The following is a 69,856-nucleotide window of genomic DNA, read 5'->3' as shown; positions in this document are numbered from 1 at the left end:
TACATCGCCCAGGTGCAAGTGTGGGGTATAGGGGTAGGGTTCACGCAAACCGAGCGCCGGGGACAAAAATACCCATTCTTTCCATTGTTGATCTCTGTCGCCACAGCGATTAGATAAGAAGCAGCAGGATCCCAGCGCTGGAACACTTTCATTCAGGATCGGCGATAAAAAGCAGGTCCCCTTGGGAGGAAGTCCATCCACAACATAATGGCATTGAGTGTGCAGCCACCTGCAGAACAGGTGACACATTTCTGCCCAGTGAGATGGGAGTTCTAGGAAGGCGTCAGTCAGGATGGTGATTTACATGGTGCACTGAGGGTTATGTATCAACAGTATGCATCAGGTTACCATCTCTCACATGTCTGGGACTGCAGGTGATGTTTTGAAGATCAGATAGCCTGTGAAAGGTTTGAAATTGAAACAGTGTCTGATTAATGGTCTTCGCTGTACTCACAGATGTTTCCTCTCCTGTAACGAAGATCTGCATTTATCAAATACATTTATCCAAGGTATCTATAATCTATAATAATTATTTATATATTTTTGGACATGTATTTAACCCCTTTTGTTAGGCACTAAACTACTTCCATATATATTTCCATACATTTTTTAAACTGGTACCGGGATACCTTCAGACAAGTCTGGTGAGTCTTGTGGGCGTCCTACATGTATGTGTTTGTGAGAGTCATATTAGTGTGTAGCCCAAACTGTTTGGACGCCACAGACAGAAGTTGGCATATCGGTGGTACCGACTTCATACGAGTCCCGTGGCACTTTTGGGGGTTGTAGAGCAATTCGGAGAACACCATGGTGTTTGTGAGAGTCTCATATTTCCATAGAGGATCAATAGTTTGTTGGCCAAACCGTTCGGACGCTACAGACATTTCCGTGAGATGACCGATTTTAGGGATGTCTTATGGTCTGACAAACACCGCTGTAGCTCTGCCACCTTTCACTGCAGATGTGGAGACAACGTTGATCCAATCAATGTGTGCCCAGTGAGAAGGCACTAACCTTGAATAGGAAGAAAGAGAATTCCACATCTAGTGAAAGACTTCCTTCCTGAAACCTAGAAGTACTGTCACCTCCGAGCCAAAAATGCCTTTACTTTTCTGGGTCAGTGGTATGGACGGTGCTTCTTGAGTACGGTGCACAGGGTTGTGAGTTCACGCCTCAGTCAGGTGGAATTTCCACTCTGTCCACACACATCTTAACACAGGAACTGGACAATAATGTACTAATGTAAGAAGAAAATGAATGTTGGCTCACAGTGTACTGACCTCAATCAGACCTCAGAAGAGGCACTGTACTAATCTGTCCTTTTCTAGTGTTTGGTTGTATAAGGCAGGTCTTAATTACACTCACTACGAAATTAGCAGAGGGACACAGTGATGAGAGAGGTTTGAGTCTGAAGATAGAAGAATAATACTTTATTGTCCATTATGTCCTTGCAGAGAACAGAAATGTGACAAATTGTAGCCTCTATGTAAGTGTACCAGAGCCACTGCTACGAGGTCTGCTTCTTTATGGCTCAGTAGGTAACTACAAGGACGCTGGTTCAAGCCCTGCACAGCACTGCATTATGTGTTGCACAGGAGGCTAGCATGGAAAATGACTACCATGGTGCTAATTGGATCCATGGGAGACGTATTGTGGAATATAAACACAGCTTGACTTGGGGACACTTCTAAGGAATGGAAACCATTGACATTTTTGGTGAACTGTCTTTGCCCTCATGCCACGTGTCTGATTGCCTTTGAGATTCAATTCATTTCAGCTAGGAGCGTCCCATTGAGTAATAAGTCAATTAGGCCCTGAAACTCTTACAGCAGTGGTGAAATGGATGCTGCTTGAAAGAGAGGAAAAACAAAGCAGCTTATTTTGAATGAATGGAATTGAATTGAAATGCATCACAAAGACACTCGCAGGTGGCATGAGGATATGGGCTTACACACATTTACACGCACACCAATATACAAGTGAAATGAGGATGTAGCCTACTAAAATGTGCGTTTGGACACGATAAACACACACACACAGACATGCACACCCACACACATAGCACGTGGATGTGAATACACACTTGAGGGACGCAAAGGCCTGGGAACTCACTTGAACACTTAAGAGGTATTGAGGGCAAATACACACACACACACACACACATACACACCTGTGCAAATACACTCACAGTTATAGGTCATTGTATTGTTTTATATAAAACACCTGGCAGTGCCAGGGTCAACCCTGCTCTGTGACAATGACACTGTTTCCCTGTCTTCCTCTACAACAAAGAAATAATAATAATATCCATGACAACTTCACATATACAGTGGGGGAAAAAAGTATTTAGTCAGCCACCAATTGTGCAAGTTCTCACACTTAAAAAGATGAGAGAGGCCTGTAATTTTCATCATAGGTACACGTCAACTATGACAGACAAAATGAGAAAATAAAATCCAGAAAATCACATTGTAGGATTTTTAATGAATTGATTTGCAAATTATGGTGGAAAATAAGTATTTGGTCAATAACAAAAGTTTCTCAATATTTTGTTATATACCCTTTGTTGGCAATGACACAGGTCAAACGTTTTCTGTAAGTCTTCACAAGGTTTTCACACACTGTTGCTGGTATTTTGGCCCATTCCTCCATGCAGATCTCCTCTAGAGCAGTGATGTTTTGGGGCTGTCGCTGGGCAACACAGACTTTCAACTCCCTCCAAAGATTTTCTATGGGGTTGAGATCTGGAGACTGGCTAGGCCACTCCAGGACCTTGAAATGCTTCTTACGAAGCCACTCCTTCGTTGCCAGGGCGGTGTGTTAGGGATCATTGTCATACTGAAAGACCCAGCCATGTTTCATCTTCAATGCCCTTGCTGATGGAAGGAGGTTTTCACTCAAAATCTCACGATACATGGCCCCATTCATTCTTTCCTTTACACGGATCAGTCGTCCTGGTCCCTTTGCAGAAAAACAGCCCCAAAGCATGATGTTTCCACCCCCATGCTTCACAGTAGGTATGGTGTTCTTTGGATGCAACTCAGCATTCTTTGTCCTCCAAACACGACGAGTTGAGTTTTTACCAAAAGTTATATTTTGGTTTCATCTGACCATATGCCATTCTCCCAATCCTCTTCTGGATCATCCAAATGCACTCTAGCAAACTTCAGACGGGCATGGACATGTACTGGCTTAAGCAGGGGGACACGTCTGGCACTGCAGGATTTGAGTCCCTGGCGGCGTAGTGTGTTACTGATGGTAGGCTTTGTTACTTTGGTCCCAGCTCTCTGCAGGTCATTGACTAGGTCCCCCCGTGTGGTTCTGGGATTTTTGCTCACCGTTCTTGTGATCATTTTGACCCCACGGGGTGAGATCTTGCGTGGAGCCCCAGATCGAGGGAGATTATCAGTGGTCTTGTATGTCTTCCATTTCCTAATAATTGCTCCCACAGTTGATTTCTTCAAACCAAGCTGCTTACCTATTGCAGATTCAGTCTTCCCAGCCTGGTGCAGGTCTACAATTTTGTTTCTGGTGTCCTTTGACAGCTCTTTGGTCTTGGCCATAGTGGAGTTTGGAGTGTGACTGTTTGAGGTTGTGGACAGGTGTCTTTTATACTGATATCAAGTTCAAACAGGTGCCATTAATACAGGTAACGAGTGGAGGACAGAGGAGCCTCTTAAAGAAGAAGTTACAGGTCTGTGAGAGCCAGAAATCTTGCTTGTTTGTAGGTGACCAAATACTTATTTTCCACCATAATTTGCAAATAAATTCATTAAAAATCCTACAATGTGATTTTCTGGATTTTTTTTTCTTAATTTGTCTGTCATAGTTGACGTGTACCTATGATGAAAATTACAGGCCTCTCTCATCTTTTTAAGTGGGAGAACTTGCACAATTGGTGGCTGACTAAATACTTTTTTTCCCCACTGTACATTTCAAAGAAAAAGTCTAACAAATGACTTCAGTAAAACAAACAGTGGGCTATTGCATTTCTCCCTAAAGTGCAAGAATCCATACAATAGGGCTGCTATCTGGAAAGGGTGTTTGATACCTAGTCAATTGCACAACTGAATGCATTCAATCGAAAGGTGTCTTCCATAGTTAACCCAACCACTCTGAATCAGTATGCCAGATTTTTCCACCTTGCCGGGTCGGGGATTCAAACCAGCGTCCTTTCGGTAACTGGCCTAACGCTCTTAACCACTAGGCTACCTGAGTAGCACTTGCTAAAAGGAAGGAGAGTATGGAGAGTGAGAGAGAGGGCGAGAAGGGGGGCGTGGGAGGAGAGAAGGTCAAAAGGAAATGGTTTCCGGCTGCATACTTGTTGAGTCTGTTCTTAATGTCATAGTACCCCCTCCCTTCTCCCGTCAGCACGCCACGTGAGAGTGTAACATACGTACCGGGAGTAGAGCGGGAGAGAGAGGGAGCGAGAGAAAGAACCTGAGAGAAAGAGAGTGAAAAATATGAATGAGCGTAGGAATCATCAACAGCTGCTGATTCAGACTGATATAAACAAGTAAGAGAGCAGAAGGGGGAATGAGACACACACACACACACACACACACACACACACACATACATACATACACACACACTCATAAACACACACACACACACACACACACACACACACACACAGCAGGTACTCATTCACACAAGCACAAACACTCAAACACAGCCACTGCATGCACATATGAGAGTAAATTAGCACTACATAGAAACACTAAGGATCTCCATCTATATCACCTACAGTACATTCGGAAAGTATTCAGACCCCTTGACTTTTTCCACATTTTGTTACGTTACAGCCTTATTCTAAAATTGATTAAATAATTTCCCCCCCTCACCAATCTACACACAATACCCCATAATGACAAAGCGAAAACAGGTTTTTGTTGATTTTATCAAATGTATAAAAAATGGAAAACAGAAATACCTTATTTACATTAGTTTTCTGACCTTTTGCTATGAGACTCGAAATTGAGCTCAGGTGCATCCTGTTTCCTTTGATCATCCTTGAGATGTTTCTACAACTTGATTGGAGTCCACCTGTGGTAAATTAAATTGATTGGACATGATTTGGAAAGGCACACACCTGTGCATGTCAGAGCAAACACCAAGCCATGAGGTCGAAGGAATTGTCCGTAGAGCTCTGAGACAGGATTGTGTCAAGGCACAGATCTGGGTAAGGGTACCAAAACATTTCTGCAGCATTGAAGGTCCCCAAGAACACAGTGTCCCTATACTGGGACAGTTGCTGCTCAATATGCGATATGTGACAAGAATGGCGTTCTAAACAACAGCCAACTTTCTGGGACATAGACGTGTTATATGGGCAGAAAGCTTAAATTCTTGTTAATCTAACTGCAGTGTCCAATTTACAGTAGCTACTACAGCAAAAAAATACCATGCTATTGTTTGAGGATAGTGCACAACAACAAAACACTTTTATTACGGCAACTGGTTTGATACATTCACCTCTGAAGGTAAATAATGTACTTACATTCAGTAATCTTGCTTTGATTTGTCATCCTGAGGGTCCCAGAGATAAAATCTAGTGTAGTTTTGTTTGAAAAATCAGCGAGATCCTTGATGAAAACCTGCTCCAGAGCACTCAGGACCTCAGACTGGGGCCAAGGTTCACCTTCCAACAGGACAATGACCTTAAGCACACAGCCAAGACAACGCAGGAGTGGCTTTGGGACAAGTCTCTGAATGTCCTTGAGTGGCCCAGCAAGAGCCCGGACTTGAACCTGATCGAACATCTCTGGAGAGACCTGAAAATAGCTGTGCAGCGGCGCTCCCCATCCAACCTGACAGAGCTTGAGAGGATCTACAGAGAATAATGGGAGAAACTCCCCAAATACATGTGTGCCAAGCTTGTAGCGTCATACCCAAGAAGACTCAAGGCTGTAATCGCTGCCAAAGGTGCTTCAACAATGTACTGAGTAAAGGGTCTGAATATTTATGTAAATGTGATATTTCCATTTATTTTATTTTATAAATTTGCAAACATTTCTAAAAACCTGTTTTTGCTTTGTCATTATGGGGTATTGTGTGTAGATTGATTATTTAAAAAAACTATTTCATCCATTTTAGAATAAGGCCCCGTGTAGCTCAGTTGGTAGAGCATGGCGTTTGCAACGCCAGGGTTGTGGGTTCGTTTCCCACGGGGGGCCAGTATAAAAAATTTATAAAAATGTATGCACTAACTGTAAGTCGCTCTGGATAAGAGCATCTGCTAAATGACTAAAATGTAAATGTAATAAGGCTGTAACGTAACAAAATGTGGAGAAAGTCAACGGGTCTGAATACTTTCCAAATGAACTGTGTACTATGATTCACAGAATTTCACACTGTCATGATAATTTCAGTCAACCGCCCTAAAAACCCAACCTCAATAACCTCATCCACATATGCATCATTACATCAAAGTAGTAACATTGTTTCAGCTACTACTTTATAATACACTGGATTATAATGTATATTTATTTACGCAAAAATAACGTGGATATTAACAAAATCTTTCTGGTACTTGCTTTAAATAATTCAACACAATTGTTGACTACTTGTTACCACCTGTAAGCTTTACCTTAGACTTATCGTCCACTAATATCGCTTGATATAAGTTCATTCAAATCAAACTAGATGATTGATTGATTATGCAGTCAACACTGTATAGTATCCTGATTTCACAAAAAGATCTTCAGCCCTATTTCTGGCACATACAGTGCCTTGCAAAAGTATACATTGGCATTTTTCCTATTTTGTTGCATTACGACCTGTAATTTAAATTGATTTTTATTTGGATTTCATGTAATGGACATACGCAAAATAGTCCAAATTGGTGAAGTGAAATGAAAAAAATAACTTGTTTCAAATAATTATAAAAAATAAATAACGGAAAAGTGGTGCGTGCATATGTATTCACCCCTTTCGCTATGAAGCCCCTAAATAAGATCTGGTGCAACCAATTACCTTCAGAAGTCACATAATTAGTTAAATAAAGTCCACCTGTGTGCAATCTAAGTGTCACATGATCTGTCACATGATCTCAGTATATATACACATGTTCTGAAAGGCCCCAGACTCTGCAACACCACTAAGCAAGGGGCACCACCAAGCAAGCGGCACCATGAAGACCAAGGAGCTCTCCAAACAGGTCAGGGACAAAGTTGTGGAGAAGTACAGATCAGGGTTGGGTTATAAAAAAATATCTGAAACTTTGAACATCCCACATAGCACCATTAAATCCATTATTAAAAAATGGAAAGAATATGGCGCCACAACAAACCTGCCAAGAGGGAGGCGCCCACCAAAACTCACGGACCAGGCAAGGAGGGCATTAATCAGAGGCAACAAAGAGACCAAAGATAACCCTGAAGAAGCTGCAAAGCTCCACAGCGGAGATTGGAGTATCTGTCCATAGGACCACTTTAAGCCGTACACTCCACAGAGCTGGGCTTTATGGAAGAGTGGCCAGAAAAAAGCCATTGCTTAAAGAAAAAAATAAGCAAACACATTTGGTGTTTGCCAAAAGGCATGTGGGAGACTCCCCAAACATATGGAAGAAGGTACTCTGGTCAGATGAGACTAAAATTGAGCTTTTTGGCCATCAAGGAAAACGCTATGTCTGGCGCAAACCCAACACCTCTCATCACCCCGAGAACACCATCCCCACAGTGAAGCATGGTGGTGGCAGCATCATGCTGTGGGGATGTTTTTCATCAGCAGGGACTGGGAAACTGATTCAGAATTGAAGGAATGATGGATGGCACTAAATACAGAGAAATTCTTGATGGAAACCTGTTTTAGTCTTCCAGAGATTTGAGACTGGGACGGAGGTTCACCTTCCAGCAGGACAATAACTCTAAGCATACTGCTAAAGCAACACTTGAGTGGTTTAAGGGGAAACATTTAAATGTCTTGGAATGGCCTAGTCAAAGCCCAGACCTCAATCCAATTGAGAATCTGTGGTATGACTTAAAGATTGCTGTACACCAGCTTGAAGAATGGGCAAAAATCCCAGTGGCTAGATGTGCCAAGCTTATAGAGACATACCCCAAGAGACTTGCAGCTGTAATTACTGCAAAAGGTGGCTCTACAAAGTATTGGGCCCCGTGTAGCTCAGTTGGTAGAGCATGGCATTTGCAACGCCAGGGTTGTGGGTACGATTCCCACGGGGGGCCAGTATGAATTCCCCCCCCCCCAAATCGATTTTAATTCCAGATAGTAAGGCAACAAAACAGGAAAAATGCCAAGGGGAGTGAATACTTTCGCAACCTACTGTAGGTACACTTACATAGCTAATAGACCTAATAGGTCTGTGACCTTTAACTTGTTATCTACAGACATCACTGACCTCTTGACTACTGGGCTACTGGGAGAGTTAGGGTTAGGAGGTTAAATACAGGCCAATGCAGTGCTTATCACCATATATTGACAGTTACCTTTCACCTATTGACTGAGAATTCCTGGACGGAACTCACACACACACTTCCACATGCATGCAGGCACACACACATGCGCCATGCACGCTCGCCTTGATATGCTATTCATTAAATCCAACATTGTTCGTAGTCAAACATTGCTTGGACTATGACCAAACCACTATTTGACTATGACCGCATACTATTCTGATGAGTTGGAAGTCACGCCATTCTTGACATTCCTTATCTGATTCTCATAAATGTCAAATAACAGTAGATATGCAACAGTGTACAATGACCAATTGTATAATTTGTCCTTCATGCATTAACTGAACAGGGGCGTCCTCTTGTGTTGATAAGAGGGACTGCATGGAGTAGACAACATTTTCAGTAGCGTATACACATAAATTCAGCATCAGTTGTGCACTTAAAATATATATATATATATATATATATATATATATATATATCACTGCTCGTTATCACTCTATTTACCTGGGTTTTAAACTTAAAACAGTGGGCAAATAACAGAAGCACTAAGCTTCTTAGCAGAGTTGTGCCACTATTAAAAATCTCACTTGTGTCAACAAAAGGCTGGCGCATAGGCTACATTTATTGTAGCGTGTGCCACCAACCCATGAATCTCAACTATACAGTGCTGCAGGCCTCTGAGAGCAGCTGATGCTAACTCTCTAGAGCATAACATAGGAATGTAATGTAATGATCTTACATGATTCGTTACTCTACATAGTGCCCTCCTCAGTAATCCCCTGAATACATTTAATTTAGGACCATATTGGTTACAGTGCCTTCAGAAAGTATTCATACCCCTTGACTTAGTTACAGCCTGATTTCAAAATGGATTAAATAGATTATATTTTCTCTCACCCATCTACACACAATACTCCATAATCACAAAGTGAAAACATGTTTTTAGAAATGTTAGCACATTTTTGGAAAATGAACTACAGAAATATCTCATTTATACTGAACAAAAATATAAACGCAACATGCAACAATTTCAACGATTTGACTGTGTTACAGTTCATATAAGGAAATCAATCCATTGAAATCAGTCAATTGTGTGTCTAAGAGCTTTGCACACCTGGATTGTAAAATATTTGCACATGATTCTTTTTAAAGTTCTTCAAGCTCTGTCAAGTTGGTTGTTGATCATTGCTAGACAGCCATTTTCAAGTCTTGACATAGATTTTCAAGCCAATTTAAGTCAAAACTGTAACTAGGCCACTCAGAAACATTCAATGTCATCTTGGTAAGCAACTCCAGTACATTTGGCCTTGTGTTTTAGGTTATTGTCCTGCTGAAAGGTGAATTTGTCTCCCAGTGTCTGTTGGAAAGCAGACTGAACCAGGTTTTCCTCAAGGATTTTGCCTGTGCTTAGTAGCTAAAAAAATAAGAAATAAAATAAAAAGCTATTTCTTGATTTTTATCCTAAAAAAAAATCATTAGTCCTTGCCGATGACAAGCATACCCATAACATGATGCAGCCACCACCAAGCTTGAAAATATGAAGAGTGGTACTCAGTGATGTGTTGTGTTTGACCCGAACATAACGCTTTGTATTCAGGACATATTTATTGCAGTTTTATTTTAGTACCTTATTGCAAATAGGATGCATGTTTTGGAATATTTTTTATTCAGTACAGGCTTCCTTATTTTCTCTGTCATTTAGGTTAGTATTGTGGAGTAACTACAATGTTGTTGATCCATCCTCAGTTTTCTCCTATCACAGCCATTAAACTCTGTAACTGTTTTAAAGTCACCATTGGCCTCATGGTGAAATCCCTGAGTGGTTTCCTTCCTCTACGGCAACTGAGTTAGGAAGGATGCCTGTACTTTTGTAGTGACTGGGTCTATTGCTACATCACCCAAAGTGTAATTAATAACTTCACCATGCTCAAATGGTTATTCAATGTCTGCTTTTTTTTTAACCCATCTATCAATAGGTGCCCTTCTTTGTGAGGCATTGGAAAACCTCCCTGGTCTTTGTGGTTGAATCTGTTTGAAATTCACTGCTCGACTGAGGGACCTTACAGATAATTGCACGTCTGGGGTACAGAGATGAAGTAGTCATTAAAAAATCATGTTAAACACAATTATTGCAGTCCATGCAACTTATGTGACTTGTTAAGCACATTTTCACTCCTGAACTTATTTAGGCTTGCTATAACAAAGGGTTTGAAAACTTATTGACAAGACATTTCAGCTTTTCATTTTTTATATTATTGTAAAAATTCCTAAAAACAATTCCACGTTCACATTATGGGGTATTGTGTGTAGTCCAGTGACACAAAATCTCAATGTAATGAATTTTAAATTCAGGCTGTAACACAACAGAATGTGGAAAAAGTCAAGGGGTGTGAATACTTTCTGAAGGCACTGTATTTCACTGTGGTGCTGAGGGACCAGTCACAACATGTTCCGTTCAAGGCTACAGGGATCAAATGTTCAGACTACTGTATCAGATCAGGGCCTCTCAATTACACACAAAGAATGGCCTTCCCACACACCTCTGCCATTAGGGGCAGGGTAATACATTTAAAATGGCGTCCTTTTTTCATCTCTTTTACTTAATCTGCAGACTGCACTGATGTGAAAATTATCTGGACAGGTTTAATAACTGGACAGGTGATCTTTGAATCCTTGGTTAACATCCACCATGTTGTTCTTGTTTCATTTTCTAATCCAAGATCAGTCAAATGAAGGATGGGTTCACTACTGGTGTCCCTCAGGACTCAGTACAAAGTCCTCACTGATTATAAATGGCTCTGGATAATCGCGGCTGTTAAATTTCTAAAGTCTGAAATGTAATAATGCTTGAGTCATAGCAGTCAACAGCATTGGAATAACCCTTAACACTTATACAATAGAGATACAGCCGACAGAGTTTAAATTAAAAGGCCTTTATTTTGTGAAAACTTGTTCTCCACACAGCAGTGTTTAACATGAATTGTGAAGGACTACCTCATCTCTGTACCCCACACATACAATTATCTGTAAGGTCCCTCAGTCGAACAGTGAATTTCAAACGGATTCAAACACAAAGACCAGGGAGGTTTTTCAATGCCTCGCAAAGAAGGGCACCTATTGGTAGATGGGTAAAAAAAAAAGTTACTAATTACACTTTGGATGGTATATCAATACACCCAGTCACTACAAAGATACAGGAGTCCTTCCTAACTCAGTTCCTGGAGAGGAAGGAAACCTGGTTCAGTCTGCTTTCCACCAGACGCTGGGAGATGAATTCACCTTTCAGCAGGACAATAACCTACAACACAAGGCCAAATCTACACTGGAGTTGCTTACCAAGAAGACAGTGAATGTTCCTGAGTGGCCGAATTACAGTTTTGACTTAAATCTACTTGAAAATCTATGGCAAGACCTGAAAATGGTTGTCTAGAAATGATCAACAACCAATTTGACAGAGCTTGAAGAATTTTGAAAAAAATAATGAACAGATGTTGCACAATCTAGTCACTTGGGGTCTTGGGGTCACTTAGAAATGTCCTTGTTTTTGAAAGAAAAGCAAGAAGAACTGTTTGAAAGTTAGACTGGCTTTATCCCACTGCTGTGTCATTGACAGCTGAATACACTTAAATATCTAATATAGTTCCATTCACATCTGGTTTAATAGCTATAAATGGCTTGGCCTTAATATACAGTTGAAGTCGGAAGTTCACATACACTCAGGTTGGAGAATTAAAACTAGTTTTTCAACCACTACACACATTTCTTGTTAACAAACGATAGTTTTGGCAAGTCGGTTAGGACATCTACTTTGTGCATGACACAAGTAATTTTTCCAACAATTGTTTACAGACAGATTATTTCACTTATAATTCACTGTATCACAATTCCAGTGGGTCAGAAGTTTAAATACACTTAAGTTGACTGTGCCTTTAAACAGCTTTCCAGAAAATGATGTCATGGCTTTAGAAGCTTCTGATAGGCTAATTGACATCATTTGAGTCAATTGGAGGTGTACCTGTGGATGTATTTCAAGGCCTACCTTCAAACTCAGTGCCTCTTTGCTTGACATCATGGGAAAATCAAAAGAAATCAGCCAAGTCCTCAGAAAGTATATTGTAGACCTCCACAAGTCTGGTTCATCCATGGGAGCAATTTCCAAACGCCTGAAGGTACCACGTTCATCTGTACAAACAATAGTACGCAAGTATAAACACCATGGACCACGCAGCCGTCATACCGTTCAGGAAGGAGATGCGTTCTGTCTCCTAGAGGTATACGTACTTTGGTGCGAAAAGTGCAAATCAATCCCAGAACAACAGCAAAGGACCTTGTGAAGATGCTGGAGGAAACAGGTACAAAAGTATCTATATCCACAGTAAAACGAGTCCGATATCGACATAACCTGAAAGGCCGCTCAGCAAGGAAGAAGCAACTGCTCCAAAACCGCCATAAAAAAGCCAGACTACGGATTGCAACTGCACATGGGGACAAAGATCATACTTTTTGGAGAAATGTCCTCTAGTCTGATGAAACAAAAATAGAACTGTTTGGCCATAATGACCATCGTTATGTTTGGAGGAAAAAGGAGGAAGCTTGCAAGCCGAAGAACACCATCCCAACCGTGAAGCACGGGGGTGGCAGCATCATGCTGTGGGGGTGCTTTGCTGCAGGAGGGACTGGTACACTTCACAAAATAGATGGCATCATGAGGAAGAAAAATGATGTGGATATATTGAAGCAACATCTCAAGACATCAGTCAGGAAGTTAAAGCTTGGTCGCAAATGGATCTTCCAAATGGACAATGACCCCAAGCATACTTCCAAAGTTGTGGCAAAATGGCTTAAGGACAACAAAGTCAAGGTATTGGAGTGGCCATCACAAAGCCCTGACCTCAATTCTATAGAAAATGTGTGGGCAGAACTGAAAAAGCGTGTGCGAGCAAGGAGGCCTACAAACCTGACTCAGTTACACCAGCTCTGTCAGGAGGAATGGGCCAAAATGTACCCAACTTATTGTGGGAAGCTTGTGGGAGGCTACCCAAAACGTTTGACCCAAGTTAAACAATTTAAAGGCAATGCTACTAAATACTAATTGAGTTCTGACCCACTGGGAATGTGATGAAATAAATAAAAGCTGAAATCAATCACTCTCTCTACTATTATTCTGACATTTCACATTCTTAAAATAAAGTGGTGATCCTAACTGACCTAAGACAGGGAAATTTTACTAGGATTAAATGTCAGGAATTGTGAAAAACTGAGTTTAAATGTATTTGGCTAAGGTGTATGTAAAGTTATACAAATTGATTTATAAGTAGACAAACAAATTGACTTACAAGTAGACTAAATCATTTGTTGTTGGGTGAATTCAACTAATTACATAGTTAAACAGACAGAATCATTAGATGCCCGTGTTGACCGAATCATTTGCTTACATTTTTCTGGCTCTGTAAACTCACTAATTAATTTCACACATGCATAAATGTTAGTAATATATGTGGACATACAGTATTACCACTATCAGCACAAAAATACGGCTGACTGGTAGCCCATAAATGTCCCCTTTTACCGCTTATAAAAAGGATCCTTCACTTCAAAGTCATTATTATTAGATATTCACACACAGTATGATAAAATATTTCATTGCACCTTTTTATTGACATAAAGCTTTTTTTATGTTATAGCTTTAACTGAGTAAATGCTTCCACATATCTAGCTGTACAGTGTTCCACTGGGATAACATTGGCCTATCTCCAAAACCAATGCTGTACAGATCATCTTTTCCAATTATATAATTGTCAATGCTCAGGACAGAAGCAGTATATGGATGTGGCAGTGTCTCCTAACTAGAGATCAGGATCCATTTAAAATGCTGATTAAGGTCATAAATTAAGTGCAAGTTAAGAAAGAGGACAACTAATAGTATTTGTGGATGAGGTCTCTCCACTTTGATAGAGAAGTTTGGACTTGAGACATGCAAGACAGCTGCTCCTCACAATCATCTGAGAAGACATTATAAATCATACCCATACTTGGTTCACAGATGGGGGTTTGTCATGTGCTCCCCACAGCTTGTGTTCAGACACACACACACACACCTGAATGACAATTCTTTGTGCTATATATCACTTCACAAAGCCCGTCAGTTGTGATTTATGGTGCTTTAAGGTCTTTATACGTCTACTGTTTGGACTCAACCATTTTCCATGTGCCAGTTCAATCCACTTGCATAGGAAAGGTCCTGCTCAACTACCAAACCAAACGGCTTTTGGGGAACTTTGTGTTTGAACATTTCAGAGCACGAGCAGGATACAAAAGACAGATTTCCAATACACCGCTCAATTGAACATTTTCTCTCTTTGATTCGAAATGCCACCGTTTCAGTCCACCAACCTTTATCCGAGCATGATCTGCCCAAAAGGTTGGCATTCCCCAACAACAACAAAACGCGAAACTTTCCAAGCAAGCAGTGTACAGGACCCCTCCTCGTGTCATGCTGCATCCCTCGACACAACAGCACTTCTTGACTTCTAGGGGACCAAAAACGTTTGGCCAAAATGCCTCCTTCAAGGCTTGAGCTTGAGGAATGTTCGACTTGAGCTAGAACGTTCAACCAAAAAGTCTGGCTTCTTCAAGGTTTGAGCTTGAGCCAGGGGTGGACGATGGTGAGGATGGAGAGGACCGAGGAGGCCAGGCCACAGGCCCCCACGAAGCCATAGCCAGTGGGGTAGATGCCCAGCCGGTCTAGCGGGATGAACACGTCGCACGCATTCTTCAGCAGGTCCAGCAGCAGCGGTGGGTTGTTGCGCAGCACCGTCACCAGCAGGTGGAACTGTCTGCGGAGGCGTACGGACAGAAGGGGTAATATGGCTCCGGGGAGTGAAGAGGGGTCAGAGAGGTCGCCGTTCTCAGGGGTGAGCGGAGTGGGTGGTGGAGAGAGAGGAGAAGAGGTCCAGGTAGCCTTTGACGCCCCATGGGAGGAGCAGGCCTCACACTCCATAAGCAGGCGGATCTCGTAGGCATCCCTGGTTAGGGTGAGGATGAGGGCAAAGAGGTAGTACCTGTAGAGAAAGAGAGAGAAATGTGTGAGAGATTAAGAGTGTGAGGCAGAGAGACAGAAATGTGTAAGAACGTGTGAGACAGAGAGAGATTCATGTAAAATATGAGAGAAAGTAAAGAGTGTGAGACCGGAAGAGTAGGAGACATTGAACAAAAGAAAAAGTGGCAAAGAGGGGGAGTTAAGAGGTAGAATTAGATAACGAAAGAGATAGAAAATAGCTCTAGGGAGAGAGAATGTAGTTAACAACTGCCAATTGTAGTAAAGTTCATTACAGGATTTCCGATGACCTTGGCCAACTCAAATACACTGATTCCTAATGCGGTGTATTTTAGGGCTTAAGGTTCCAAATTATAACAGTCACCTGAAGGATCTCTGGCTCCACTTGTCCTGGTCCAGTTGGGGCAGGAGGCCCACCTTGCCGGCCCACAGCACGTTGTCACAGGCAAAGTACATGGCCTTGTTGAGGTGGGCCACGGTCAGGCAGAGACGTAGCACGCTGTCCGAGAGGTGCACCGCACGTTTTGCTGCCTCCACAGCCTCTGCAGAGTTCCCCAGACGCATCACTGGAGAGAGTGATGTGAGACCCAGAGACACTGAATTGAGGCACAGAGAAATACCAATGGATGTACAGAGAGTAAGCCTGAGTCACAATCCTGAGACACAGAGATGTAACATTGACTTACACTTCCTTGTTAGGCTCATATGAGCTTCCAGTTGTTTCACTGTCTTCAGGAGCTCAACACCTGCCCCACCCTTCTGGAGTGTGTAACCTAGCAATGTACAGGTGTACTGTGCAGCCCTGTGTAAACACAGAAAATGAATAATATGTGTCCAAATCTGAATATAGCTATGTTACTACAGTTCAGTAAATGTTTGCATCTTGCGATGAATAACTTGGGCACAACTTCGTCCAGAGTGTGTTTTCATGTCAAGGGCAACTGGTACTTACTTTCATGTACTGTAGCTAACTATCAGTAGAATACCAAATGCAGTTGGGACTATGGCCACTTGATAGAGAAAGGCTGAAAATAGCAATTTTTATGGTTTAATTTATCCAGATTTGGGAAAGCCCGAGACAAAACACTGCACGAGCCTCATTATGCATGAGGCCCCCCCTGAACCCCTTCAATTCGAACCGAAAATCAGCTGTCCCGCAGTACCCAATAAACGGGGAGGTAGGCAGTGACGGGCAGTGACGGGCAGGAACAACCGCAGACAAAAACCTACCAAAGTCGAGAAGGTCACCTACATTGCTGGACTTTTTATAAAGTTATTTATTGTTATTTGTACTTTTTCGTCCTCTTATACATTCATATTTTGTATGCTCATGGTTTTCTGCTTGTATAAGTGTAATAAATGTAACTTGAAACCTGCAAGCTGATTCTTGTTATGTTTGTTACTTGTATAATAACAAACCGGGGCGTAGGTTTAACTACTTTTAATAAACAGATATTTAAGCTAGCAATCTCCTTGTGTAGCCATGCAAGGCATACTTCAATTCCCCCACCCTCGCATAGCCTGCTGGGTAACGTAGTCTTAATGTTAACACATAACACAATTCTGACTTGTTGACATGATGGTATATTACTATCTGTCTTGAGAAATCTCAACTCTCATACGACATTTTGGCTACTGCACCTGATAACTCGCTCCTTGGCTTGGCTCTGCGCACTAAATCGAATCCAAGAGTCCATGCTCGCGACAGGTACCACTTGCTTTCCTTTGCCACCGTGGATTGATTAGGCCTGTGTCCGTGTTAGCTAGCAATCTATCTACAACGTTCTATACCGTCTCCTGGCAATAGCTGTCCAATGCTATCTGCACAGTTCAATACGTCACAATGTGCCCCAAACAGCTTTTTTTTTTTTGTAGTTATTTTAAAAAACACTTGCGCTAGAGAGTTTGCTTCACAACACAAAAAAACTTCACAGCTCCTTTACCCATGGACGGAATCTGAGGAGGGACAACAAAGCGAAAGTCCAATCACACAGTAATCATTAGCTACATTACTGGTAGGAGGTTCGTGCACAGCACAGTACATGGATTGTATTGTAGATGGCATTAGTCGTTTCAGTGGAGCACGCTACTGAATAATAAGGGATAACATACATGAAAATTAACAATTGTAGTTATTCAAAAACAATAGTCAAGGCAACTCATTGCTGTGGATTATATTTACTGCGAAACCTCATACTGCCACAGGGGGGCGACTCACACACACAATAAGAGGCCAGACAACACACACACACACTTTAAGCCAACCAACATTTGGAAAAAATGGCAGTCCGTTTTATTTTAGAGTGTTATTATAAAATAAATTAAGGAAAACAATCATGATCAAGAGGAATAAAACAAACAAAAAACATATATACTCCATATATGTGGCACTACCAGATCCACGGAGTGCTGAAATAATAAGTGCACAACCGGTGCACTACAGGTCAGGGGCAAATGAAGGAGTGTGAATCACTCTGGAGAGGTATTGTACTTGGCATTGTCTCTATTTACTGAAACACTATATGAAGACAATAAAACCCTGTTGTAGGCAGAGCAAAATTAAAATGCCAGCTTCGCCCATCAAATTCCATTCTATAAAGAAGAAAATCCAGTGATTTATGTAATTTGGATGGAATCAACATATTGCCCATGCCAACTATCAGCCCGTTCAGGTCAAGTAGAGATCAGTGGACCATATAAGGCAATGCTGCACAGTAATGTCTTGTCAACATCAACACCACCTGGTGTATTAAATATCCTCTGCAACTCAGTTCACAACTGTCAAAGTATACCCACTCCCACAGAAACATGGCACCAACCCTGAGTATAGGCTGGTCAGCTTACAAACACTAAGCAATAACCGAGGAAGGCTTTTCAATCGAAATGGAGAGGAACCTAAATGCACAGTGAATGCTATCAGAATGTCTTGTTTTCATCATCTTCTATATTACAATCTATTAATTATTTTCATCCTTCTCTTTCCTATTCATTGGCTGGCAAGATACTCCACATCCATTGGGACCCTCATCTTCAAACTCACATCTCATACTCCTTATTTCCTAACCAACCGCCTTTAAATCACACTTCAAGTTCACGCCTCAATACCTATGCCACTTTACCTACTGTATGACCTTCTCAATATTCTGCTCCTTTTGGGCCATAGCCTAGTCTTTGCTCCCTTTCCTTTCCCTCCCCATAATCCCTCCCTCTCTTCAAGCCCCCATCCCTCCCTCTCTTCAAGCCCCCATCCCTCCCTCTCTTCAAGCCCCCATCCCCTTCTCTCCCTCCCTGTGAGGTACAAAGTTTCACCTAAACGTCTCCTCACTGGCTCTCCATCAAATAAATGTTGTAACTTCAGGCAAACTCCACAGTGTCTCCGCATTTAAAATATACAACCCTACAGTCAATTGGTTTCATTGGATACTAAAATGCTAACGTCTGCTGTCGTTAAAAGCCAGACCCAATTTTCACCACAATGAGCATACGGTACATCAGCACAGTTCCTGCCTTCTCTAATGCGTGCAGAAGACTAATATCTTCAGTAATGATTGTTAGTTTAATTGCTCATTGCGAACACTCATAATCTAACTCGGATAAGAGTCATTGGTCTCCTCGTGGGAATTGGAACTAGGAATTGGGGCTGTAAGGGTACCACTGGAGGACTGTAGTATCCCACAATGACCCTCTCTCAGTGCTCAGAGTGCTGTTTCTTGTGGAAGGTGGAGCGCATGCGGCTCCAGAATGACTGGCTCCTCCTGGTCTTCTTCTCGCTGCCGCGGACCGACTCGGCCTCGCGCTGGCGAATCTGGCGGACCAGGGCGGCGAACACCTCGTCTATGTAGTAGCGGAATGCCGCTGAGGTCTCGAAGAAGGGGCACTGGAACTCCCGGGCCAGTTCCTTCCCCTCCTCTACTGACACCTAGTGGAGTGGAGGGAAATACCATGTTGAAAGCCAATATACAGATAAAACTTACAGACAGGAGATAATTTGTATATACCAGTGGAGGCTGGTGGGAGGAGCTATAGGAGGATGGGCTCATTGTAATGTCTGGAATGGAATAAATGGAACGTTATTAAACATATGTAAACCACGTTTGACTCCGTTCCATTAATTCCATTCCAGCCATTACAATGAGCCCATGCTCCTATAGCTCCTCCCACCATCCTCCTCTGGTATATACAGTATACGGTATCAAACAGAGTCATGATGTACAGTTCCTTCAGAAAGTATTCAGACCTGGTGACTTTTTCCACATTTTGTTGTATTACAGCCTGAATTTAAATTGGATTCAATTGAGATTTTTTTTGTCACTGGCCTACACACAATACACCATACTGTCAAAGTGGAACTATGTTTTTCAAATGTTTACAAATTAATAAAAAATGACAACCCCTTTTATGGCAAGCCTAAATAAGTTCAGGAGTAAAAATTCTAATAACAAGTCACATAATAAGTTGCATGGACTCACTCCGTGTGCAATAATCGTGTTTAACATGATTTTTGAATGACTACCTCATCTCTGTACCCCACACATACAATTGTCTGTAAGGTCCCTCAGCCGAGCAGTGAATTTCAAACACAGATTCAATCACAAAGACCAGGGAGAATGTCCAATACCTCGCAAAGAAGGGCACCTATTGGTAGATGAGTAAAAAAAAGCAGACGTTGAATATCCCTTTGAGCATGGTGAAGTTATTAATTACACTTTAGATGGTGTAACAATACACCCAGTCACTACAAAGACAGGCTTCCTTCCTAACTCAGTTGCCGGAGAGGAAGGAAACCTCTCTGGGATTTCACCATGAGGCCAATGGTGACTTTAAAACAGTTAAAGAGTTTAATGGCTGTGATAGGAGAAAACTGAAGATGGATCAACAACATTGTAGTTACTCCACAATACTAACCTAATTTACAGAGTGAAAAGAAGGAAGCCTGTACAGAATACAAATATTCAAAAAAACGCATCCTGTTTGCAACAAGGCACTAAAGTAATACTGCAAAAAAATATGGCAAAGCAATTCACTTTTTGTCCTGAATACAAATTGTTATGTTTGCGGCAAATCCAATACAACACATTACTGAGTATCACTCTCCATATTTTCAAGCATAGTGGTGGATGCATCATGTTATGGGTATGCTTGTAATCGTTAAGGACTGGGGAGTTTTTCAAGAAAAGAAATAAATGGAATGGAGCTATGCACAGACAAAATCCTGGAGTAAAACCTGGTTCAGCCTGCTTTCCACCAGACACTGGAGGATTAATTCACCTTTTAAAAGAATAACTGGCAAATGTTGCACAATCCAGGTGTGGAAAGCTCTTAGAGACTTACACAGAAAGACTCACAGTTGTAATTGCTGCCAAAGGTGCTTCTACAAAGTATTGACTCAGGAATGTGAATACTTATGTAAATGAGATACTGTATTTCTAAAAACATGTTTTCACTTTGTCATTATGCGGTATTGTGTGGAGATGGGTGAGAGAGAAAAATGTATTTAATCAATGTTTAATTCAGGCAGTAACACAGCAAAATGTGGAATAAATCAAAGGGTATGAATACTTTCTGAAGGCACTGTACATGTTACGGTAAATGTGTGAATCTATAGATTGCCCATCTCCTTGGTAAATCTACAGATTCCCTGTCTCCTTGGTAAATCTACAGATTCCCTGTCTCCTTAGTAAATCTGCAGATTTACTGGGTAATCTATAGATATACCATACCAGTCAGACAGGCAATCTGTAGAACTCCCAGTAAATGTGTAAAGACAGGCCTTTTGAACAGCGGTAGGATTTTAATGCTGTAGTGCCAAGACTACCAATGGGCGTCCCTTTCCTCCTTCCTTCTTTCCCTTAATTCTCACTTGTCGGAGATGAGTCAGGTCAGATTTGTTGCCCACCAGTACCACGGGAGTGTTGGCGGTGCGGCGCACACGGTCAATGAGCTGCTTGAACTGGCGCGCCTCCTGTAAGCTCCTCCTATCTGTGATGGAGTAGGAGATGATGAAGCCCTCGCCCGCCCGCATGTACTGGTCCCGCATGGCTGTGAACTCCGCCTGGAAAGGGGCATTTGTGTATGTATGTGTGTGAGGGAGAGCGCGAGAGAGAGCGAGAGAGAGGGGGGGTAGGCAAAAGTAGAGTGAGAGTGATTAAGGACTGATACAGAAAAGATAACAGCAAAAATATTTAGATAACATTATACAGTGAGCACCATAAATCATTGGACAGTGACCATTTTTTTGTTATTTTGGTTCTGTACTCTAGCACTTTGAGTTTGAAAGGATACAATGACAATGAGGGTGAAGTACAGACTGTCAGCTTTAATTTGAGGGTATTTTCATACATATCGGATGAATCGTTTAGAAATGACAGCACCTTTTGTACATGGTCCCCCCATTTTAACGTACTACAAGTTTTTGTTAAATTGGCTTCACAGATGTGTGTCATTAGGCAGGTGTATTCATTTTTGTTGTTAGTGAATGCAAGAGAGCTGTTGATGAATAGTATTGATTCTAGACTTTGCTATTGCCTTTGGAGGTTGTTGTTGGGGTGTGACAAGACAGCAGTGTCGATGCAAATGAAGCTGGCCGTCATAAGGCTCAGAAACGAAAATCAATCAATCAGGAACATTGCAAAAACCCTGGCCATGCCCAAGTCAACAGTTTGGTTAATCATTAACAAGAAAAAAACAACCGGTGAACTCAATTATGTGAAAAGACCCGGTAGACCGAGGAAGACCACTGTAGTGGATGACCGGAGAATACTCTCTATGGTGAAGAAAACCCCCCTGACAACAGCCCAACAGATCAAAAACACTCTCCTGGATGCAGGTGTAGATGTGTCAAAGTCTACCATACGTAGAAGACTATACCAGCAGGACTACAGAGGCTACACTACAAGATGCAAACCACTGATAAACCTGAAGAACAGAAAGGCGAGATTACAGTTTGCTAAAAAGCACCTAAAAGAGCCCCAATAGTTCTGGAAAAAAGTATTGTGGACAGATTAACATGTACCAGAGTGATGGCAAGAGGAAAGTGTGGAGAAAAAAAAGAAATGCCTATGATCCAAAGCATACCACCTCATCCGTGAAACATGGTGGAGGGGGTGTTATGGCTTGGGCCTGTATGGCTGCCAGTGGAACAGGCTCACTTGTCTTCATCGATGATGTGACTGCAGACAGAAGTAGAACAAAGAATTCTGAAGTCTACAGAAATATTTTATCTGCTCAGATAAAACCAAATGCCTCCAAACTCATTGGACGGCACTTCATCATGCAACAAGACAATGACCCTAAACATACTGCTAGAGCAACAAAGGGGTTTTTGATGGCCAAAAAGTGGAAAATCCTTGACTGGCCGAGTCAATCACCGGATCTGAATCCAATTGAACATGCATTTTACATAATGAAGAGGAGACTGAAGGCAATAAGTCCCCAAAACAAGCAGGAACTGAAGATGGCTGCAGTACAGGCCTGGCAGAGCATCACAAAGGAAGATACCCAGCGTCTGGTGATGTCGATGCATCGCAGACTTCAAGCAGTCATTGCATGCAAAGGATATGCGACCAAATATTAACAATGATTACTTTATTCTACATTATGTTAAACTGTCCAATGTTTTTTGATGCCCGAAAATGGGGGGGGACCATGTACAAAAGCTTATATAATTTCTAAACGGTTCATCCGATATGTATGAAAATACCCTCAAATTAAAGCTGACAGTCTGCACTTCACCCTCACTGTCATTGTATCCTTTCAAACTCAAAGTGCTATAGTACAGAACCAAAATAACAAAACATTGGTCACTGTCCAATGAATTATGGTGCTCACTGTATATCCAGGTGCCACACACCCACATGGGGACCTAAAATTAATTTTCATTCAAAATCCTATTTTCCTAACCACTAACTCTACTTGTAACCCTAAACCTAACCCCTAAGCTGAAAATAGCCTTTATCCTCATGGGGATGTGGGAAATGTCCCCACGAGGGAAAATGTCCCTTGATTTTGGGGGATTTTAGGTCCCCACAGGGATAGAACAAACAACCCCCCCCCCCCACACACACACACACACACACTGAGAGCATCAAGAGAATCAATCACCAATACATTGGTCTGTCTGTCTGTCCTACAAGCTACTAGAGGAAGAACATGGAGACCCACTGAAAAAAATATTCAAATTTGGATGACTCAGAAGTTAAGGGTCACTTGAGACAGTGGACTGTCTAGGTCACTCAGAGCAATGCTCTGTGTGTGGACACTTCCCTGACTTTGGTACGGTACAAACAAACCCAGTCACATATTATAGAACATGTACATGACCATATATAGAAAATGACTCATATCATAAGTGAACCATACATGTGTCTATGGATGAGTCAGACAGACAGGGAAAGACGCTGTGTGGGGAGCGGGTGAGAGACAGAAATGATGTACACTACCGTTCAAAAGTTTGGGGTCACTTAGAAATGTCCTTGTTTTCGAAAGAAAAGCAATTTTTTTGTCCATTAAAATAACATTAAATTGATCAGAAATACGGTGTAGACATTGTTAATGTTGTAAAATGCTATTGTAGCTGGAAACGGCTGATTTTTTATGGAATATCTACATAGGCGTACAGAGGCCCATTATCAGCAACCATCAGTCCTGTGTTCCAATGGCACGTTGTGTTTGCCAATCCAAGTTTATCATTATTGATGTTATTTTAATGGACATAAAAATTGCTTTTCTTTCGAAAACAAGGACATTTCTAAGTGACCCCAAACTTTTGAACGGTAGTGTACGTTTGTGGAAACATAAAGTGAGTAGATGGAGTGAGCGATGCTTAAAAGGAAGTTGAGAAGAATAAGGATGCAGATGTTATGACGATGAAGGGGAGAGATGACAGAGTGAAATATGTTCCTCTGGGTTTGCTTTGGCAATGTAAGATAATTACTTATCAATGATAAGTTATCATGCTAATAAGACTGATTGAATGGAATTGAGAGACAGGAACAGACAGTCGGAAAGGATTGACTTAAAGGAAAGTGAGCATTGGGATAGAGGGAGAGGCTTTGAACTGATGTGAACGAACTAGACAGATGAAAGCAAATTCCCAGTCCTTCTCAGGTGTTCTCTCATATTGCTTTCACCTATCCTATGTTTACAGATCAGTAGATGAAGGAGAGGAGGCAAAGAAGCCATATTAGACTATTGAGAATGAGATGCAGCCAAAAGAGATGAAGATGTGACATTTCGATGGAAGCCCTTTGTGAGGAAGTGTACCTGTCCTGCTGTGTCCAGGATGTCCAGGTTGGCTGGTTCATCGTCAATGCGTATCTGTGTCTTGTATGCATCCTCTGGGAGAGACATTGAGTGGTATTTTAATGGCTATACAGGATGATTGTGTAGTTACATGTCATAGGCAGTGGTTCATCGACTCTGGTCGATGCTATGCAGCACGCGTGTGTGCTTTACCAAGTCACGACAGGTGTTCTGTTGTTTTGGATTTGCGGTTCCTTGTACGAGTTCTGAGATAAGTATTGTTCTTGGAACTGTAGTGGCAGTGTGTCAGTGTGCATAGCCAAGTTGCAGCAGGTTCTGGTTCCCTATTTGGGGCTCTGACAGTTCATGCTTCTCAGGTAAGTATCAGAGAAAAAGGTGGCTTCTGGAAGCCCATTTTGAAGCCGGTGGAACCTGTGTGTGCTTGGGCTGCCGTGGGCCTCCTAGTTTGGTACCCTCTGAGCCGGCTTGGGGCGTGATTGTTCCCATAGTACGTTATGCAGAGTGACCGACTGAAAGGGAACATACAGTTATGAATATAATAATTGTTCCCTGAAGGAGGGAACGAGGTATAACATATTTTGGCCCCACGCCGTCAGGGGATTTGGCCTCACTGAAAAGCGGTACTGAATTGAAGAAATGGATGCGAGCCCCAATATTATAGCCAGGAAGACGTTCCCTCCTTCAGTACGTTTTGTTGATGGTGGTGGAAAACGCTGTCTCAGGCACTGCTCCAGAATCTCCCATACGTGTTCAATTGGGTTGAGATCTGGTGACTGAGATGGCCATGGCATATGGTTTACATCGTTTTATTGCTCATCAAACCATTCAGTGACCACTTGTGCCCTGTGGATGGGGGCATTGTCATCCTATGGGGGCATTGCCATAGTAGCCAAAATAATGGTCTGCCCAGCATTTTTATACATGACCCTAAGCATGATGGGATGCTAATTGCTTAATTAACTCAGGAACCACACCTGTGCGGAAGCACCTGCTTTCAATATACTTTGTATCCCTCATTTACTAAAGTGTTCCCATTATTTTGGCAGTTACCTGTATACACATCTATCTATACACTCACCGGCCAGTTTATTAGGTACACCCATCTAGTACCAGGTCGGACCCCCCTTTGCCTCCAGAACAGCCTGAATTCTTCGGGGCATGGATTTTACAAGTCTGAAAAATTCCACAGGGATGTTGGTCTATGCTGACGCGATGGCATCACGCAGTTACTGCAGATTGGACGGCGGTACACCACCGCCACCAGCCTGTACCGTTGACACCAGGCAGGATGGGTCCATGGATTCATGCAGCTTACGCCAAATCCTGACTATGCCGTCAGGAACTGGGACGCAACAGGAACTGGGATTTGTCGGACCAGGTGATGTTTTTCCACTCCTCAATTGTTCAGTGTTGGTGACAATTGGAGCCGCTTATTCTTATTTTTAGCTGATAGGAGTGGAACCCGGTGTGGTCGTCTGCTACAACAGCCCAGCCCATCCGTGACAAGGATCAACGAGTTGTGCGCTCCAAGATGCCGTTCTGCACACTACTGTTGTACTGGGCCGTTATTTGTCTGTTTGTGGCCCGCCTGTTAGCTTGCACGATTCTTGACATTCTCCTTCAGCCTCTCTCATCAACGAGCTGTTTTCGCCCACAGGACTGCCGCTGACTGGATATTTTTTGTTTGTCGCACCATTCTCGGCAAACACTACACACTGTCGTGTGTGAAAAGCCCAGGAGGGCGGCAGTTTCTGAGACACTGGATCCGGAGTGCCTGGCCCCGACGATCATACCACGCCCAAAGTTGCTTAGGTCACTAGTTTTGCCCATTCTAACATTAAATCGAACAGTAACTGAATGCCTTGATGCCTGTCTGCCTGCTTTATATAGCAAGCCACTGCCTGGTGACTCACTGTCTGTAGGAGTGATCCATTTTCGTGAATGGGGTGGTGTACCTAATAAACTGTATATATAAAATTAATGATTGATTCCAAATACAACATGATCACTCATTTGATGTAGCCGTTTTTGGTGTGGTTAAAGGAGGCCAAATTTGACCAAATATGAGTCGCTGTATTTTGATCAGACACCAAGCACTCTCTCACCTATGGTGGGGTCATGGTCTTCAGGGAACCTGTGGCTGATAAACTGCATTATAATAGCTGAGGAGAAAGAGAGAGAGTTTTAAGTTTTCACAAGCTTTTTTGGGGCAATTACGTTGTCAAAAAGCTGCATAGGCACTGCATCAATAAACCAAAGAGGGGAAATCAGAAACAAACCACAGTAGATCAGAAGACAGACCGGAAGAAAGAGAGAGAGAGAGAGAAAGAGAGGGAGAGATAGAGGGATTATGAAGTCAATGTGGGAGACTTTATTACATAACCCAGGTTGTATCACACACACATACTTCTCCTCCCTCTCTCCATCGCTCTTTTGTCTCATTGTTTTTCTCCCTCTAGGCGGGTAGTGGTTCACACACAGATAAACACACCCTGCAGCTCACAGACACACACACACACAGTATCTCCGCCTCTGCAGCATCAGTGTACGCCCACTCTAGTTTCCACGGCGACAGCAGGCACAGATGAAATGAGAATGCTCCTGGTTTTTACGACCCATCTCTCCCTCTATCCCTCCATATCCTCCCTCTCTCCAATGTTTCTACTACTTTTCTGTGTACCTATACCAGGTGAACTCTTCCAGTCTCCATGGCAACAGTAGCCAAGAGGGGTAGGCGGTTGCTAGGCACTGACGTGTCTTCCTGACGACAGGCACCCAAACGGCACCACAGACTGCCGTAGAAGGCGGCCAACGCCCATGCTTACGAGAACTCTGACTGTACTTGGAGGGTGTGTGTGTGTGCCACTACCTCTCTAACACAAACACAAACACACACACACACACACACACACACACCCCAGTCACAGAAAATAACAGAGGGCATTAGGAGAAGTAATGAGGTAAATCAAGACAGAGTTGAAGAAGAATAGTCGAAGTCAGACATAATACGTACTGAGAGAGGAGTAAGACAGAAGCAAAGACATGCACTAAGTAAGAGTGAGGAGAAGTGCAATTAAGTGTAATTATGAGTATGTGTGTACTCACCGCTCTTCCCCACTCCCCCCTCTCCCAGCATCACCAGTTTGTACTCGCGGGAGACGCCCCCAGAGCCTCGCAATGACTCCATTTACTCTATGAGGAGAGAGATAAGAGGCTGTGAGTAATCCACATATCCCATTTAAAAACACACACACACACACACACACACAGGCACATATACAGACACATCAACACACAAACATACACATAAATATACATATACATAACCATTCTTGGTCCAGTTTATTAAGTCCAGGCCCAATGAATAGAACTGTGAAAGAGAGTGTACAGAGTTTAAAGTGACTAACACACAAACAGACAAACATGATACCACACATGCCAATGTGCAATCTTGCTGTCAAGTGCTAAAGCTAATGACAAGAAATGAGAGCGAGGAGATGGAAAGAGAGAGCGAGATATACAACACACACACATTGACAAACTTTAACATCAATATCCATTCCACTGTTGAAAGTCGAGTTAGTCAACCACTGTACCATACAGTAGATCTATTGAATAGCGATGTGACAGAGGTGAAAGAGAGCATTTTCAGGGACAGAAGGAGAGCTATACAGCCAACAGTCTAGTCTACTTTGCCACCCTTGAAATAAAAACTATTCAACTCATCTGAATAGGCCACTATTGTCATCCCCTCAGACCCATTTGGAGTGTGTGTAGATTGACTTATGAGAGTCAGATGGCTCTTCAGTTTATTAAATTGGTGTATGCAGCAGCTAGTAGCACTCATGCGGAAAGAGGAACCAACTCCTATTGACTTGAAGGGCAATCATGTGATTTCTCAGTGCAAGGCAAATGTGTAACATTGACCACCACAACCCCAGGCAATGTCATCACAACTGTTATTGCTATTTGCCACAGCGATATCGCCTTTCCTTTCTCTAACCCAAAATAGCATGATTTAAATAAAAAATTTACAACAACAGACTATATTCAACTTTAATTTCATTGTCAGAATAAATGATAATTAATGGTATATTTATCCTTGATAAATAGGCCTACATAAGCACACATTTACTTATCATTAGGGACTAGGCTACTAATTGTAGGCATTATGAAGGGATCACATACTCTCACTGATGGAATGCAGAGACAAGACATTTGACAAAGCCGCTTCATTGTTGTCAGGACAGAGGCAGATAGAACAGACATAACTTGGGAGGTTAAAAATAGACGTTCATATCCGCTTGAGAGTAGCTACGTTGTTTTACTCGGTTTTATGTCAAATATGAGGTCTGAACTTCAATAACGCCTGACTGAGCCCATGTTCGTGCACCATTGCCTAAAATTGCTTCAAAACAGATCTCTGGTAGATCCAAAAACACAAAGGAGTGGATGGTATTGTAGTATATTGCCGAGTTGTTGTTCCCTCCCTCGCCCTGACAACATCACTACACAGGCTCCGTGATTAAAGGGAGTCTCCAGGCTTCAGAATGCTCAGGCCTCGAAGTTTTATTGAAATGCAGATTAAATATATCGACTCTGTGGTAGCTTTATTCAACGTCCAAAGTTAGGGAATCTCATTATTATTTTTAGAGGCTAACTAAACCAAGCGCAACAAAAGTACAATTGTATTGCACTATTGTCGCGTTGTTATAGCCTAATGTTACAAACAGTGAGTCGGCTACAACGTTTCAGCGGACGAAAATATAAAAATATTTTCTAAATCATAGAATCTCTGACAAAATCGCAGTGAAACATCCGTTGCAAACATTCACTGACATTGAACAACCATTTGATATACTTTATTGGCTAGGTGACATAGGATTAGGAAAAACAAAGTAGTCTAACTTTTCTAAACTTCAAATGTAAGATTGTTCTTCAATCAAGTGTAGCTTACGAGTCGATCATTGATTAACGTAAAACAAGCTGCATGAATTTGTTAGCCTAACTGTTTGCAGATCAGTGTTCAATCGGACATTGCATACATTGTTTCATGTAATTACAAAGGAACGAGTTCAGGGAGAAAGATGTATATTGCTGACTACGACGAAAGCAAATGATTGAACATTTGCAAACATAAATAGAAATGGACGACTCACCTGTGTCACAGAACTTCTTTCCTCATAATTTCCGAAATTACTTTTATAGTCATTTAGTGCTTGATGTTTGATAATTCATGCCACAAAATCCTCACTAACTGTAAACAACGCGAGCGGTCTGTAAACGCTACGTCACAGGGTCCGACCTCCCGTCGGCTCAGTGGCTGTGACTTTTCAGTAGAGTTGGAAGTGACCTTGAAAAGTGACTTTGAAGTTCAATTAGGCACTGTTACAAATTGGTAACATATACAAAAGGCTGTGAAGTATTTGTAGTTAATAATATCAGTAATGTTAGTTCATCATATCAGAGCTGTATCTCCACCCACCGGGGAAGTGGAGCTGTAAGTAAGGCTGTAACATAACAAAATGTGGAAAAAGTCAAGGGGTCTGAATACTTTCCGAATGCACTGTACGGTGCTGTTCCATGCCTGTGCATCTTCAGCGTTATTAAACCACCTCAACTGGAATCCCACCTGTCTGTCATCTGTGCCCTTACCAGCACACGGGAGCAAGTAAAACCTAACCTAAAGAATATACAGTCCATCAAGTCCTCACTTACATAACCAATTAATAGGCCTACTAAGACGCAATGTATTATATTTTAAGTTTATCGTAATATAATAAAATATAATAAATATACTACTTTATTGTTGTTGAGAGGCACATTGTCAGTCATGGTGCAGCATCCCTGGATGGGGGCAATTTGGAGTTAACTGTCTTGCTCTAGGGTACAACGGTAGTGGTTAGGACCTGGGATCAGATACCAGCAGCCCTCCAGGTGCCAGTTCAGTTCCCATGTTTGTAATGTCCCGGCCTGGGTCTTGAACCAGAAACTTTCTCTCTAACGTCTAGGCTACCTGCCATGCATAGGTGGTGTTGTATACTAGGCATGTACAGGTAACTGCCAAAATAATGGAAACACTTGAGTAAATGAGGGATACAAAGTATATTGAAAGTAGGTGCTTCCTGGTTTCCTGAGTTAATAGAGTTCCAGAATCTATGCCAAGTTGCATTGAAGCAGTTCTGGGTCGTGGTGGCCCAACAGCCTATTAAAATACTTTATGTTGGCAGTTACCTGTATGTCCCTATTTGCTGTGTGCTCCCTGTGCATGGTTTGATCTTAATTAGCTAGACCAGACAATTATAGGCTACTGGATATTCTCATGCTGTAACTGCACAGAAGACCAAATCTTGTCATGTGAGTTTGTGTTTGTGAGAAAAAGAGGGATACATTCATATTTTGGTCATTTAGCAGCCGCTCTTATCCAGAGAGAAATCAGTGAGCTAGTCGTGTGTCTGCCCAGGTGTGACTTAGCAAAAGGACAAGCAAAAAGACTCAAAAATAGTGTATCAGTTTTTTTTTATTTGCACGTTCATTGTGTTAACAAATTCAACAAGTCAGAATTAGTGTAATATATCTAGCATAGACTTAATAGCATTATGCAGAGTACTTGTCTTATTTGCATTTCCCCCACACAAAACATACAGTTCTGACCTTCAATTATGACTGAGGCGGTGAATCAATGATAGCCAATGGGATACTCACAACCAATCGATTTCTTTGTGACATCTGCTGATGTAAAAAGGGCTTTATAAATACATTTGATTGATTGATTGTTCTCTTTTTATTCACACCAGATTTGTCTGTACAACACACAACAGAGTTGGATGGGTTGTCATGAGAGGAAAAGGAGTGTGGACTAGAGAGTGGAATTCAGTTAGGGCGAAGGGATAGGAAAAGGCACCCCAACAATTGAACACATTTACAGCGAGGGGAGAGCCCTTTCCCATTTTTGGGGGAACAATCACATACAATAAGGACAGGCGGCAGTGCATCTGCCTGATAGTGCTTGGGAACAAACTGTAATTTACACAAGATTATACTGTATTTCAATTTTGATATCTATAAAAAGAGGCTTTATTTATGCTATGGGTTTAGGGGAGGCCAGCAGAACAGAGGGTAACAAAGACAGAGCATCTAATTATTCAGTGACATGGGACATCGTTGCCTATCTTTGCAGAGTGCTTTCTGTGCTATTTACAAAGGGAAATGCTCATAGGAAGAAGAAACTGTTGAATATCGATCCCAGGCACCTGTAATATACACAACCCCAGTGTCTCAAAGTAAAGTCAGAAAGAAACAGTGAGAACATAGAAATAGGAAACTAGAAAATCTGTCAAAGATACAGAAATGGGAGAATGTACATGGTTTGTTTTCTAAAATTTGTTAGCTAGCAATTATGATACATCTTGATTTGATTTTGACTAAACCTTCCTGTCATGAACAGAACTCACAATGTTGTTAGCCAAAGACATCTCACCTCTCTCAGTAATTATCCGTCATGCACAGACACGTGAGACAAAAAAACACTGGTGTCCTTATCAACAGACACATTGACAGCCATCCTTTTCCACAGAACAATGCTAAGAGACTGTCATCATTATTTTTTCACCCTTAAAAAATGCTCCACTTTCAAAATATTTAACGCAACCCCTATTAGCGCGGCTACAGTTAGGAGCCTGAACACTACACATTTTTCTCCTTTCTAGCTGTATTGTTTAACTCTCCAGCAATGACAGAGCAATGAATAAACATGACATCATACTATTCCTCAGCAACCATGTTAGAACCTCCTGAGCAAAGTTGGCCAAACGGTGGACTACAACCCATTGGCCTTTCAGTGGTGAGACTCTGACGTGCTTATGCCTGTGCTCACACTACAAATTGGGGTATTGCAGCCTACCTTCAGGACCCCATATGGTAAATACAAACACACACACACACACACACACACACACACACACACACACACACACACACACATCCAGGCTACTGCCCAGCACATCTGTGGCCAAGCCAAGACTAGGTGGTGTTACGGTGTTAGGGCTAGTGCAATTTTACCTCACTCCAAGGGCTCTCATATCCATATAATTAAATCATGCCCCAGACTGGAAGCCTCCTACAGAGACAAAGACAAAAGGATAGTCAGAGGACCTTCCTCTGAATTTGAAAGACTACAGTTGGAAAAATGTCTCTATACTATCAAAACCTGTGCGGCTGTTGTGATTTTTTTTTAAGTGCACATTTTTCAAACACTATGAAACCGAAAGTCTGAAATCGGTTCCCAGACACAGTGCTTCTTAATGACAATTACATTTTGTTTCAACAAGTTGCCTTGATGTATAGTTTCGATGGAAACTGAAGATACTGTGCATGTATCAAACAAATTTCTCATATCTCATGGCTGTGAGAGGGAAAACTATAGGACAAAGGTCTTGAATTGCGCAGAATGTCAAGAACTGAATAGGGAAAGTCTACCTTTTTACTGAAAGAAATGGGTCTGGGGGGGGGCTAACTGTGTGGGGGGGGAACTATGACGGAAATTCATAAATGGCAATTTGATAGCAAAAACAACAAGATATTAGCCTCTTATGTTACAATAACTACAAATAGATTTTTTTGTTTTCAAAAGTAGCAAAAGAGCAAAAAATCTACCAGTGATCAAAACAAAAAGGTTGCTTTGGGATTTTCAAAGTGCGATCAGATATACAAAATGTTCAGTGTGCAGCCTAGATGTGCATACTGCCTACTCTCAGTTCCTTGTGGAATGTGATTACTTTCATAGGAAAGGACACAACTGCCCGCTTAAACACATAGTGCCAAAACTGCTATCGATGGTATCTACATAAAACTGTGATATGCCAAGCATTAGCCAAAGAAGCTTGCTGAGTGACTACACCACGCAAATAACATGTTATAACAAAAATGTATGTTAATATATTTGCTAGCTCAAGTTAGCGCAAACTCAAGCTAGCATTGCAGCTACTTTATTTCAATCGAACGCTGCTGGCACCCGCCCACCCGACTAGAATCACTACTCTCGACGGGTCTGACCTAGAGTATGTGGACAACTACAAATACCTAGGTGTCTGGTTAGACTGTAAACTCTCCTTCCAGACTCACATTAAGAATCTCCAATCCAAAGTTAAATCTAGAATCGGCTTCCTATTTCGCAACAAAGCCTCCTTCACTCATGCTGCCAAACATGCCCTCGTAAAACTGACTATCCTACTGATCCTTGACTTCGGCGATGTCATTTACAAAATAGCCTCCAGCACTCTACTCAGCAAATTGGATGTAGTCTATCACAGTGCCATCCGTTTTGTCACCAAAGCCCCATATACTACCCACCACTGTGACCTGTACGCTCTTGTTGGCTGGCCCTCACTACATATTCGTCGCCAAACCCACTGGCTCCAGGTCATCTATAAATCACTGCTAGCCAAATCCCCGCCTTATTTTAGCTCATTGGTCACCATAGCAACACCCACCCGTAGTATGCGCTCCAGCAGGTATATCTCACTGGTCATCCCCAAAGCCAACACCTCCTTTGGCCGCCATTCCTTCCAGTTCTCTGCTGCCAATGACTGGAACGAATTGCAAAAATCTCTGAAGCTGGAGACTCTTATCTCCTTCACTAACTTTAAGCATCAGTTATCAGAGCACCTTACCGATCACTGCACCTGTACACAGACATTTACATTACATTTTAGTCATTTAGCAGACGCTCTTATCCAGAGCGACAGCCCATCTGAAATTAGCCCACCCAACTACCTCATCCCCATATTGTTATTTATTTTGCTCATTTGCACCCCAGTATCTCTATTTGCACATCATCTCTTGCACATCTATTATTCCTGTGTTAATACTAATTGTAATTATTTTGCACTATAGCCTATTTATTGCCTTACCTCCATAACTTGCTACATTTGCACACACTGCATTTGCACACACTGCATAGACTCCTGAGTGGCGCAGTGGTCTAAGGCACTGCATCGCAGTGCTAACTGTGCCACTAGAGATCCTGGTTCGAATCCAGGCTCTGTCGCAGCCGGCCGCGACCGGGAGACTCATGGGCGGCGCACATTGGCCCAGCGTCGTCCAGGGTAGGGGAGGGAATGGCCGGCAGGGATGTAGCTCAGTTGATAGAGCATGGCGTTTGCAACGCCAGGGTTGTGGGTTCGATTCCCACGGGGGGCCAGTATAAAAAAAATATGTATTCACTAACTGTAAGTCGCTCTGGATAAGAGCGTCTGCTAAATGACTAAAATGTATATATTTTCTGTTGTATTTTTGACTTTATGTTTTTTTTTACCCCATATGTAATTCTGTGTTGTTGTTTTTATCGCACTGCTTTGCTTTATCTTGGCCAGGTCGCAGTTGTAAATGAGAACTTGTTCTCAACTGGCTTACCTGGTTAAATAAAAATACAAAAAATACAACAAAAAAATAAGGACGCAGTTTGAGCACCTCAGAGGCCAGTGTAGCTGATTGTGTACAATGCTTACCTGTGTGTGAGTGTAGGGATATGCAACATTCAAGCTAAGTGGTTAGCAGTGTACACATACAATGAGATACAGTGTATACACACAGCAAAGAGACATAGTGTGCAGTGACAGCTTGACTTCCTTTGATCGCTATTGACTATCAGAGTTTAAAAAAAAGCCTCTGACAGAATGGGGACCGTGCTGTGGAGCAACAGCGGTGATACACAGAGAGCGAGAGCTCAGGGAGAAGGCAGGGCACCAGAACGAGAGCTGACACTTTGAAACCTTTGTTGAGTTCAGTGGATGTGACATTGCAGAAGATGAACATTTGCATTCTTACACATACTTACCCCACACAAAATATATTTAAAAAATGAATGTACAATTCTTAAGATGGTGAGTTCAAACAAGGATCTACTGAGCTGTTACCAGTAGCATGACTATACATTTTACTAATTCTAAAAAATTATTTATTCTAATAAATTAACAGGAGTAAAAGCACTACCATGCAAGTGTATATAGGGTCAAATGGCCACTGTGGAACAGCATATGAACTACAAAGCTCTCTCTGGTAAAATTGGTGATAGACAGACACAAAGTTACAGATAATCTCATGGCCTTCTGCTCATGTGGTCACCATGACAACAGATGTACTATAACAGAGGCTTTCGGTACACTGCGATCCGGTCAATTATAGCTATCCATACTACAGGCTACAGCCTCGCCTCAACCAATCACGTCAGGTCAAAAAAGAAATGCACCAATCAAATGATAGGGAGAGCAACAGCAGTCACAAAGTAAAACCAGAAATCATCAATTTACTGTAATCCACTAATGTTGTGTGCTACTGAGGGAGGGTTCAGTGAAGGAATATAACTGAGATTTGTAGCTGAGTGATATTTCATCCCCTCAATTTAGATTGAACTGTTTTGATTAGCTCCACAATGCAATGGACTTATTATAGACATATTGTAATATACTGAACACAGGTTTTCCAACATGTACGTAAACTGCAAGTGAATAATGTCCGATTGTTATGCCAGTGTTGGTATGAATCTGCCCCACAAAAGGGCCATTTTGTCTCTGTCTCGGTAAAATAGGATAAGAGAGGTGGCTTGTAGTTTGCAGTTTGCAGTTTGACTATTGAGTTTCATGGGTATTGTTGCTACATGTGAGCTTACTGATGAAACATATATGGTCCACAAAGAAATTAAGAAACATAAACGTGGTGATAAATATAATCAAGACATCCCTATAGCCTTACCTGCCCATAACTTAAACACTTAGCGATAACTGTATTATCCCCTGTAAATATTGTAATATAGTACCACATCCTGCCCCATAAATAGACCACACCTCTAATATTAACACTCCTATAAAAAAAAAATAACGTACCTACTTTAAAAAACAGCCCCATCAATATAAATTAACCACACTCTCTAATTAACATAAACCCTCCCAATTTTGTGCAATACCAGGGGATACTTCCTGGTTTAAAGGGAATTGGTATACATACTGTATTCTGTGGCCACATTCCTTCCCAGATGTGTTTTATTTTAACATTGTTCAAGCATGCAAGTAATATAATGTTTATACCTATGGGTGGTAGAGGCTGGAGAAGGGTGGTTGTGATGCACTCTGTTGTGAACTCTGATTGGATAAACCATCCCCTTTACACACCCACCCAACCGGTAGGACCACATGGATATCGCAAACAGTCTTGAATGTGTAGGCTATATATTTGTGTATACATTCGAATATGTCTTTATATATATATTCAGATTTTTATTTTGAAATCCTCAATCAAGTCTTTTGTCGTTAGTGATTCCTGAAAGTCTGGTCAGATTTGTCTCGGTCCCAGTGGTCGTCTCAATGGTTGCGGTAATTTTTCATAGAAGCGAGTGGTCCAACCGTACAAGTCCATGTTGGGTGGGGTTACGGTGGTCTGGTTGTGTCTCTTTATTTCAGGCGGAAGGGTTCTATTTAATTATTTCTTTATCTTTCTAAGAGAATATGATTGAAATAGTAGTGGTGGTGGTGGCGGTTTTTCGACAGAATACCCACTCCGAGAAATTTTGGAACATTTTGGGAGATTTTTCTGAGCTGTCCTAATACTCGCCCAGGGTGTGCCACTTGGCAATCTGCCGGCGGGGGTTGTCGCAAACCTCTCTCCAGTGGGTGACCCCAGTGGGCATGAGGCTCTGGCCACCCAGCACCAGGTGGCCCACCACCTCGTTCTTGGTGGTACGGTCGAAGTCGACCACCAGGAACTCCACAGAGACGTCGGCCAGCAGCTCAGCGGGCACGTCGTAGATGAATGACTCGTTGAAAACAGGGTTGAGCGTGCACTTCTTCACGTGCGTCTTATTCTTGGCGATGCGCTTGCGGCTGTAGAACACGTTCACCTTCACGTATGGGTCTGTGAGGGATGGATAGAGCGGAAAGGGGGTGAGATGTGTGTGTGTGTGTGAGTGTGTGTGTGTGTGTGTATGTGTGTAGTACTTACTGCCTGATAGGCCAGTGATGTCCATCCTGGGCAGGCGTTTGGCCTTCAGCACCACCACATTGAGCCTGTGAGTGACAGGCTGGTAGGACAGAGACACCAGCAGTTCCCCACGGCTCACACACTGCAGAGGGAACGCAGGGTTAGAATATAGATACACACACACTGCAGAGAGAACGCAGGGTTAGAATGTAGATCCACACACACTGCAGAGAGAACGCAGGGTTAGAATGTAGATACACACACACACTGCAGAGAGAACGCAGGGTTAGAATGTAGATACACACACACTGCAGAGAGAACACAGGGTTAGAATGTAGATACACACACACACACTGCAGAGAGAACGCAGGGTTAGAATGTAGATACACACACACTGCAGAGAGAACGCAGGGTTAGAATGTAGATACACACACACTGCAAAGAGAACGCAGGGTTAGAATGTAGATACACACACACACTGCAGAGAGAACGCAGGGTTAGAATGTAGATACACACACACTGTGGGGAGAACACATAGTTAGAACACACACACATGCACACACAAAGTACCCATAAAGTACACTCATACACAAAAAACCTGCCTTGCACACAAATATGGCAGACATTATACCTTCATAACCCACCGACCTACACTTCCACTATGCACACAATTCATACACCATAGATCATTTCAGTAAAAGTAATATACTGTATGTAGACCTGCGGCTATCCCCATCTTTCTGTTAATCTCGCTCTGTTTTACTCTTGGACTCTCTTTTTCACTGCTTTCATGCCTCTCACTCACTTCTCAGAGCGTGAATTCTTATACTACACCTAGGTGTCACCATGGCAATGCACTGTGGGAGGCGGCCCAAGGCTGAGCTTGAACTTAGAAAGGAGAAATAGGGAATTACCCAGGCCAGGACATGTGTGTTGGCATGCGTGCGTGTGCATGCAAAGTATGACATAAATAGATAGCCTCCTAATTGTCTCTAGTACAGTGCATCTGGAGCTTTTTCATTAGTGAGCAGGACTTAATGCCACATCTCATTTAGAATCACCACTAGGGGAGGGGGAGCTCTGCTCAACGAAAGACAAATAGTCTGAAACCACTTAAGTCTGTACACAACCATTTGTAGTGTACAATAGTTCAGTTCCCTAACACTGTAATCCTTTTGACTATATTCTAAAGTACTTCTGTAGTAAATGGTGCATTTCATACTTAAAAGCACCTTTTGAGTATATAAATTAACATGCCATAGACTCACTGCAGTGCGAAATGCAGAAATGACCCACCATTTTTAGCGTTGCTTAGTTCCCTGACATTTTAATAGTAAATGGTACATTTCTCATCCTTTCAAGCACCTTTTTAGTATATGAATGAACACACCATAGACTCAGTTTGCGCTTGGTTTATTTATTTAAGTCTTAAAGACAGAGCCATTACAGGAGGCCTATCCCATTTACCACAGTCTCCTATGGCATCATTAGTCAAGATGAGCTGAGAGAAAAGTCATAACAGCGCTAGGAGCTAATGCCGCCATATAAACCTGTCACGTTCGTTTACAGATGGGTCAGACCAAGGCGCAGCGTGATATGCATACATGTTTATTTGGAACGAATAAACAAGCGACAAAACAACAAACGAAACGAAACGTGAAGTCCACGGTACACAAACAACATACCTCACACGGAACAAGATCCCACAACCCACTAGTGCCAATAGGCTGCCTAAGTATGGTCCCCAATCAGAGACAACGAGCGACAGCTGCCTCTGATTGGGAACCACATCGGCCAACATAGATCTAGACATACTAGACTATAAACATAGATCTACACCACATAGAAAATCACACCCTGACTCAACAAATAAGAGTCCCCAGAGTCAGGGCGTGACAAAACCAATGTGACATTTGGACGGCTTGTGCTGAACGGGAGTTTTGAAGCGTTTCAGCGCTGTAGAATGGTAGAGAATCACAATGGCAGTACTCAAAATATACCTTTTTATGTTCTAAACGGGTAATAGCTTTTTTGAACAACCGCTAAGTGTGTGAGCTACCGCTGTCGTAATGAGTGTGACGTCTTTACTGCCCGCCACTTCAATAATTTAAGCTTCCCCCTCCACTTAAGTTCCCCCACGATAAAAGTTTAATGGACGTCTCCTCTGGACTTATGGTCCAGCCACACTCATTTTTATCGCAGTGCCATCTCTCTCTCTCTCCGGCCAATAGCGCCCTTCTCGCTCTCATTCATCCCCTCCTACTGTATCATCCATCTCGCTCTCTCTCCGGCCAATAGTGCCCTTCTTGCTCTCATTCGTCCCCTCCTACTGTATCATCCATCTCTCTCTCTCGTACTCTTATTCTTTTTTCCCATCTTCATCTGTTCAGTGCCATCGCTCTCTTTCTCCACTTCATCAGCAGATACCTATGTCTTTCTTTTTCATTTACTCAAACTAATCTCTCTCTCCCTCTCCTTGTTCCTGTTCCTTCTCTCTCTCTACTGGAAGATCGATTCCCTCATCTCTAAACCCCTTCAGGCTACAGTAAAATGGGAGGGAATTCAATTTAAGGCCCTCTTCTGAATGAGGGAGTAAAGAGATAAGGAGGAGAGAGAGTGAGAGAAAGCAAGAGAGGAGATGGTGGAAGTATGTACTTATAAATCTCCATAGGAGGGAGAGGGGTGTGAAATAGTGTGATGAAATTGAGAATGTTGGAGTGGGTGTATGTGTATATGGAAGAAGATATTATGCATGTGTGTATACATATCTGTACTGCCTCGCTTGACAGGCTTACAGTGGCACTGGGAATGATACTTATGCATGTAATGTGTTTACACATGTGTCTGCTGTCTTTGAAGAGTGGAAAAGAGACAGTGGTTGTGTGTACTGAATGAGTTCTTATGTTTTAATCTCTCTCTCTGCCTAATGGCTGTGTGTAGTATGCATTCAGTGCTGGTTTCTCTGTATCTTTGTAATCTTTTTCTCAGTGCAGATTGTGTTGGGCGGAGGTCTCTCTCTCCATGTCTCTCCCTCTCTGTGCTATGGGTGGGGCTCTTTCTTGTCAATGGGAGTAGCCTCCCCCCTCTATTTCTCTTTCTCTCTCCATTACCCTCCCTCTCTCTCTCCATCACCCTCTCTTCTCTCTCTCCATCACCCTCCCTCTCTCTCTCCATCACCCTCTCTTCTCTCTCTCATCACCCTCTCTTCTCTCTCTCCATTGCCCTCCCTCTCTTCTCCGTCTTTCTGCTCTCCCACACCCCTCCCTCCCCCTCCTCTCTCTGTCATATATGGATAATGTGTAATGATGTGGGGATGAGGCTTTTGTTTCCGTTGCTGACTCTAATGGATGTCTTCCTACAGTCAGAGATAAGACCAGCCTCTCTCAGCTTTTATGGGTCTAATGGGCCTCCAATCAACACACACACACACACACACACACACACACACACACACACATTGTAGCTGCATGTGTGTGTGTGGAACGTTTGTGAGTGCATCCGTGTATGAAAATGATTAAATGAGAGAGAGATTGGTTGTTTATACCATTTCATCATTCATATTGAAATCTGTACATTTATTTTGCAAATGTATCGCCCTTCTGCCAAGACAGTTATGATGATTGTTGCTCTCCCTCTCTTCTTTCTCTCTTTCTTCCCCCTCTCTCTCATTATCCCCTCCCCCTCTTCATCTCTAGTGTTGCTGGCCATAAAAGCCCCTTAACTGCTCCACTTCTCCATCCTAACCTCCTCCTCTCTCTCCTTCCTTCCTTCTCTCCCTCCTTACCATTCCAACTCCTCCCTCTATCCTCAAATTCTGTCTACTCATCTCTCTATGAATTGCTCTCTTTTACCACACCCCATTCCCTCCCTCCCGTTCGTCCTCCTTCCCCTTTTCATCTGTCCCTCATTCTAGAGTATTTTTCATCATCTATCCTCCATCCCTCGATTCCTCACCTTTATTCCTCTCAATAAAAACATTCCTTTCTCACTTTCATCCGGTTTCTCCTCTCTCTCCCTCCTTCTCCTTCTCTCCATTCCTAATTCCCATTCTCTAACCAGGATGTGTCTTTTGTCAGGTCATTGTTGTAAAAGAGAATGTTCTTAATAACCTATTTAAATAAAGGTAATAAATACAAGTAATTCCTTCTCTCCTCCCTCCCTCCCTTTCCCTTCTTCCATCCCCATCCCTCACCTGGATGTGTCTCTTGCTGATCTGTTGGGTGATGTGGACTCGTCCCGTGCTGGTGTCCACACCGGCCAGAGGCACTGCCACCTCCCCGATGACATCATCACGGGCGAAGCGGTCGAAGCTGAGCACCAGGAAGTGCAGTGTGAGGTCAGGTAGTGCACTGTAGGCCACACCGTAGAACGTAAACGTCTCGTCAAACACTGGCTCCAGGGTCTTCCTCAGAACGCGGGTCTGCAGAGCAATTGGTCATATTTCAGTCTGGTTGCTATTGTGACAGTAGCACTTAAACAGTTACACTCACAGTAACACTTAAACACTTCCAGTCACTTTTTTACAATAAACATTTGAGGGATAATGCAGGGGTCTTCAAACTTTTCTTGCCCAGGGCCCCAATCATGTTTGCACAATTTTTATTTTTATCTTATTCTGTAATCATGATAATTCAAATAATTCAATAATAACAGTATTAGCCTAATTGGGACCGCAACCCCAAATACCTAAACCCTCAACAAAGCAAATCAGAGAAAACAGTGGAAAGGATCAACCCTGTAGGTAGGAAGAAACCTCCAGAGGAACAAGTCTCACCTTGACCCGATGCTTCTTTTCTGGTAGTATGGTCATCTTCATGTAGGGGTCCGAGCTACCCGACTGCTCGTCCATAACGGGAAGACCCTGGGCGCCAACAATGGTCACCACCAGCGCCTTCTTGGGGAAGTTGTAGTCCACGGACAGGCTGAGGGTGCCTAGGGCAGCGGGCGGCGTGGTGGTGCCCTCCCCCTGACACGGGGTAAAGGGTGAGGCTGTCTTGCTGGCATCACAGCTACTGCTACTGCTGTTACCCCCGGAGCTGCTCTCCAGGCAGCAGTAGTCGGCACGGATGGGCAGCGCCCGCTCTAGCCTGGGCTGTCCGGCAGGGGGCAGCAGGTGGCTCATCTGCAGGTGGGTGGAGCCATTGAGCAGGCCCGTTTCTGGGTCAGCATCCACCAGCATCACCCTTCCTCCCCCTCCACCTCTTCCTCGCTCGCCATTACGACCCCACTCAACGCCAGATCCGCCGCCATTTCGCGAGGAGCCTGGGCGTCGACCCACGCGGACAATCTTCTTGTTACTGAGTGTCTCCGGGTAGATGCTGATTCCCTTGAGCATGTGGATGAACTTGTAGGGCGGGTCCACGGCCGGGTCGCAGGGTCCCGACTGGAGCTTGTAGCTCCCCGTCAGCTGTCGGTAGCGACGCTGACAGCAGGTCCAGAGGAAGACGGCCACCGTGACCGAGACCACCAGAACCCCGGCGCCCAGGAAGCCCGCCAGCACCGGGGACACCTCTGAGAGGTGCGAGGAGGAGAAACAGGGACGGGGAGAGAGCAGGGAAAACGTATTAATTGTATCTTATAATTTCCTTCTGTCGTTATTTTTCCCATTCCTTCAACACTGATGGGTTGAAAGCCTTACTAACAGGAAGATATAGCCTTTTAAAAACTGCCATCAAGAAACAAATAAAGAACACGTGCGGTATGAAACAGAAGGTTGGATTCCATCAAAAAGCATAATTCTTTGCCTAAAGTGAGAACATGAAAGGCTGTCAAAAATATGTGCTAAAAAGCAGGAAAAACTGGTTAACCTTGTTAAATGGATGGACTTGATCAAAGTATTTCATTTTTTCCCTGTTCGTGTTTTTTAGGGCCTTGCCACATACAGTCAGTCAGATGAGGAAGTTGAAGTTGCTGTAATCCTACTGCAACGGCTTATACTATGTTCTATACCATGTTTTACCAGGCGCATTTTGGAAAACACACAACACCACTGACCTACATTTGGACTGAGCATGTGACCTAGTTTAAAAAGTGACTTACAGCTGTGGCACCAGCCTGGATCTAAGCTTTGGGTGGCACTTTATTTGACAGTACACATTTAACTGGTATTTAAAATCAAATCAAATTGTATTTGTCACATGCGCCGAAGACAACAGGTGTAGACCTTACCATGAAATGCTTACTTACAAGCCCTTAACCAACAATGCAGTTAAGAAAAATAAGAGTTAAGAAAATATTTACTAAATAAACTGAAGTAAAAAATAAAAGAGCAACAATAAAATAACAATAACGAGGCTATATACAGGGGGTACCGGTACCGAGTCAATGTGCTGGGATACAGGTTAGTCGAGGGAATTGAGGTAATATGTACATGTAGGTAGGGGTAAAGTGACTATGCATAGATAATAAACAGCGAGTAGCAGCAGTGTAATAGTCCGGGTAGCCATTTGATTAGCTGTTCATGAGTCTTATGGCTTGGGGGTAGAAGCTGTTATGAAACCTTTTGGACCTAGACTTGACGCTCCGGTACCGCTTGCCATGCGGTAGCAGAGAGAACAGTCTATGGCTAGGGTGGCTGGAGTCTTTGGCAACTTTTAGGGCCTTCCTCTGACACCGCCTGGTATAGAGGTCCTAGATGGCAGGAAGCTTGGCCCCAGTGATGTACTGGGCCGTACGCACTACCCTCTGTAGCGCCTTGCGGTCGGAGGCCGAGCAGTTGTCATACCTTGAATAGTGGTGCGAAATAAAGTGCTACCTAGTTTTGAGGTGTGGCTATGGATGTGAGGAGGAAGTGAGGTTAGTTAAGGACACAGAGAGAGGGAGACCTTTTCTGAAAACATACTTTTAAGAGATGGATAGATAAGAGCAACAAACGTGTGATGGAAGACCTGGTATTCTGATTAAGGTAATTATAGTAGATTAACATAAGCAGTGCAATATGTTTGCTAGTTATAAACATAATCAGTGCAATAAAAAGTCGATTTATTAATGAACGGTGCATAGTACTGTGTATTGTGAGTCACTGAAAATGAGTAACAGAAATATAGTTGGATTGATGTTGATATAGACACTGCAACCAGTCAGGGAACGCTTCACTGTGTAGAATATTAAGCACTACAAGGTATTATAATAGGAACAAATCTGAATAAAGTATTCCATTACTGTGGTCATGTTCAGTATAATTTGATATAAAAGTAATTCTGCACTTGGCTTGCTGCTACCACTCATATTACATTGCCTCTGTTGGGGAAATTATATTGTTAGCCTAATAAAAATAAAATAATTGCAAGAAGAAAAAAAGAGTATGTTGATCACTATGATGTACAGTACAGAGTACTCTTTACTGTTTGACTGTCCAATCATGTTCAATATGGGTGCTTGTAGCGATGTAGACTGTAGGTGACAAACATGAAAACACTCATTGTAGTAGAAGTAGGTACTTTATCAACTCAAGACCCTCTGAACCCTGTTGTTTTGACAGCCATTTTGACGTTACGAAACACGACTGTATTGGTCACAACATCTATGGCGGCATTTCTTTCAAAACCTCTTTGAAAGTCATCTATTAGAATGCTGCAATAATTTGTGTCTTACTTACTTACAGTCTCTTTAGTACTGGCTCATTCTCTGAGTAACCTGAGAGAGATAGCCTCTTCACCAACCCTGTAGTCACACACACACACTAGTCAGTGTTGTAATGAGTCCAAAGACTAACCTGAGTGACAGCACTACCTTCTTGGTTCTGTGTGGTTCAGTTGGTAGAGCATGGTGCTTGCAATGCCAAGGTTGTGGGTTTGATTCCCACAGGGGACCAGTACGAAAATAAAAAGTCTGAAAATGTTTGCACAACTCACTACTGTAAGTTGCTCTGTGTAAATGTAAAATGTTATAACTCTTATAACTTCAGTAAAGACTGAAATGCCAGAGTAAAAAATAACAAGCCTATAATTGGCTTTGACAGACTTGCTCCATTGGCCTGCAATTAAGCCCGCACATATGGTGCCCTTATGCCCAAGTGCCTGCCTGGAACACGGCCATTGTAAGTGCTATCAGCTATCTGCTGATGGTGTGGTAGGTAGATCAGGGTTTGGTGATGCTGGTCACATTTTCTAAGGGACTGATTGACAGAGGCACAATGCTTATCTTTGAGTAAGTAGTGGGTTTTCTGTCTAGTTGCTAATGTTTGAACTATGTCTGTATTGTTACTTTGGTGTGTATGTTTACTACCATTGAAACTTGGTTTATTTCGCCCTCTCCTTCAATTAAACAATTCTGTTCAAATTAAGCCATTTTCTCCCATAGTATTATTTAGTCTTTCCTCCACACTCGTGTCTCGCTTGTATAACACTCATCTGTCTTCCCTCCATATCTTGTTCTCTCTCTCTCTCTCTCTCTCTCTCTCTCTCTCTCTCTCTCTCTCTCTCTCTCTCTCTCTCTCTCTCTCTCTCTCTCTCTCTCTCTCTCTCTCTCTCTCTCTCTCTCTCTCTCTCTCTCTCTCTCTCTCTCTCTCTCTCTCTCTCTCTCTCTCTCTCTCTCTCTCTCTCTCTCTCTCTCTCTCTCTCTCTCTCTCTCTCTCTCTCTCTCTCTCTCTCTCTGTGGCCCGTGTCATGGGTCTCCCTGGCAACAGCAGGGCCCCTCTCCCGTTGAGCTGGTCGGATGGAGCTGATTGGAATTCCGAGTTCGCCCAGGAACCCCGGAGCGGATGAGAACAGGATGTGTGTTCCACCTTCTCCACACAAGGAGCCCTTAACTAGATGCCAGGTGGGGGATGTGGGGGGGAGCTTCTGTGTACAGAGCGGCTGAGAGATGTTTTTGTCAGACATGGCGGCAGAAATGCGTGTATCTGTATCTGTATCTGTGTCTGTGTGTGTGTGAGAGGGGGGTCAGGGGTGGAGTATTCAACACGCGTCATGCTGTCATGCTCCATCAGGGGCGGGACAGGGACCTGGGGTGTATGTAAGGTTCTGAATACAAATCATCAGTAGCAAGACCTACTATACAATGCAATGCACACTGTAGAGCAGGGATCTCCAGCTCTACTGAGTTTGCAGGCTTTCGCTCCAGTCCTGCAATAACACACCTGATTCAGCCAATCATTGTCCAGACTGTAGAGATCATAAATGTGTACATTGTGTGTGTGTGTGGGTGGTTGACCGACACTGCTGTACGGCTGCACTGATCACAGCTATAATGAGGCCTCAAGAGCTTTGGAGAGTTTCTCCTTTTACATATTTACATTTTAGTCATTTAGCAGACATCCAGAGCGACTTACAGTTAGTGAGTGCATACCCCCGTGGGAAACGAACCCACAACCCTGGCGTTGCAAGCGCCATGCTCTACCAACTGAGCTACAGGGGATCTTTTTTCCTATGAGTTCTATGTAAAACTACTCAGCATCATGAATAATAAGTATAGGAACTACACTATACACACTTAGCATACTGAATCGTCATGCACTTAAAAACATTCCTAAAAACACACCCACATACAGCATTCACAAAAAGCCACCGATTCAAATGCATAAACAACTAAATAAATAAATACCCTGAATTATGCTTGCCGTTGTCATGGGAAATGTCATGGAAGTTAGTTCTCGTTTTTAGTGTAAACCAGGGATCATCAACTAGATTCAGCCGCGGGCCGATTTTATTTCTGGAGCGGATGTTCGGGAGGCCGGAACATAATTACAAATCATTTGTAGACTGCAAATAGACTGCAAGAAGCCCAAACAGATATAATGTTTGACTAAAACATAATCATTTCAAACCTTGCTTACATTTGTATATGATCACGTGTCTCACTATTATGCGTGGGAATACTTGAAACACATTTCTTGAAATAAAAATCACCTGGAGCTGATTTCCTGATGTTTAACATTGTCCAACAATGAAAATTACACACACACACAAAAAGTTGGGGAACCCTGGTGTAAACAATTCTTTTTTCTCACTAATAGTTTTAAAGGGATTATATTACTGTGTAGGTTACGGAATACATAGCTGTTTGTGACTATTCACTTGTTTACTGTAAAGGGCAGTCATTTTATATGGTAAGAGCCATTCTGTATGGAGTCAGGTCAACCTCTAGAATGAGTCACTCTATATCTCACGGACCTCTCATTGGGTCTGTGAATGAATACATATACTGATGAATACAGATTAATGTGAATGTCTCATTCAACATTATGTATTTTTCTGACAATGGCAACAACAAACTTGGAAATTCAAGTGAAGTGCAGCTCAGACTCATGCTTGCCATATGGGGTTGCGTGCCGACTGAAGAGATTCCACCCACAAGAGTTGTGTTCAGTAGGGCACACGGAAAACAAAAATCTGTGTTCATGTTGGGCAAGTTCAGGTAGTATCTCCCCGTTTCAAAATGTTTCAGAACGTTTTCTCCCAACCAAACACGACACCGATACCATGTAAAAGGCAGTGTCATGTAAAAGGCAGTGTCATGTAAAAGGCAGTGTCATGTAAAAGGCAGTGTCATGTAAAAGGCAGTGTCATGTAAAAAGCAGTGTCATGTAAAAGGCAGTGTCAGGTAAAAGGCAGTGCCATGTAAAAGGCAGTGGGATAGGCGTGAATCTGAAACAAGAAGCCACACCCACCAATGGAAATCCTAATGATTCAGATTCACAACTACAGTCTGCAAAGCCACCTTCTATGGTTAGAATCTGTGACTGAAGCCCAAACCAACCTCAGTGGTCAGGAATAACTACGCATAGTCACATTTGTTTAAGGTTACCTACCTCTGTTATAAAGCAAAGATGACAGAGAGGCCCCAGCTATCAACTACAATAATTCTGCAAGACATTTTCTCTTGGAGGAAAATGGAAGTACAATTTTAAGTCCTCTTGCTTTACTATCAAAAACCATCAGGTTTCGGCATAGCAGCCTTCGTTAGCCTTCATGCACCTTGGCAGGAACTAGTAGTAGTAGCCTGGTAAAACCAGACTGAACGCAGCCTTCACCATTGGAAACAATAGTGGGTGCAACTTTCAGTCTGGTTTGACCAGGCTAGAACTGGACTGGATGACCCCAGATGCTTGAGCCTGCAGCCAGCCACACTCCGGGCTACCAGTAAACTGCATGTGCAGGGATTTAGCTTTGTGTTAGCAGTCAATATTCATAACCAGCAGTGAAGTCAGCTGGAGGGACTTAGCAACAGTGCTGGAGGCCAAAATTGGGTCAGGGTTAGCAGGCACTTGTCCAGCTGTGTGACAGACAGGAGGCTTTTAAGAGCTTAACAAGCCAGACAGAGAGGAAAAACCAAAATGGCCAGGAAATGAAGGTTGCAAACACAGTTACTTGAGGATAGGAAGGGGGGGTAGAATTCAAAGGTAGCAGGAAGACGAGAGAGAGAGAGAGAGAGAGAGAGAGAGAGAGAGAGAGAGAGAGAGAGAGAGAGAGAGAGAGAGAGAGAGAGAGAGAGAGAGAGAGAGAGAGAGAGAGAGAGAGAGAGAGAGAGAGAGATAGGCAGGAGAAAAAGGGGAGAAGAAATTGTGAAAGGAAGAGAGAGAGAGTGAGGAAATGGGGTATGAATGAGTGGTGACATTGGCTGCTAACAGAGAGACAAACAGTGAGACAAAGGATCCATAGCTAGGGCCCAGACTGAGAGTTGAGAGCAACAAGAAGCCACACCCACCAATGGAAATCCTAATGATTCAGATTCACAACTACAGTGAATCTCTCTGTTAGCAGCCAATGTCAGACAAACAGACTGTTTGGGACATTTCTGAAGAGTGACAGTCACTTCCCTGCGGGCGATGGGAATTCAGAACAGCAGGCGCTTGTCTGCGTACCGCCTGGAATACCTCACGGCTATACCATTTAGAGTAATTTTTTTATTCAAATCAGTTACTGGCCTCCAGTTCTGCTTTCCCTTCTCTCTTTCTCCTGTTCCACCAAGGAAACGTTTTACCTTTTCCTACTCTTTCTCTATTTCATAATCTCTCTCGTCCAATCACTGTATCTCCATAGTGTCTAGCTGCCCACACCCACTCACTCCCCTATCCCCCTCTAGCCCCTCTAGACAAAGACTCGACCCCCCTCTACTCCATTGATCTTTGCGACCCCAGTGGGGCTTCAGAATCAGATTATGTCACTTTTTTGGAGGGTCTTTAAAGCACAGTTGAGCCACTCTTGTTGCCTAGAGGCGTTCCCTCAGCGAGAGAGAGAGAGAGAGAGAGAGAGAGAGAGAGAGAGAGAGAGAGAGAGAGAGAGAGAGACTGACATTTACCATAAGGTCAAGGTCTACATTAAATAAACCGTTCATACCTCGATAGCAATATTGAAGAAAAGGCGAAATCCAGGACTTAGTAATAAAACCAACGGTATCAAAAGGAGCACAACGCTTTAAAGAACAAGCGTGTGTGTGTGTTGTACGTGTCTGTGCACGAGCAGGGGGCGTCCATGATTAATAGACTGCAGTAAATGTTTTATCATGAGCAATGATTCTATTGTCTGATTCATACGCGAGGAGGAGAGTGGGGAAGTGTGGGACTGTGGAGGAATACAGGAATACAGAGGAGTGTGAAGGTAGGGCGGAAAGAGGAGGATGAGGTTATGATGGAGAGAGGAGTGTTGTGGCGTTACAGAAGAGAGGAGGAAAGGAGGAAATGAGGAGTGTATTATTAAGGATGTGTGTGACGTTTGGGCTTAGACTACCAGAAGAGTAGCAAATGTAACCAGCACTCCATACTCTGAATTCACTCATTCTAACCCCTAAATTAATGGGTGGTAGCAAAAAAAAACGTAACCACATGTAACATTGGGATTTGCATTAGTATATGCATCAAAAGTCCCAATGCAAAGTTACACATCACTTTTCTATTTTTGGAGTTATTACATAAAACCGATCAGAATTCCGAAGAATGCTGAAGTCATGTCGTAAAATGTTTTTCCAGGGTGTGATGTAATATAGAGGACCAAGTAAGCCAGCCTGATCCCTATAATGTAAACTCCAACAGAAATAACTTCAAATGTATAACTTCAAATTCATCCAAATCGTTTGCACTCATGACTACTGGTTTAAAATCAAATGTTCAGCCAACTTACAAGCAAATACTTTATGAATTTATTGTTACAACAACTTTTAAAATTGCTAGCCAACTAGTCTGCTAACGTTAGCCCTACCAGCCTGCTTACGTTAGCACTGAATGAGTCAGCCAGTTGCTATCAACAGCTAGCTTACAGCTACATTAAAGTAAACCAATGTTTTGGAAATACATAACGCCATCTAACCAGTTATCAAATAATGTTAGCTATGTTATCAAATGTATGCACGCATGACTGTAAGTCGCTTTGGATAAAAGCGTCTGCTAAATGGCATATTATATTATTATTATTATTTTAGCCAGCAAGCTAGCCAGCCAGCTAACTTTAGCTATTAGCCAACTAGCTATTAGCCTAGCCAACCACCACGGTTATAGTAGGCAAGCTAGAACCCAACTACTGGAGACCAGCTAGAAAACAACTAACACAACACAACTAAAACATAACTGCAGATTAAAAGCAAAGAGAGAGCAGAGACTTACAGATTGATGGTCGGGGCCCATCCGATGGTAAAACTTTAAAAGAGTGCAGGCTAAGTTAGCTACCAAAGCACGGTGGAGGCTAGCGCTTCACCGGGCCGAAATCCAAAATAGATAGATGTCTGTCAGCTAGCGCGCTAGCACTAAGCCAAGGTGGAAAAAGTTACAAAAGTTGACAAAGCAAAAAGGAGAACAGATTAGGTACTACATAATTAAAGCAAGCAGGTATGATATTCTCTTTAGGTTTGAGCCCATGGCAAACACCAGAGCCTGCCGTGCTAACAGGTTCCCACTAGATAACACAGCAACAAAGTATGTGAATCGCATGATGTGTGGCTAACGTTAGCCAACTCGAGCTAGCTACAGAGCTAGCACACGAACTCGGTAGCAGAGTAGATCCTCCATATGACGTTGAGAAATAGTGCACTATGGATAGTTTAGAAGTGACCTAGAAATAAGTTAATAAATATGTAATAACCCAAAAAACATAACTATGTTTGTACTTATAGGTAACCAGATCATGACTACAACTGAGTTACTAAGTCTTTGACCACACTGTGTTGTTACATTGGTGAGTAAAAACTCATGCTTCCTACCCTTTCAGTGGCAAACCACCCAGTTCAGGATTGACCACTAACTTCAGGAAAGGTGACGTCAAGGTGCAAGGAAACAATACCTTCCTAAGTAACTCCACTACAAAGAGTTGTGTGTCTCAAGTATTTTTCAAATAACCCAAACACTCATATAAATGTTCTCGTAAACACACTCTTTTCCCTCTTACATGTACAACATATGACATACAGTAGGACATTAACAAAGACAAAACACATTTGTAAATGTCCATCTCCCCTACTGCCATCAACACGCTGGGGTGAACCACTGCTGCTCAGCTTCTCACAGGACTGAGCTAATAGACTATCTAAACCCCCTTTCACACAACGTTAGCTTTCTCTGTGTGTGTTTCTTCATCCTGAAATCTCTGTGAATATGAGTGACACAGACAGACACTTTGTCCCGAGGTGGAGTGTGCTGTATTTCACCACTGGGACAGAAAGGGGCTTGTCACTCTGACACCAGTCACTATGGCATTAAATCACAAGCTCTGTTCAGCACCGCCACAGCCGGACACACTGCAGAGAGAAGGGACGGAGAGAGATGGAGGGAGAGGAGGAGAGGAGAAGTAGGACTGTGTGTCATTGTGTCGGCTCACCCCTTCATCCAGGCTAGACTGCCTCAGTAAGAGATGTACCCCCGAAGACACAAAGTAAGTCAATAACTAAATAAGGAAAACCTTTTAAGTGACTTATACCATCTTCATAAGACATATAAAGGTGTTTTTCATTGCTCGTGTTATGACTGTGAAATGTCCTCATCAAGTACATACACTACCAGGCAAAAGTTTGGACACACCTACTCCTTCAAGGGTTTTTCTTTATTTTTACTATTTTCTACATTGTAGAATAATAGTGAAGACATCAAAACTATGAAATAACACATACAGTGGGGGAAAAAAAGTATTTAGTCAGCCACCAATTGTGCAAGTTCTCCCACTTAAAAAGATGAGAGAGGCCTGTAATTTTCATCATAGGTACACGTCAACTATGACAGACAAATTGAGAAAAACATTTCCAGAAAATCACATTGTAGGATTTGTAATGAATTTATTTGCAAATTATGGTGGAAAATAAGTATTTGGTCACCTACAAACAAGCAAGATTTCTGGCTCTCACAGACCTGTAACTTCTTATTTAAGAGGCTCCTCTGTCCTCCACTCGTTACCTGTATTAATGGCACCTGTTTGAACTTGTTATCAGTATAAAAGACACCTGTCCACAACCTCAAACAGTCACACTCCAAACTCCACTATGGCCAAGACCAAAGAGCTGTCAAAGGACACCAGAAACAAAATTGTAGACCTGCACCAGGCTGGGAAGACTGAATCTGCAATAGGTAAGCAGCTTGGTTTGAAGAAATCAACTGTGGGAGCAATTATTAGGAAATGGAAGACATACAAGACCACTGATAATCTCCCTCGATCTGGGGCTCCACGCAATATCTCACCCTGTGGGGTCAAAATGATCACAAGAACGGTGAGCAAAAATCCCAGAACCACACGGGGGGACCTAGTGAATAACCTGCAGAGAGCTGGGACCAAAGTAACAAAGCCTACCATCAGTAACACACTACGCCGCCAGGGACTCAAATCCTGCAGTGCCAGACGTGTCCCCCTGCTTAAGCCAGTACATGTCCAGGCCCATCTGAAGTTTGCTAGAGTGCATTTGGATGATCCAGAAGAGGATTGGGAGAATGTCATATGGTCAGATGAAACCAAAATATAACTTTTTGGTAAAAACTCAACTCGTCATGTTTGGAGGACAAAGAATGCTGAGTTGCATCCAAAGAACACCATACCTACTGAGATGAAGATGAAACGTGGCTGGGTCTTTCAGCATGACAATGATCCCAAACACACCGCCCTGGCAACGAAGGAGTGGCTTCGTAAGAAGCATTTCAAGGTCCTGGAGTGGCCTAGCCAGTCTCCAGATCTCAACCCCATAGAAAATCTTTGGAGGGAGTTGAAAGTCTGTGTTGCCCAGCGACAGCCCCAAAACATCACTGCTCTAGAGGAGATCTGCATGGAGGAATGGGCCAAAATACCAGCAACAGTGTGTGAAAACCTTGTGAAGACTTACAGAAAACATTTGACCTGTGTCATTGATAACAAAGGGTATATAACAAAGTATTGAGAAACTTTTGTTATTGACCAAATACTTATTTTCCACCATAATTTGCAAATAAATTCATAAAAATTCCTACAATGTGATTTTCTGGATTTTATTTTCTCATTTTGTCTGTCATAGTTGACGTGTACCTATGATGAAAATTACAGGCCTCTCTCATCTTTTTAAGTGGGAGAACTTGCACAATTGGTGGCTGACTAAATACTTTTTCTCCCCACTGTATGGAATCATGTAGTAACCCAAAAAATGTCAAACTAATCAAAATATATTTGAGATTCTTCAAAGGAGCCACCCTTTGTGTCACACCCTGGTTCTGGGACTCATTATTGTTGAGCCAGGGTGTGTGCAGTCTATGTGTTTATGTTCTATGTTGGGTGTCTAGGTTGTTGTTTTCTATGTTTGGTCAATGACTCCCAATCGGAGGTAACGAGTGTCAGCTGTCGGCTCGTTATCTCTGATTGGGAGCCATATTTATTCTGATTGTTTTCCTGTGGGTATTGTGGGTTTTTGTTTCCGTTTCAGTCGTGTCACTGAGGACTTTATGATCGTGGTTTATTGTTTTTATCGTGGTTTCTTTAATAATAAAGTCTACGATGTTCGCTCAACACGCTGCGCTTTGGTCTGCTCCTTTTGACGATCGTGACAGAAAAACCCACCTTAAGAAGACCAAGCAGCGTGTCAAGCGGCAACAGGACCCAGCTCCTAAGGATTCATGGACATGGGAGGAGATTCTGGATGGTAAGGGGCCTTGGGCACAACCGGGAGAATATCGCCGTCCTCGTGAAGAGCTGGAGGCAGCTAAAGCCGAGAGGCGGCGATATGAGGAGGCAGCAAGGAGGCAAGACTGGAAGCCTGTGGGTACTACCCAAGAATTTCTTGGGGGGGGGCTAAGAGGGAGTGTGGCGAAGTCAGGTAGGATACCTGCGCCTACTCCCTGGACTGACCGTGGAGAGCGAGAGTACGGGCAGACACCGTGTTACGCAGTTGAGCGCATGGTGTTTCCTGTACGCAGGCATAGCCCGGTTCGGTACAGTCCAGCTCCACGTATCGGCCGGGCTAGATTGAGCATTGAGCCGGATGTCATGAAGCCGGCCCCACGCATCAGTCCACCAGTGCGTCTTCTCGGGCCGGCGTACATGGCACCAGCCTTACGCATGGTGTTCCCGGTTCGCCCACATAGGCCGGTGCGGGTTATTCCACCTCCCCGTACTGGTCGGGCGACGGGGAGCATCAAGCCGGGTAGGGTTGGGCAGGCTCAGTGCTCAAGGGGGCCAGTACGCCTGCACGGTCCGGTATTTCCGGCGCCACCTCCCCGCTCCAGCCCAGTACCACCAGTACCTACACCACGCACCAGGTTTCCAGTGCGTCTTCAGAGCCCTGTGTCTCCTCCACGCACTGGTTCTATGGTGCGTGTCTCCAGCCCTTTACCACCAGTGCAGACACCACGCACCAAGCCTCCTGTGTGTCCCCCGAGTCCTGTGCGTCCTGTTGTTGCTCTCCGCACTAGCCCTGAGATGCGTGTCCTCAGCCCGGTACCTCCTGTTCCGGCACCACGCACCAGGCCTACGATGCGCCTCAGACGGCCAGAGTCTGCCGTCTGCCCAACGGGGCCTGAACTGTCCGTCTGCCCAACGCCGTCTGAACTGTCCGTCTGCCCAACGGCGCCTGAACTGCCCGTCTGCCCAACGCCGTCTGAACTGTCCGTCTGCCAAGCGCCGCAGGAACTGCCCGTCTGTACTGAGCCTGCAAAGCCGCCCGTCTGCCATGAGCCTTCAGAGCCGTCCCGCCAGACCGGAGCCGCTAGAGCTCTCCGCCAGACAGGAGCAGCCAGAGCCTTCCGCCAGACAGGATCAGCCAGAGCCTTCCGCCAGACAGGAGCAGCCAGAGCCTTCCGCCAGACAGGATCAGCAAGAGCCTTCCGCCAGACAGGATCAGCCAGAGCCTTCCGCCAGACAGGATCAGCCAGAGCCTTCCGCCAGACAGGATCAGCCAGAGCCTTCTGCCAGACAGGATCAGCCAGAGCCTTCTGCCAGACAGGATCAGCAAGAGCCTTCTGCCAGACAGGATCAGCCAGAGCCTTCTGCCAGACAGGATCAGCCAGAGCCTTCTGCCAGACAGGATCGGCCAGAGCCTTCCGCCAGCCAGGATCCGCCAGAGCCGTCCAGCCAGGATCCGCCAGAGCCGTCCAGCCAGGATCCGCCATTCAGTCCGGTGCTGCCCCTCAGGCAGGTGCTGCCCCTTAGTCAGGTACTGTCCCTTAGTCCGGTGCTGCCCCTTTGTCCGGTGCTGCCCGTTAGTCCGGTGCCGCCCCTTAATCCAGTGGGGTTTAGTTGGGGGGTGGTCATATGGAGGAGGCTAGGGAAGCGGGTGGTGACTAAGGTGGGGTGGGGACCACGACCAGGGCCAGAACCACCACCGTGGACAGACGCCCACCCAGACCCTCCCCGAGACTGTATGCTGGTGCGCCCGGAGTGCGCGCCTTTAGGGGGGGGTACTGTCACACCCTGGTTCTGGGACTCATTATTGTTGAGCCAGGGTGTGTGCAGTCTATGTGTTTATGTTCTATGTTGGGTGTCTAGGTTGTTGTTTTCTATGTTTGGTCAATGACTCCCAATCGGAGGTAACGAGTGTCAGCTGTCGGCTCGTTATCTCTGATTGGGAGCCATATTTATTCTGATTGTTTTCCTGTGGGTATTGTGGGTTTTTGTTTCCGTTTCAGTCGTGTCACTGAGGACTTTATGATCGTGGTTTATTGTTTTTATCGTGGTTTCTTTAATAATAAAGTCTACGATGTTCGCTCAACACGCTGCGCTTTGGTCTGCTCCTTTCTACGATCGTGACACTTTGCCTTGATGACAGCTTTGCATACTCTTGGCATTCTCTCAACCAGCTTCATGAGGTAGTCAACTGGAATGCATTTCAATTAACAGGTGTGCCTTCTTAAAAGTTAATTTGTGGAATTTCTTTCCTTCTTAATGTGTTTGAGCCAATCAGTTGTGTTGGTTCCAACCGCCGTATCTTTGTGAGACTCAGTGTGGGTGAATGGATGATCTCTGCATGTGTAGTTCCCACCGTAAAGCATGGAGGAGGAGGTGTTATGGTGTGGGGGTGCTTTGCTGGTGACACTGTCTGTGATGTATTTAGAACTTAACCAGCATGGCTACCACAGCATTCTGCAGCGATATGCCATCCCATCTGGTTTGCGCTTAGTGGGACTATCATTTGTTTTTCAACAGGACAATGACCCAACACACCTCCAGGCTGTGTAAGGGCTATTTGACCAAGAAGGAGAGTGATGGAGCACTGCATCAGATGATCTGGCCTCCACAATCCCCCGACCTCAACCCAACTGAGATGGTTAGGGATGAGTCGGACAGCAGAGTGAAGGAAAAGCAGCCAACAAGTGCTCAGCACATGTGGGAACTCCTTCAAGACTGTTGGAAAAGCATTCCAGGTGAAGCTGGTTGAGAGAATGCCAAGAGTGTGCAAAGCTGTCATCAAGGCAACGGGTGGCTATTTGAAGAATCTCAAATATAAAATATATTTTGATTTGTTTAACAATTTTTTGGTTACTACATGATTCCATATGTGTTATTTCATAGTTTTGATGTCTTCACTATTATTCTACAATGTAAAAAATAGTACAAATTAAGAAAAAACAATGAGTAGGTGTATCCACGCTTTTGACTGGTAGTGTATATGCCACAGAAATGTCTACGAAGACATCCTGACCAACATCCAGAAGTGTCTATAAGCAACAAAGGTCAATCGATCGGCTAAGAGAAGGATATGTACAGAAGATTCAAACTACAAAAAAGGACACTAGGAACTGTGAAGACACTAAAGACACTAAGAAACTGAGTTGGTCAGTCGTAGACAAGCTCTTGTCTGCTTTGAATCCTAAAAGGACACTCACTTTGATTATTCCAATATTAAGTATGGTGTTCCACAAGGTTCTGTGCTAGCACCTATGCTGTTCTCATCAATTACAACTCTTACACGTAGTGTGCGCGTGCGTTAAAAAATGAATTTACACATACATGTTATTCAATCATTTCACCCACACCGCTTGCACATGTGAACAAGTATCATCAGAATCCCCCCGATCAGCGTTCATCAGAATTCCAACGATCTGATATTCAGATCTTCGTTAGGACCATCTCAACCACACAATCACTTGACATACTTCAACAACACCAACTACATCTGAGACCAACGGGCTGCAGTCCCAATTCATAACTTTCCAAAGATGGTCAATATTTCTAAGGCAAAACAAATGTATATCACTTTGTATATCAGTTTGAGATGGCGCCGGAGGGGATGGCTGCCGTTTTATGGACTCTTAACCAACTGTGCTATTTTGTGTGTTTTTTCTGCATTGTTTGTAACTTATTTTGTACATAATGTTGCTGCTACCGTCTCTTATGACCGAAAAGAGCTTCTGGACATCAGAATAGCGATTACTCATCTTGAATTGGACGAATAATTTTTATTTTATGAGTCGGACAAGAGGGATTTGCTCCAGACACCCGACAGGGCCCTCATCCCCGTCATTCGCAGTAGAAAGAAAAGGAGATATCCCGGAAAGAGATCGGGGTGCTTGGTAAGGAGCCGGCGACGAGTGGATAATCTGCCTTTGCCATCAATACTATTGGCCAATTTACAATAACTTGATAATAAAATGGACGAACTACAGGCACGAATATCCTACCAACGGGACATTAAAAACGGTAATATCTTATGTTTCACTGAGTCGTGGCTGAACGATGACATGAATAACATACAGCTGGCGGGTTATACACTGTATCGGCAGGATAAAACAGCAGCCTCTGTCTGGTAAGACAAGGGGTGGCGGTCTATGTATATTTGTAAACAACAGCTGGTGCACGATATCTAAGGAAGTCTCAATGTTTTGCTCGCCTGAGGTAGAGTATCTCATGATAAGCTGTAGACCACACTATCTACAAAGCGAGTTTTCATCTATATTCTTTGTAGCTGTCTATTTACCACCACAAACCGATGCTGGCACTAAGACCGCACTCAATGAACTGTATACGGCCATAAGCAAACAGGAAAATGCTCATCCAAAGCCGGCGCTCCTAGTGGCCGGGGACTTTAATGCAGGGAAACTTAAATCAATTTTACCTCATTTCTACTAGCATGTTAAATGTGCAACCAGAGGGAAATAAACTCTAGACCACCTTTACTCCACACACAGAGACGCATACAAAGCTCTCCCTCGCCCTCCATTTGGAAAATCTGACCATAATTATATCCTCCTGATTCCTGCTTACAAGCAAAAATGAAAGCAAGAAGCACCAGTGAATCGGTCAATAAAAAAGTGGTCAGATGAAGCAGATGCTAAGCTACAGGACTGTTTTGCTAGCACAGACTGGAATATATTCCGGAATTCTTCCGATGGCATTGAGGAGTACACCACATCAGTCACTAGCTTCATCAATAAGTGCATCGATGACGTCGTCCCAACAGTGACTGTACGTACCCCAACCAGAAGCCATGGATTACAGGCAACATCCGCACTGAGCTAAAGGGTAGAGCTTCCACTTTCAAGGAGCGGGACTCTAACCCGGAAGCTTATAAGAAATCCCGCTATGCCCTCCGACGAACCAGGAAACAGGCAAAGCGTCAATACAGGACTAAGATCTAATCATACTACACCGGCTCCGACGCTCGTCGGATGTATCAGGGCTTGCAAACTATTACAGACTACAAAGGGAAGCACAGCCGCGAGCTGCCCAGTGACACAAGCCTACCAGACTTACTTCTATACTCACTTCGAGGCAAGTAACACTGAAACATACATGAGAGCATCAGCTGTTCCAGATGACTGTGTGATCACGCTCTCCGTAGCCGATGTGAGTAAGACCTTTAAACAGGTCAACATTCACAAGGCCGCAGGGCCAGATGGATTACCAGGACATGTACTCTGAGCATGCGCTGACCAACTGGCAAGTGTCTTCACTGACATTTTCAACCTCTCCTTGTCTGAGTCTGTAATATCAACATGTTTCAAGCAGACCACCATAGTCCCTGTGCCCAAGAACACTAAGCTAACCTGCTTAAATGACTACCGACCCGTAGCACTCACGTCTGTAGCCTTGAAGTGCTTTGAAAGGCTGGTCATAGCTCACATCAACACCATTATCCCAGAAACCCTAGACCCACTCCAATTTGCATATCGCCCCAACAGATCCACAGATGATGCAATCTCTATTGCGCTCCACACTGCCCTTTCACACCTGGACAAAAGGAACACCTACGTGAGAATGCTATTCATTGACTACAGCTCAGCGTTCAACACCATAGTGCCCTCAAAGCTCATCACTAAGCTAAGGACCCTGGGACTAAACACCTCCCTCTGAAACTGGATCCGGGACTTCCTGACGGGCCGCCCTCAGGTGGTAAGGGTAGGTAACAACACATCCGCCACGCTGATCCTCAACACGGGGGCCCCTCAGGGGTGCATGCTCAGTCCCCTCCTGTACTCCCTGTTCACTCATGACTGCATGGCCAGGCACAACTCCAACAACATCATTAGGTTTGCCGATGACACAACAGTGGTAGGCCTGATCACCGACAATGACGAGACAACCTATAGGGAGGAGGTCAGAGACCAGGCCGTGTGGTGCCAGGCAAACAACCTCTCCCTCAAAGTGATCAAGACAAAGGAGATGATTGTGGACTACAGGAAAAAGAAGAGGACCGAGCACGCCCCCATTCTCATCGACGGGGCTGTAGTGGAGCAGGTTGAGAGCTTCAAGTTCCTTGGTGTCCACGTCACCAACAAACTAACATGGTCCAAGCACACCAAGACAGTCGTGAAGAGGGCACAACAAAACCTATTCCCCCTAAGGAGATTGAAAAGATCTGACTGGTTGCATCACTGCCTGGTATGGCAACTGCTCGGCCTCCGACCGCAAGGCACTACAGAGGGTAGTGGGTATGGCCCAGTACATCACTGGGGCCAAGCTTCCTGCCATCCAGGACCTCTATACAAGGCGGTTTCAAAGGAAGGCCCTAAAAATTGTCAAAGACTCCAGCCACCCTACATTTACATTTACGTCATCTAGCAGACGCTCTTATCCAGAGCGACTTACAAATAGGTGCATTCACCTTATAGCCAGTGGGATAACCACTTTACAATGTTTTTTTGGGGGGTTGGAGTAAAGGGGGGGTAGAAGGATTACTTTATCCTATCCCAGGTATTCCTTAAAGAGGTGGGGTTTCAAATGTCTCCGGAAGGTGGTGAGTGACTCCGCTGTCCTGGCGTCGTGAGGGAGCTTGTTCCACCATTGGGGTGCCAGAGCAGCGAACAGTTTTGACTGGGCTGAGCGGGAACTATGCTTCCGCAGAGATAGGGGAGCCAGACTGTTCTCTCTGCTACCGCACGGCAAGCGGTACCGGAGCGCAAAGTCTAGGTCCAAGAAGCTTCTAAACAGCTTCTACCCCCAAGCCATAAGACTCCTGAACATCTAATCAAATGGCTACCCAGACTATTTGCATTGCCCCCCCCCCACCCCTCTTTTACGCTGCTGCTACTCTCTGTTTATTATCTATGCATAGTCACTTTAATAACTCTACCTACATGTACATATTACCCCAATTACCTCGACTAACCGGTGCCCCCGCACATTGACTCGGTACCAGTAACCCCTGTATATAGCCTCGCTATTGTTATTTTTACTGCTGTTCTTTAATTATTTGTTACTTTTACTTCGTATTATTTTATATAGTATTTTTTTGTGATTTTGTTTTGGTATTCTTTCTTAAAACTGCATTGTTGGTTAAGGGCTTGTAAGTAAGCATTTCACTGAAAGGTCTACACCTGTTGTATTCGGCGCATGTGACAAATACAATTTGATTTGATTTGCCTGACAGGTTTCTAGTACCATGTTAACATTGAGCAACCTTATTTTCCCTTTTTTCAGTAAATTAGTCAGCTATTTAATTATACAAATGACTTTAAAAAGACTGTCAAAATGAATTATGTTTGCCATGATATTTCTTGTAGAATGGCAGAATATTTTATTCATGTAGATTCGATTAGATTGACAGGAGTAGGGCTAATTTATTTCAGACTGTCCTTCAAATAGCTCCTATTCGGCTACTCACTGACTCAACAAGTCTTTCTCCCCTTCAGGCAACTCCTACGCCACACGTTCACCGTCATCATGACCATCCCCTCGGTCCACATGCATGCCTTGGATAATAAGTGATGGTGTGTATTGATGGTTAGGAATAGAGTGGGGTCCAATGGAACATAGTTTCACACTCCAATATCGTTTTCAAACTATATCATGCTGACCCGAACAATACTGTGCTGGCTCGGCTATACGCTGTGAAAGTGACTGCCCCCGCAGCATTGTTTTTCAACTTTAGTAGTTTTTTTATGTTATATATAATATATACGGCCATGTTTTCATGAATTTTATTTTATAATCTTGAAGCCCATTCAAAACCGTACGGGACTGGATACGGAAGTAAAGCGGGCGGGGGGGTCATCACTTTCACATCGTATTTCATTTTCACATTGTCCTTTCCAGAAAACTTACAGCAACTATAGAGGATGAATAACCAGGCCAGCTCAGTACAGCTTGTTTTGGCATGGCTCGGCTCAGTAGTGTGTGAGCACTCAGGTGGGGTTCCCTCCAGCTTTGGCACTGGCCTCAACTAGGAGGGAAATTCCTGAATCAAAAGAAAAACCATGCAAATTGCTCTGGGCGATAGCTATCTGTTAAGGAGAGGGATTATGGTAATATGAATTTAACAATGCACATAAATTGGTATTGAAGAGAGTGCTTTTGTTGGTGTAATTAGACTCCCCACGCCCTCTCACCCAGGATCTGCTCTAACACTCCAGACAAACAAACACAGATTAGCACCTCACCCCTCCACTGCAGACAAAGAATATAATAATCTCCACAGGAGCTCATTTATTTTCGGAGACTTTGTGCAGGTCGGAGGAGAGGAGAATTAGACTGTTTCTTACTGCTTTTGTCAATGTGATATGTCCCATCCTGTCCTATTAGTTGTCTGCACTGGTTGTTGTGTATTGTGTCATTGATTGTTGAGTAATTGTAGGTGTAAACCATATATTATATCCAATGTTATTTCATGCTTGAGAGTACCTGTGATTGAGCCAGCTACCTGCTACCATTCAGCTGTTTTTCCAACCTCATCCGAGGCATTAACGTTAGGTGGCTGGTAGCTGCTGTACTTAATTACAGCTACTGATAACAGTCTGCTGTAGCTTACAACAATTCTAATTTCTAAAGTGGAAGTTGGGAGAGTTTTATTCGGGTGGTTCAGTGAAACAATCAGTTTCTGAGGTGGAAGTTGGGAGAGTTATATATTTATTTATTTTTTGGTAAGGGAGGCCTGCTCTCTCCTTTCCCTGATGTTCAGTGCATTTCATTCCGATCTCCTCTGCATTTTTGTAGCCATTTGCTACAGCCTGTCAACTATGCCTCTGCCTATCCCTGTTCTCTCCTCTCTGCACAGGCTACACAAACGCCCCACACCGCGTGGCTGCTGCCTCTCTAACCTGGTGGTCCCTGCACGCACCACCCACGTGGAGTTCCAGGTCTCAGGCAGCCTCTGGAACTGCCGTTCTGCTGCCAACAAAGCTGAGTTCATCCCAGCCTATGCTAATCTCCAGTCCCTCGACTTCCTGGCGCTGACGGAAACATGGATTACCACTGAGAACACTGCTACTCCTACTGCTCTCTCCTCATCTGACCATGTGTTCTCGCATACCCCGAGAGCATCTGGTCAGAGGGGTGGTGGCACAGGAATCCTCATCTCTCCCAAGTGGACATTCTCAATTTTTCCCCTAACCCATCTGTCTATCTCCTCATTTGAATTCCATGCTGTCACAGTCACTAGCCCATTTAAGCTTAATATCCTTGTCATCTATCGCCCTCCAGGTTCCCTTGGAGAGTTCATCAATGAGCTTGACGCCTTGATAAGTTCCTTTCCTGAGGATGGCTCACCCCTCACAGTTTTGGGGGATTTCAACCTCCCTATGTCCACATTTGACTCATTTCTCTCTGCCTCCTTCTTTCCACTCCTCTCCTCTTTTGACCTCACCCTCTCACCGTCCCCCCTACTCACAAGGCAGGCAATACGCTTGACCTCATCTTTACTAGATGCTGCTCTTCTACTAATCTCACTGCAACTCCCCTCCATGTCTCTGACCACTACTTTGTTTCCTTTTCTCTCTCGCTCTCCTCCCACACTACTCACTCTGCCCCTACACAGATGGTAATGCGCCGCCGCAACCTTCGCTCTCTCTCTCCCACTACTCTCTCCTCTTCCATCCTATCATCTCTTCCCTCTGCTCAATCCTTCTCCCTCCAATCTCCTGATTCTGCCTCCTCAACCCTCCTCTCCTCCCTTTCTGCATCCTTTGACTTTCTGTGTCCCCTATCCTCCCGGCCGGCTCGGTCCTCCCCTCCAGCTCCGTGGCTTGATGACTCATTGCGAGCTCACAGAACAGAGCTCCGGGCAGCGGAGCGGAAATGGAAGAAAACTAAACTCCCTGCCGACCTGGCATCTTTTCACTCCCTCCTCTCTACATTTTCTTCATCTGTTTCCGCTGCTAAGGCCACTTTCTACCACTCTAAATTCCAAGCATCTGCCTCTAACCCTAGGAAGCTGTTTGCCACATTCTCCTCCCTCCTGAATCCTCCCCCTCCCGCCCCCCCCTCCTCTCTCTCTGTGGATGACTTCGTCAACCACTTTGAAAAGAAGGTTGACGACATTCGATCCTCGTTTGTTAAGTCTAATGACACTGCTGGTCCTACTCACACTGCCCTACCCTATGCTTTGACTTCTTTCTCCCCTCTCTCTCCAGACAAAATCCTGCGACTTGTGACTGCAGGCCGCCCAACAACCTGCCCGCTTGACCCCATCCCCTCCTCTCTTCTCCAGACCATCTCCGGTGACCTTCTCCCCTACCTCACCTCGCTGATCAACTCATCCTTGACCGCTGGCCATGTCCCTTCCGTCTTCAAGAGAGCGAGAGTTGCTCCCCTTCTCAAGAAACCAACACTCGATCCCACTGATGTCAACAACTACAGACCAGTATCCCTTCTTTCTTTTCTTTCCAAAACTATTGAGCGTGCCGTCTTTAGCCAACTCTCTTGCTATCTCTCTCAGAATGACCTTCTTGATCCAAACCAATCAGGTTTCAGGACTGGTCATTCAACTGAGACTGCTCTTCTATGTGTCACAGAGGCTCTCCGCACTGCTAAAGCTAACTCTCTCTCCTCTGCTCTTGTCCTTCTAGACCTGTCTGCTGCCTTTGATACTGTGAACCATCAGATCCTCCTCTCCACCCTCTCCGAGCTGGGCATCTCCGGCGCGGCTCACTCCTGGATTGCGTCCTACCTGACCGGTCGCTCCTACCAAGTGGCGTGGCGAGAAGCTGTCTCCGCACCACGTGCTCTCACCACTGGTGTCCCCCAGGGCTCAGTTCTAGGCCCTCTCCTTTTCTCCCCTATACACCAAGTCACTTGGCTCTGTCATATCCTCACATGGCCTCTCCTATCATTGCTACGCTGACGATACACAACTAATCTTCTCCTTTCCCCCTTCTGATAACCAGGTGGCGAATCGCATCTCTGCATGTCTGGCAGACATATCAGTATGGATGACGGATCACCACCTCAAGCTGAACCCTGGCAAGACGGAGCTGCTCTTCCTCCCGGGGAAGGACTGCCCGTTCCATGATCTCGCCATCACGGTTGACAACTCCGCTGTGTCCTCCTCCCAGAGTGCGAAGAGCCTAGGCGTGACCCTGGACAACACCCTGTCGTTCTCCGCCAACATCAAGGCGGTGACCCGCTCCTGCAGGTTCATGCTCTACAACATTCGGAGAGTACGACCCTGCCTTACACAGGAAGCGGCACAGGTCCTAATCCAGGCACTTGTCATCTCCCGTCTGGACTACTGCAACTCGCTGTTGGCTGGCCTCCCTGCCTGTGCCATTAAACCCCTACAACTCATCCAGAATGCCGCAGCCCGTCTGGTGTTCAACCTTCCCAAGTTCTCTCACGTCACCCCCCTCCTCCGCACACTCCACTGGCTTCCAGTTGAAGCTCGCATCCGCTACAAGACCATGGTGCTTGCCTATGGAGCAGTGAGGGGAACGGCACCTCTGTACCTTCAGGCTCTGATCAGTCCCTACACCCAAACGAGGGCATTGCGTTCATCCACCTCTGGCCTGCTGGCTCCCTTCCTCTGCGGAAGCATAGTTCCCGCTCAGCCCAGTCAAAACTGTTCGCTGCTCTGGCACCCCAATGGTGGAACAAGCTCCCTCACGACGCCAGGACAGCGGAGTCACTCACCACCTTCCGGAGGCATTTGAAACCCCACCTCTTTAAGGAATACCTGGGATAGGATAAAGTAATCCTTCTACCACCCCCCAAAAAAAAAAAATTAAAAAAAAATAATAATAATAATAATAATAATAAAAAATTTGTAAAGTGGTTATCCCACTGGCTATAGGGTGAACGCACCAATTGGTGAGTCGCTCTGGATAAGAGCGTCTGCTAAATGACGTAAATGTGCCCTTGAGCAAGGCACTTAACCCTAATTGCTCCTGTAAGTCGCTCTGGATAAGAGCGTCTGCTAAATGACTAAAATGTAAATGTAAATATATTTATACAGTAGACTAAATATATGTATGTGACTGGGTGTAGCCAGTGTTTTTTCATTTTTTGTCCAGTCATTCTCAAAATAACACCATCGTCTGTGTTTTAACTCTGACAGGGGTGCGTGATGCACTATTGGCAAAACATCGATCAATGCTTCCGACCGTCCCACGGTTACATAACTACATTACAATGAGCACGCGAATTGATCGCCCAGCAAGTGAGGTATTTTGGGAGACGTGAGACCACCCACCCTGCCCAAATGTTCTGTTCTTCTATAGACAACGGGTCCAGTTCAGCAATTCGGGTAGATGTTCATTAAAACAATAGAAGAGCGAGCAGTCGGGCATAGTTGATGCCAAGCCTCAAGAAGAGACATAACGTCACTATCCTCTCTAACCCACATGCGCAGTCAACGCCATTAGAGAAGGCTGGAGAAAGCATGAGCGCAGTAGGTGCAGGCCAAACGGGTCTCACCCTTAACAATAAACACGTCCCGCAGAAATCAACCTTATTTGTTTTTACATAATGTCAAAGGCACATTTTTATTCAGTCCATTTCCCTGCCAACATTCCTCATACAAGCCAAAATCTGACGAAGCAATAGTGTAGTTTACAAATAACTCGTGTCTTATTAAATATTAAATAGACGTGTGCCATTTAATTTCAAACATCAAATTAATTGAATATATAAAAAACGATGCTTTCGGAAGGCCAACAAGACACAACACTCATTTTTCCTCGGTTAACCTAAAACAGTTGGCTGGTATCCAATAAGTAGCCTAAACAGTTGTTTTTCGTAATTTTTCATGAGGAAAAACATTTAATAATATGTCTTACCATATGTTGGTCTTAAATTGGTTATCTCAGTCATTTTGGGGTTCAAATGGCTGTGTTTTGTCATAAAAAAAAAAGATTAAAATAAAAAAAAACTCAAACCCACAGGTCTCTATTTTATTTCCATGAATGATCTTGTCCCTCCGCTTTTTCTTTAGGTCAGAAGGCTATATCAGCCGACGATGTTTGACAGTGGTATTTTTCTCAGTCCGAAATTATTGTTTTGATTCTGTGGCTTCTCAATTATGCGCTCCGGATGGCGTTTGCTTCCTCCCACTCCTGTTTCGACCTCAAATCGGATGCGGCTGCTGAGCAGCACTACAACAACCGGCTTTGGACCCCCCCCCTCAAATCGGATGCGGCTGCTGAGCGGCACTACTACAAACAGCTTTGGACCACCCCCCAACGGTGAGTCTATGGGAGATTCTCAATTGATTCTCTTAATTCCTCGCGTCCCCTCTTCTCGCCTCTTTCTCAAAACCCATTGGATGAGAAAGTTAGCGGTCCCGCCCCTACAACCTTCTCATCCAATCATATCGCCCTTCGCTACCAAGAATTGGCGAATGAGAACAAAGCAGTGGAATTGGCCAATGGGGATAGTGCTAGGGCAGGACCCAGAAGAGAACAAACTGTCCTTTTCCTTTTTGCACTAGTGAATTACAACTGTTTTTCACAGCAGAGCAACCGCCTTGGAGAAAATCAATGGATGTTGATGTACTCTTATTTTTAACCCCTACAGATGTCAGATCTTAACTTGATCACTCTTTTGTCTGGGAGAATTTTGCTGTTGCATCAGGAAATTCAAACGATTCTATTGAGTCCCTTAAAATGAGCAGTTCTCTTTCTCTCCAGGCTGGGGCAGTAGAGTCATTGGTATCAGGCCTGCTATCAAAATAATATTCTCTCTCGCTCACTCAAACACTAGGCCTAGGTCCTATTACCGCAACATTCAAATGTACAAAAATTTATCTGACATGCAGCCATACACGTCAACAAGCATCATTTTCTATAGCTTAATAACACAAGATATATATTGTACTCCACTAGGCTACGACATACAAGCATGGAGTGTGTCCTAAGGTTATGAATGAACTGCCAAAATTGAATTCAATCGTAGCCTGGTGTGGTCTAGCGTTTAGGGCTGCATCCTTCAGCGTGCACATATAGACCTACTGTGTCAGCGTGGGTTATATTCCCGCTAATTAGGAATATAAACCCTGGATTGCTGATGCTACAGTGCCGTCAGAAAGTATTCACACCCCTTGATTTATTCCACATTCTGTGGTGTTACAAAGTGGGATTAAAATGTATTTCATTGTCTTTTTGGTCAATGATCTACACTAAATACTAGAAGTGGAAGAAAAATTCGAACATAAAAAAAAATATATATATGAAAAATAAAACTCTAATATATCTTGATAAGATAAGTATTCAACCCCCTGAGTTAGAATCACCTTTGGCAGCAATTACAGCTGTGAGTCTTTCTGGGTAAGTCTCTAAGAGCTTTGCACACCTGGATTGTACAATATTTGCACATTATTATGTAAAACATTCTTCAAGCTCTGTCAAGTTGGTTGTTGATCATTGAAAGGTAGCCATTTTCAAGTCTTGCCATAGATTTTCAAGCCGATTTAAGTCAAAACTGTAACTAGGCCATTCAGGAACATTCAATTTCGTCTTGGTAAGCAACTCCAGTGTATATTTGTCCTTCTGTTTTAGGTTATGAATTCATCTTTCAGCAGGACAATAGAAAGCAGACTGAACCAGGTTTTCCTCTAGGATTTTGCCTGCGCTTAGCTCCATTCCGTTTCTTTTTTATCCCGAAAAACTCCCCAGTCCTTAATGATAGTATTTAGCATTTACTGGTAGATATCATAAATTGAAACGTCTTTCCTACCGGATACCGATTTCATTCTACTGTGAGCTGCTCCATGCGACAACTAGTTGAGAGGTGCGTGCTCTTGCTGCCTGCAGATGATATTCAGTTGAAACTAGGCTAGACCTATGTGTGCTGCGCACATATGAATATATTTCACGTGCTTTGCGATTGTGTAGGCTACTCTGTGCATGATTTCTTTATTGTAATACATAATTAATAAGTTGTATACCTCCACTACACTACTTTGATATGCAACAGAAGGGATTAAGAAGTGAGTATAGGCAATGCCCACTGAAAAAAAGTGGGTATAGGGCGTATATCTCCGTATAGCCTCCACTACGCCACTGGCCCATTGTGTTTGACAAAAAGTGCACTCTCCAACATGAGTGCGCTGGTATTACGGTTGCTGTTCTTTCAGAATCACGAGCCTGTCACACACTGAAGGCCTAGGTCAAATAGGTTCGCCACTGTGCAAACAT

General features: G+C 43.7%; 3 protein-coding genes across 5 annotated transcripts; all 3 read right to left on the bottom strand.

Moving 5' to 3' along the window:
• Positions 1-13,641: 13,641 nt before the first annotated feature.
• LOC121586910 (peroxisomal membrane protein 11B-like) lies at positions 13,642-17,597 on the bottom strand. Of its 2 annotated transcripts, none has more exons than XM_041903958.2 (4): positions 17,119-17,597; positions 16,164-16,279; positions 15,842-16,073; positions 13,642-15,481 (listed from the first exon to the last, which is right to left on the bottom strand). In XM_041903958.2, the coding sequence occupies exons 1-4, from the start codon at positions 17,172-17,174 to the stop codon at positions 15,052-15,054; spliced, it is 834 nt and encodes a 277-aa protein (XP_041759892.1). In that variant the 5' UTR covers positions 17,175-17,597; the 3' UTR covers positions 13,642-15,051. The 2 variants fall into 2 exon arrangements, with proteins under 2 accessions (XP_041759892.1, XP_041759893.1); XM_041903959.2 differs by having other exon boundaries at positions 15,842-16,043; positions 17,119-17,596.
• A 146-nt stretch (positions 17,598-17,743) lies between these two features.
• LOC121586911 (GTP-binding protein Rit1) lies at positions 17,744-30,043 on the bottom strand. Of its 2 annotated transcripts, XM_041903961.2 has the most exons (7): positions 29,898-30,043; positions 28,066-28,108; positions 27,844-27,930; positions 26,844-26,900; positions 24,739-24,812; positions 21,338-21,529; positions 17,744-19,396 (listed from the first exon to the last, which is right to left on the bottom strand). In XM_041903961.2, exons 3-7 carry the CDS (start codon positions 27,923-27,925, stop codon positions 19,166-19,168), a joined length of 636 nt encoding a protein of 211 aa, XP_041759895.1. In that variant the 5' UTR covers positions 27,926-27,930; positions 28,066-28,108; positions 29,898-30,043; the 3' UTR covers positions 17,744-19,165. The 2 variants fall into 2 exon arrangements, with proteins under 2 accessions (XP_041759895.1, XP_041759894.1); XM_041903960.2 differs by lacking the exon at positions 28,066-28,108.
• Positions 30,044-35,119: 5,076 nt separating this feature from the next.
• LOC121566470 (synaptotagmin-11-like) lies at positions 35,120-67,885 on the bottom strand. Its single transcript, XM_045226672.1, has 5 exons — positions 67,502-67,885; positions 42,485-43,221; positions 41,903-42,130; positions 37,732-37,852; positions 35,120-37,644 (listed from the first exon to the last, which is right to left on the bottom strand). The coding sequence occupies exons 1-5, from the start codon at positions 67,563-67,565 to the stop codon at positions 37,334-37,336; spliced, it is 1,461 nt and encodes a 486-aa protein (XP_045082607.1). The 5' UTR covers positions 67,566-67,885; the 3' UTR covers positions 35,120-37,333.
• Positions 67,886-69,856: the final 1,971 nt, after the last annotated feature.

Source organism: Coregonus clupeaformis, chromosome 17 (assembly GCF_020615455.1).
Source record: "Coregonus clupeaformis isolate EN_2021a chromosome 17, ASM2061545v1, whole genome shotgun sequence".
NCBI lineage: Eukaryota > Metazoa > Chordata > Actinopteri > Salmoniformes > Salmonidae > Coregonus > Coregonus clupeaformis.
Note: the sequence above shows the minus strand (reverse complement) of the source record. Positions and strands in the feature narration are given on the sequence as shown.

Bases quoted from the DNA above. Each gene is read 5' to 3' on its own strand.
- LOC121586910 (XM_041903958.2), bottom strand. From the start codon at position 17,174: ATGGACTCTTGGATTCGATTTAGTGCGCAGAGCCAAGCCAAGGAGCGA. The intron at 16,280-17,118 runs GTGCAGTAGCCA...GTGTTTACACAG, and splicing joins GCCAAGGAGCGAGTTATCAG to GGCTGCACAGTACACCTGTA. The intron at 15,482-15,841 runs GTGACTGTTATA...CTTTCTCTACAG, and splicing joins TGGAGCCAGAGATCCTTCAG to GTACTACCTCTTTGCCCTCA.
- LOC121566470 (XM_045226672.1), bottom strand. From the start codon at position 67,565: ATGACAAAACACAGCCATTTGAACCCCAAAATGACTGAGATAACCAAT. The intron at 43,222-67,501 runs GTAAGACATATT...CGCACCTCTCAG, and splicing joins CAATTTAAGACCAACATATG to AGGTGTCCCCGGTGCTGGCG. The intron at 37,853-41,902 runs GTGAGGGATGGG...TTCCCTCTGCAG, and splicing joins TCAGCAAGAGACACATCCAG to TGTGTGAGCCGTGGGGAACT.
- LOC121586911 (XM_041903961.2), bottom strand. From the start codon at position 27,925: ATGGAGTCATTGCGAGGCTCTGGGGGCGTCTCCCGCGAGTACAAACTG. The intron at 26,901-27,843 runs GTGAGTACACAC...CTTTCTCCTCAG, and splicing joins GGGGGGAGTGGGGAAGAGCG to CTATTATAATGCAGTTTATC. The intron at 21,530-24,738 runs GTACACTTCCTC...GCCCCTTTCCAG, and splicing joins TCCTGGACACAGCAGGACAG to GCGGAGTTCACAGCCATGCG.